Raw genomic sequence first — 57021 nt, forward strand, 5'->3', positions numbered from 1 at the left:
CCAGGAATCATGTATTGGTTAATTTTCATTATGGTGTTAATCCTTCACTGGAACGGCAGAGGTTTGATGGTGAATGGGCAAGAGTTCAGTTTCTTGAGGAGTTACCAGCCAACCTGATGTGATAGGTCTCCAGGAGACATGGCTAAAACCTCATCTAGATGTTGTATTACAAGGTTATGTTGCAGTCTGTGATACCTTTTATAATGTGGGGATCCCATATAGGTGTGTGGGAGAGGGTAGTGGAACAGGAGTATGTTGTGGTAGAGGTGTGGTTGGGAGGGAGGGGGGAATATGGTAATAATGAACTTTTACAAGCCGTGTAAGAGTTGCTGGCCCTTGGAAATGTAGAAGGTAAAGATAGGAGACAGGTAATGTGGTGGGGGATTTTAATGCTCAGTACGCTCTGGGGAGGGTTACAGACTGATAGAGACAGGTAATGTGGTGGGGGATTTTAATGCCCAGTACGCTCTGGGGAGGGTTACAGACTGATAGGAGACAGGTAATGTGGTGGGGGATTTTAATGCTCAGTACGCTCTGGGGAAGGTTACAGACTGATAGAGACAGGTAATGTGGTGGGGGATTTTAATGCTCAGTACGCTCTGGGGAGGGTTACAGACTGATAGAGACAGGTAATGTGGTGGGGGATTTTAATGCCCAGTACGCTCTGGGGAGGGTTACAGACTGATAGGAGACAGGTAATGTGGTGGGGGATTTTAATGCCCAGTACGCTCTGGGGAAGGTTACAGACTGATAGGAGACAGGTAATGTGGTGGTGGATTTTAATGCTCATAGTACGCTCTGGGGAGGGTTACAGACTGATAGAGACAGGTAATGTGGTGGGGGATTTTAATGCTCAGTACACTCTGGGGAAGGTTACAGACTGATAGGAGACAGGTAATGTGGTGGGGGATTTTAATGCTCAGTACGCTCTGGGGAAGGTTACAGACTGATAGGAGACAGGTAATGTGGTGGTGGATTTTAATGCTCATAGTACGCTCTGGGGAGGGTTACAGACTGATAGAGACAGGTAATGTGGTGGGGGATTTTAATGCTCAGTACACTCTGGGGAAGGTTACAGACTGATAGGAGACAGGTAATGTGGTGGGGGATTTTAATGCTCAGTACGCTCTGGGGAGGGTTACAGACTGATAGGAGACAGGTAATGTGGTGGGGGATTTTAATGCCCAGTACGCTCTGGGGAAGGTTACAGACTGATAGGAGACAGGTAATGTGGTGGGGGATTTTAATGCCCAGTACGCTCTGGGGAAGGTTACAGACTGATAGGAGACAGGTAATGTGGTGGGGGATTTTAATGCCCAGTACGCTCTGGGGAAGGTTACAGACTGATAGGAGACAGGTAATGTGGTGGGGGATTTTAATGCCCAGTACGCTCTGGGGAAGGTTACAGACTGATAGGAGACAGGTAATGTGGTGGTGGATTTTAATGCTCATAGTACGCTCTGGGGAGGGTTACAGACTGATAGAGACAGGTAATGTGGTGGGGGATTTTAATGCTCAGTACACTCTGGGGAAGGTTACAGACTGATAGGAGACAGGTAATGTGGTGGGGGATTTTAATGCCCAGTACGCTCTGGGGAAGGTTACAGACTGATAGGAGACAGGTAATGTGGTGGGGGATTTTAATGCCCAGTACGCTCTGGGGAAGGTTACAGACTGATAGGAGACAGGTAATGTGGTGGTGGATTTTAATGCTCATAGTACGCTCTGGGGAGGGTTACAGACTGATAGAGACAGGTAATGTGGTGGGGGATTTTAATTCTCAGTACACTCTGGGGAAGGTTACAGACTGATAGGAGACAGGTAATGTGGTGGGGGATTTTAATGCTCAGTACGCTCTGGGGAGGGTTACAGACTGATAGGAGACAGGTAATGTGGTGGGGGATTTTAATGCCCAGTACGCTCTGGGGAAGGTTACAGACTGATAGGAGACAGGTAATGTGGTGGGGGATTTTAATGCCCAGTACGCTCTGGGGAAGGTTACAGACTGATAGGAGACAGGTAATGTGGTGGGGGATTTTAATGCCCAGTACGCTCTGGGGAAGGTTACAGACTGATAGGAGACAGGTAATGTGGTGGGGGATTTTAATGCCCAGTACGCTCTGGGGAAGGTTACAGACTGATAGGAGACAGGTAATGTGGTGGTGGATTTTAATGCTCATAGTACGCTCTGGGGAGGGTTACAGACTGATAGAGACAGGTAATGTGGTGGGGGATTTTAATGCTCAGTACACTCTGGGGAAGGTTACAGACTGATAGGAGACAGGTAATGTGGTGGGGGATTTTAATGCCCAGTACGCTCTGGGGAAGGTTACAGACTGATAGGAGACAGGTAATGTGGTGGGGGATTTTAATGCCCAGTACGCTCTGGGGAAGGTTACAGACTGATAGGAGACAGGTAATGTGGTGGTGGATTTTAATGCTCATAGTACGCTCTGGGGAGGGTTACAGACTGATAGAGACAGGTAATGTGGTGGGGGATTTTAATGCTCAGTACACTCTGGGGAAGATTACAGACTGATAGGAGACAGGTAATGTGGTGGGGGATTTTAATGCCCAGTACGCTCTGGGGAGGGTTACAGACTGATAGGAGACAGGTAATGTGGTGGGGGATTTTAATGCTCAGTACGCTCTGGGGAGGGTTACAGACTGATAGGAGACAGGTAATGTGGTGGGGGATTTTAATGCTCAGTACGCTCTGGGGAGGGTTACAGACTGATAGGAGACAGGTAATGTGGTGGGGGATTTTAATGCTCAGTACGCTCTGGGGAGGGTTACAGACTGATAGGAGACAGGTAATGTGGTGGGGGGATTTTAATGCTCAGTACACTCTAGGGAGGGTTACAGACTGATAGGAGACAGGTAATGTTGTGGGGGGATTTTAATGCTCAGTATGCTCTGGGGAGGGTTACAGACTGATAGGAGACAGGTAATGTGGTGGGGGATTTTAATGCCCAGTACGCTCTGGGGAAGGTTACAGACTGATACGAGACAGGTAATGTGGTGGGGGATTTTAATGCTCAGTATGCTCTGGGGAGGGTTACAGACTGATAGGAGACAGGTAATGTGGTGGGGGATTTTAATGCTCATAGTACGCTCTGGGGAGGGTTACAGACTGATAGAGACAGGTAATGTGGTGGGGGATTTTAATGCTCAGTACACTCTGGGGAAGGTTACAGACTGATAGGAGACAGGTAATGTGGTGGGGGATTTTAATGCCCAGTACGCTCTGGGGAGGGTTACAGACTGATAGGAGACAGGTAATGTGGTGGGGGATTTTAATGCTCAGTATGCTCTGGGGAGGGTTACAGACTGATAGGAGACAGGTAATGTGGTGGGGGGATTTGAATGCTCAGTATGCTCTGGGGAGGGTTACAGACTGATAGGAGACAGGTAATGTGGTGGGGGGATTTTAATGCTCAGTACACTCTAGGGAGGGTTACAGACTGATAGGAGACAGGTAATGTTGTGGGGGGATTTTAATGCTCAGTACACTCTGGGGAGGGTTACAGACTGATAGAAGACAGGTAATGTGGTGGGGGATTTTAATGCTCAGTATGCTCTGGGGAGGGTTACAGACTGATAGGAGACAGGTAATGTGGTGGGGGATTTTAATGCTCATAGTACGCTCTGGGGAGGGTTACAGACTGATAGGAGACAGGTAATGTGGTGGGGGATTTTAATGCTCATAGAACGCTCTGGGGAGGGTTACAGACTGATAGGAGACAGGTAATGTGGTGGGGGGATTTTAATGCTCATAGTACACTCTGGGGAGGGTTACAGACTGATAGGAGACAGGTAATGTGGTGGGGGATTTTAATGCTCAGTACGCTCTGGGGAGGGTTACAGACTGATAGGAGACAGGTAATGTGGTGGGGGATTTTAATGCTCAGTATGCTCTGGGGAGGGTTACAGACTGATAGGAGACAGGTAATGTGGTGGGGGGATTTTAATGCTCATTGTACGCTCTGGGGAAGGTTACAGACTGATAGGAGACAGGTAATGTGGTGGGGGATTTTAATGCTCAGTATGCTCTGGGGAGGGTTACAGACTGATAGGAGACAGGTAATGTGGTGGGGGGATTTTAATGCTCATAGTACGCTCTGGAGAGGGTTACAGACTGATAGGAGACAGACAGGTGTTGGAGGAACTACTGGATGTGAAAGGCCTTGTGAGTCTTATTGACGGCCGGGGAACCAGGATTGACCCAGTAACTGGAATTGAATCTGCTCTGGATCTTACTTTATTCTCCAGTTGAATGGCAGGTAGATGTAGTTGGGAGGTTTAGGAGGAATCTACAGAGGGTAGTGATCACTGTCCTGTGGACTGTAGGATTGAGGGAGGAAGAATCAGCTATAAACAAGCACAAGCAGTAGTAAGGAGGATCATTAGGACAGCTAAGAGGCTTTACAACATAAGCAAAACATTAGATTATGTCAGCAGAGTACCCAGACAGAAATAATCAGACACCCATTTTTCAAGCTAGCATATAATGTCACAAAAACCCAAACCACAGCTAAATGCAGCACTAACCTTTGATGATCTTCATCAGATGACACACCTAGGACATTATGTTATACAATACATGCATGTCTGTTCAATCAAGTTCATATTTATATCAAAAAACAGCTTTTTACATTAGCATGTGACGTTCAGAAAAAGCATACCCCCCGCAAACTTCCGGGGAATTTACTAACAATTTACTAAATTACTCACGATAAACGTTCACAAAAAGCATAACAATTATTTTAAGAATTATAGATACAGAACTCCTCTATAAAATCGATATGTACGATTTTCAAATAGCTTTTCGGATGAAGCACATTTTGCAATATTCTAAGTACATAGCCCAGCCATCACGGGCTAGCTATTTAGACACCCGGCAAGTTTAGCCTTCATCAAAATCATATTTCCTATAAGAAAAATGGTCTTACCTTTCCTGTTCTTCGTCAGAATGCACTCCCAGGACTTCTACTTCAATAACAAATGTAGGTTTGGTCCCAAATAATCCATCGTTATGTTCCATCAGCGACGTTTTGTTCGTGCGTTCTAGACACTATCAGAATGGTAAATCACGGTTGTGCGCATGGCGCATAACGTGACAAAATAATACTAAATATTCCATTACCGTACTTCGAAGCATGTCAACCGCTGTTTTAAAATCAATTTTTAGGCAATTTATCTCGTAGAAAAGCGATAATATTCCGACCGGGAATCTGCCTGTCTGTAAACAGAGGGAAAAACAAAAAGACGGGGGCGGACAGTGCACGAGCATGAAGTCCTTTGTCCTCTGATAGACCACTTAGCAAAAGCGCTCCTGTGTTTCAGCCAGGGCTTTGAATTACGTCATCCAGATTTTTCCCGGGCTCTGAGACCCCATTGGAGACGTGGGAAGTGTCACGTAACAGCAGAGATCCTGAGTTTTTGGAAGAGATGTCAAAGAAAGCAAATAAATGGTCAAACAGGCCACTTCCTGTAAAGGAATCTCTCAGGTTTTTGCCTGCCAAATGAGTTCTGTTATACTCACAGACACCATTCAAACAGTTTTAGAAACTTTAGGGTGTTTTCTATCCATATATAATAAGTATATGCATTTTCTAGTTACTGGGTAGGATTAGTAACCAGATTATATCGGGTACGTTTTTTATCCGGCCGTGTAAATACTGCCCCCTAGCCCCAACAAGTTAAACTTAACATGGGTGAAGAAGAGAGAGCAGTTAGACAGCTGGTGGGAAAAGATTGGGCAGCAGTTCGGGGAAATTGGGTACCAGGACATGGTGATTTGGTAGTACTGCCCTGGGCGGTGGATGGACTGTATGTTGAGAAAATCACACAGCTGTGTAATAAGGGAACACTATCACCAACATGCAGATTTATCCAAGGTCCACGAATGTAAACAAGAAGACAGTGAGACTATAAGTAAATACTTAGAGAGATTAAAATACATGTTCAACGCAAATAGTGCATTAATAGAACCCCCGGTAGTGGATGGATTTGATGCCCCGTATTATCAGCAATTCAATTTGCTTTCCTCAGTGGACTGCGTCCCGAGATAAGCCGTGCCATCAAACAGAACCTCGTAGGGTGGGGGCTAGCAGAGCTGAGAGAAGGGAAGAGATATGCAGTCCACTATGAGCAGCACGGGAAAAGAGAGAGAGAAAAGAAGGAACGGAAGGGAGAGTATTTGATGGCCACTCTAGGAGAGATTGCAGGGAAGGGTAGAGGTGACAGGGGAGGAAGGAATAGCAAGGCAGGAGAGAAAGGGGGAAATAGATGTTACAATTGTGGCGAGACAGGACATTTTGCTAGAGAATGTGAGGAGCCGTGTAAACACTGCAATAAAGTAGACCATAATCACCGAGACTAAAAATAACTAAGACAGGAGAGGCAAGAGAGTGGGTGTTGGCAAATACAGAGAGAAAAAGGTCAGGCGTCCACAGCCAGACACAGAGGAGGAAGAGGAAAATGATGCGCCAGAACCAGACGTAGGAGGGAGCGGAGTAGGTGAACTCCTCTGGGGAGTCGGAGGCGAAGAGAGGAGACCACTCCTCTCCCATCAGTCCATCCTCTCCATCTTTTGGTCCATCGCTGACCCGATTCGATGGAGTACAGTGGTGTGGTGGAGGACCCGTTCCTCCATAGAGGGGAGAGGGGTGGCGGCTGCTCCTGCTGACTCCATACTTAAAAGGTGCGGGCTTCTGTAACGATTGATGTAGTGGGTGTGGAGTCAGGTGCAGGAAACAAGAGCGTTTGCCAGTTCTGTGGAAACAAAGACAGGACGACTCCTGTGGGAGAGGTATGGGGGATGATTAAGAGGATGAGTGGGGTCAGAAGAGATTGGGATCTCCCTGTGCTGAAAAGGGGGAGATGTTAGCCCAGGCATGTGTGAAGGTGCACAACTCAAATAATCTGACAGAAGAGGGGCAGGGTAGGAGATAGAGGGTTAGAGGAGAACATCCTGGATCAGAGAGAGATGGTGGGGGATACATTGAATGGCCCTTTTACGTTGGCTGAGATGAAGAGTGCATTAGCTAAAGCTGGGGTAACATTTCCTGGGAAGGATGAGATGTGTTACATCATGATGGCTCATCTCAGTGACACTGCAATGGGGAAAGTATTGGGCCTTTACAATAAGGTGGGGCAGGAAGAGAAACTGCCTGGAAGTTGGAAGCAGGTGGTAGTGGTGCCAATACAGAAACCAGGGAAAGACCCTAGTAGTCCTTCAAGCTATAGGCAGATAGCGTTGACATCTCACATATGTAAACTATAGAAAGGCTGACGTACTTTCTGTTGAGGACTAATGTCACCAGATCAAAGTGGGTTCAGGAAGGCAGGGGAACGATGGATCCTGCACTGTGCCTAGAGTCAGTCATATGGAAGGCACAGGGAAATAAGGTGGTGGTAGCTGTTTTCTTTGATGTACAGAAGGTTTATGATGTGGAAGGAAGGCCTACTTATCAAGCTGGATAACATGGGGGTTGGAGGAAGAGTTTTTAACTGGATAAAGGATTTTCTTTTTGGGGCAATAAATACAAGTGAAGGTGGGGAACTCTGTCAGAAAGCTATGAGTTAGATAATGGTACCCCCCCAGGGAAGTGTCATTAGTCCTTTGTTGTTCTCTGTTATGATTGATGATCTATTCTCCCAGGTGAGATCTGATAATGGGAGGTCATTGTTTGCTGCTGATGGGGCACTGTGGAAGACAGGGAGAAATATTACCCATACAGCCAGGAGAGTTCAAGAAGTGATTCGTAAAGTAGAGCAGTGGTCCCTCAGGTGGGGCTTCATGTTTTCAGTTGAGAAAACAGACTGTTTTTTTCTAGAAGGAAGGTTGGGGAGGAAATATACTTGAAGCTGTATGGAAGGAATCTGGAGAAGGTGGGAGGGGTTTAGGTTCCTGGGAGTCTGGTTTGACACTCAAATTATATGGGCGGAGCATATTAACTGAGTAGTTGTCAAAGGAAAGAAAATATTGAGTGTGATGCGTTGCTTGTCAGGAATGGAGTGACAGAATGGTGTTGAAAATGATATATATAGCGCTGTTAAGGTCATCAGTGGATTATGGAAGTGTAGCATATGCATCAGCAGCTCAGACATCTTTAGAAAAGCTAGATGTTATCCAGGCTCAAGCCCTAAGAATATGTCGTGGAGCCCTTAGGACCTCCCCGGGGGCAGCGATGCAGGTAGATTTGGGAGAGATGCTGTTAAAGTTATGAAAACAACAGTTAGCCATGACATATTGGGTAAATCTACAAGGACATACGGTTACACATCCTACAAAAAAGGTGCTCCTAGAGTGCTGGGAACATGAACAGAAATCTGAATACAACTTTGGTTGGATAGGCAATTGCATGGAGAGAGAGATGGGGTTGTTTAGGAGGGAGTTTACATTAAAGAAAATTTACATTTTAGTCATTTAGCAGACGCTCTTATCCAGAGCGACTTACAGTAGTGAATGCATACATTTCATCCATTTCATTTCATGCATTTTTTTTTGTACTGGCCCCCCGTGGGAATCGAACTATCCTGGCTTTGCAAACACCATGCTCTACCAACTGAGCCACAGGGAAGGCCCCTCTGTTTCTTCCTGCTATCCCACCTTGGTTTCTCCCTCAGTCAGTGATAGATCTAGGGTTGCTTGGGAGGGTAAGAGGTGTTGAGGAAGGAGTAGATTCAGTTTTAAGTGAACATTTAAGAACACAATGCTATGCTTTCTTGAATATATTCACAGATGGATCAAAGGACCCTAAAACAGTAAGGAGAGGAGCAGCTTTTAGTGTTCCTGAGTTTAAGGTGGCTGTGACGAAAAGAGCAACGGATGATTTATCTGTTTACACATGGAGTTGTTGGCCATATTATTGCTGCAGAGTGGGTGGAGGAGGTGTCATCTGCTCTGACTCCTGTGCAGCACGGGTGAGGTTTTGCAGTGCTTGTATAGGGTGAAACAGATGGGGTATTTGTGATCTTCCTCTGGGTAGCAGCTCACTTGGGATAGAGGGGAATGAGGTGGTGGATGTTATAACAAAGCAGGCTCTTAAACATCCTAATGTTGAGATAAAATTGTCAGTCGGTAAAGCATAAGCCAAGGGGTTAATCAATCAATCAAATGTATTTATAAAGCCCTTTTTTACATCAGCCGATGCCACAAAGTGCTGTACAGAAACCCAGCCTAAAACCCCAAACAGCAAGCAATGCAGATGTAGAAGCACAGTGGCTATGAAAAACTCCCTAGAAAGGCCTGAACCTAGGAATAAACCTAGAGAGAAACCAGGCACTGAGGGGTGGCCAGTCCTCTTCTGGCTGTGCTGGGTGGAGATTATAACAGAACATGGCCAAGATGTTCAAACGTTAATAGATGACCAGCAAGGTCAAATAATAATAATAATAATCACAGTGGTTGTAGAGGGTGCAACAGGTCAGCACCTCAGGAGTAAATGTCAGTTGGCTTTTCACAGCCGATCATTCAGAGTTAGAGACAGCAGGTGCGGTAGAGAGAGAGAGTCGAAAACAGCAGGTCCAGGACAAGGCAGAACAGACGAAACCGGAACAGCAGCAAGGAGTCATCAGGGACAGCAAGGAGTCATCAGGCCAGGTCGTCCTGAGGCATGGTCCTAGGGCTCAGGTCCTCCGAGAGAAGAGAGAAGGAGAAAGAAAAAGAGAGAATTATGGGGAGCATACTTAAATTCACTGAGAGAGAAGGGAGGAAAGTGTAGTCACAAGGCTGAGACTGGGACACACAAGGCTCAATAGTACATTGAAATTGGTGGGGAAGCATCTGACTGGGAGGTGTGATCATTGTCAGGAGGCGATGGAGACAGTGGAACATGTTCTATTTCAGTGAGAGAAAGGGAGCGATTGTTATTAGATTTGAGGAGTAATGGGGCTGAAGAGCCAGGATTAAGTGATCTGCTGGGGAAATCTTCAGGGGATGTAGTATTTAATTATGTATTTTGTTTCCTTAGGGAGATGAGATTATTGGGTAGGATTTAGACCTTCACTGTCTCTGGTCCACACTCCAGTCCAGTTGGTGGCAGTAATGCACCTTAAAGTTGGTTGCCAACCACCATATAAAATCCAGAAGATGAAGAAGAGTTGTATCCTGAATGCTTTATTTCTGTTCAAGGGATGCAAGGGGGAGCCTTGATACAGAAGGGGAATGAGCTCGTGAGTCTGATGTAGGACAGGAGGAGGAAATGGCGACTGTGCTTGAATCCAAAAGTACGGCAAGTAAAGTGTGTAATAATGAATGGAAAATAGTGACATCAAAGAATGGAACAAAACAAGCAAAAGTTGTAGTAGAAGACAAGGACCGTCCAATAAGGCATTTCTTATTAGACTGTGTTTTTTGGACAAGGAGATTCATTCTGGAAATACATTTGTAATATCGAGTACTGTGAAGAAAGCAGTGGGAAAGGTGGTTTCAATAAAGGTGACTAGAAGCGCCCTTGTTTTGGTTAATTGTGTTGATGAAGAACAGAAGAAGCGTGCACTGGATCTGGCTAGATGTATTGATCTTCGGAGCAGGGCGCCTGCCAAAGGAGTTATAGCTGGAGTCTCGTTGGATGTAGATAATGAGTACCATAATTTCCGGACTATTAAGCGCACCTGAATATAAGCCGAACCCACTGAATTGAAAAAAAATATTATTTTGAACATAAATAAGCCGCACATGTCTATAAGCCGCAGGTGCCTACCGGTACATTGAAACAAATGAACTTTACACAGGCTTTAACGAAACACGGCTTGTAACAAAAATAAATAGGCTTTAACGAAACACGGCTTGTAACAAAAAATAAAAAATTAGCAGTAAGCTTTAGTTGTCTTTTTGCACTGAGTCAATTCCTCACGCTGCTGTTTCCAACGTCTTATCATCGACTCATTAAGACCAAGCTCCCGTGCAGCAGCTCTATTTCCTTTTCCAACAGCCAGATCAATCGCCTTCAACTTGAAAGCTGCATCATATGCATTTCTCCATGTCTTTGCCATGATGAGGGTGACAAAATGACTACCGTAATCAGAATGATGGGAAGTTTGAGAGCGCTCGATTGAATCTAAACAGTAAACAAAAAAGTTGTTTGACCGTAACCCGTTCGGCAATTTCATTGGTCTAATGAAAGCTTCATGCCGCCAAAAAACTGAGCACGTCACAGAATGTTTTTTGGAGAAAAAAAAATTTAAAGCGGGAAAAATCCATATATTAGCCGCGTCATTGTTTAAGCTGCGAGGTTCAAAGCCTGGGAAAAAAGTTGTGGGTTATAGTCCGGAATTTACGGTACCTTAGTCAGAAAATCCAAGGAGTGGTCGGTCTGTGCACGTCGCCTGACCCGTATGGTAAATGGAAGGAAGGAGAAAAGCCTGTCGATATTATTGTTGTTTGAGGAGACTTTACCTGAATATGTTGGATATGTGAGGTATGCGGTGAGAACATTTGTGTTCAAACCATTACAGTGTGGAAATTGTAAAGGATATGAGCACGTGTCAAATTTTTGCAGACAGAAGAAGTATGATATTGAAGAATCTGTCAATGGAAAATGTTGCAACTGTGGTGGGGATCATACTCTGGACTTCCTTGAGTGCCCTGTTAGGGTGAAGGAGGTCGGGGTGTCAAGGATCAGGGCTGCCAGCGGATCTCCAAGAAGTTTTTGGGGCTCCAAGACTTCACAGCAGAAGCACTACAAGGACTTTTGTCACGAGGAAATGTCCCGCCCTCACCGGAGGCTTCTGAGGCTGTGTTGGGACCTGATTAGAATGAGTTTTTTTACAGAAAAGCATGTTGATTTTGTTTAGTTAATTTCTTTTTTGATAGTTTGTATGATATTTTATTTATTTTTACCCAAATGTTTTCCTTTTTGGGATCCTTATTATCCACCTTTACAGTAGGGGGCGGAATGCACAACTAATTGTTGCGAACGTCATTATAGCATAGAAGAAGAAGAAGCCTTTTGACTTGTTTCACAATATTGTTGTGTCACAGTATCCTGTATGAAGACTAGACTGTAGTCTATCTAGGCTAGACTACTCTACTATGGGGGGTGATAAGTGCCAGAATTAAGCCTTTTGAAGCTGCTGATACCTCTCATGAAGTCACTTAACGTCTTCCTAGCGCCATAAAATACCGCCATGATTTAACATGGACTGTCAATGGAGACAGTTTTTTTCTAAGATGTCAAATTGCCGACGTGTTCACTTCACGTTCATGTCACGTAGACGTGTCCACCCCTAACACATAAAGTCTTAGAGAGAAGATTACTTCATTCTTACCCGTATCTGTCGTTCAGTATGCAGATTTTCATATTTGTAAGGGTATGACACACAATCTATAATATTGAACTCTGCTTTGGTCAAATAAAGCAACCATTACAAAACAACTTATCAGGGCAAAATTTGTACTGTGACACTTACCGATCATGTGCCATGGTAAAACAACTGATGGGCTTCAACTCTTATGCCAGGCTTCACCCTCTCAAACTTCTGTCAGGCTAGACCTTTAAGCACAAGGTGACAAATTGAAACATTGTGTTCTCTCTGATATGACATTTATTGAAATCATAATAATTTCAGATATAATAGAATTTGATCGATAAACAAAAGGTTATTTTTTTTCTTGCCCAGCTGTCCACATCCTTGACAATCCCATGCCAAAAGAAGCGTATGTTGATTTTGGCAATCAGGCGCTTCACTCTGAAATGGCCAACATGCACCTCGGTCAGCATAGCCTCCTTCTCCTCAGTGAAAATCACCCTCCTGTGTGGCTGGCCATCCTTCCCCCATAGGTACATGTGATTGCCTAACAAGTTTAAAGACAAGAGTTGTTGAAATACTCAAGTCCAAGTAATTTTGCACGACTGTCTTTCTTTGTTTCTCTCTCTCCCCCATCTCTCTCTGTCTTTCACTCTCTTCCCACCTCTCACTTTCATCCTTTCTTTATCCCCCCCCCACACCTAGTTAAGGGCAGTTGGAATGACCATAATTGGTAAGACCTATCCATTTGATTGATCAGGGTTAACTTATATGTCTGTCATATTGAGGTATCTAGCTATAACTAAATGTATAACTAGCAACTTCTAGATGACCAACTACCTAGATGGAAAATGGTTGTTGAAAAATGGTTGTTCATAGCTAAATCCTTCCAGTTATGTAATAGAAGTTAACCGCTTTACGTTACCCTGAATAGTGAATTTCTGCCCCCTACGAATGTTGCGCCTCTTGTCGAGATCAGTGGTGCCTTCATAGTACTTCACCTGGTCGGAAATATCAAATAACATCTCCTTGAGGGATGCCATTGAAGTGCAAGCTACATGTAAACAGAAAGCTACAAAAACAGTTAGCTAGCTAGTTAACGTTAGCTAAACAAAACTGTCTGGCTAGCTAGCTAGCTGACTAGGGAGGCTGATGTAAGTAAATAAGTAACGTTACAGTAGCTAGCAATTTCAATCCAAAAGCAGCTTAATTTTTTTTCCCTATTTAACAATATTTTGTTATATAAAGACAAATATATGGTAAAGAAAACATTTATGTCAGACTACATACGGAGTCTTCTTCTTTGATACTATAGCGGTTTACAAACAAATGTCACAGGCGCATGCCGCCATCCACTGCCCTGGCTGTATATCAGCCCAAATACTTAACAAAATACAAGTAAACAAAACCAGAACCCAACATAATCCTTTATTCAGATTCAACTGCCAACACACATCCCTACAGGCTCTGGGGCCTGAGAAAGAAAAGCATCTTCAGACAGTATTCTTTGCAATGTTTCGGCAGTGAAGTCCTTGAAACCCAAATACTTTTTTTTGCAGGGGAACACTATTTGGCATGACAGGCCCTTTAATTTTTCATTTGTTTTCCATAAATGACTACTGTAGTGGAAGGATGATATGGTGATAATACTCCTGACTGGCTGGCGATCCCGTGGAAGTCCTGGGGTCACTGACGCCAGGAGAGGTGTGAAGACATGAAAAGGTGAATCAACAAAATGAATGTAACTGTGTGAATTAAATTGTCATGTTTGGATTGTTCAAGAGTTCAATAAGAGCTATGAATTTTTTTCTATTTTATTGTACTGCAAGTGCTATGGATTTATAGTTACAGGGAAACTGCGGATAGTTCACATTTACATTTTAGTCATTTAGCAGACGCTCTTATCCAGAGCGACTTACAGTAGTGAACGCATACATTTCATACAATTTCATACATATCATACATTTTTTTTCTGTGCTGGCCCCCCGTGGGAATCGAACCCACAACCCTGGTGTTGCAAACACCATGCTCTACCAACTGAGCTACAGGGAAGGCTAGTTCAGAGGGTGCGACACAAGGGTGCGCTCCTATCATTTAAATATAGTTGATTAGATGAGAATGTGGTTGTGTTTTCCTTTCTTTGACTTTTCCCCACGCCATATGTGTACCCAAGTAGGCTAAATGTAATCCTATTAATAAGCTTAATGTTTTCCTATTAATTTGCATAGGTTAACCATTGTGATTAATGATATTTACCATCTTCTACTTTTTATGAATAAACAGGCATCTGTAAAAACAACAAAAAGTTGACGCTCCGCATAGGCCCTTTGATTTTGAATTTGTTTCCCATGAATGACGACTGTAGTAGAAGAATGAGAGAAGATGATATACTCGCGACTGATTACGAGCTGGCATGCGAGGCCCAGCATAATGACTCAAATCACCATTTATTACATGGCAGATGGCAGACCATCTGTGGGCTATCACAAGTTTCAAACATACCTTATCTGTGGCGATCTCTAAGAAGAGACATTCTCATGGAAGTCCTGGGGTCACTGATGCCAGGAGAGGTGTGAAGACAGATGAAAACGTGAATCAATTAAATTAATGTTACTATTAAATTGTCATGTTTGAATTTTTCAAGAGATCACAAAGAGCTACACGTGTATATATTTTATTGTACTAAGTGCTATGGGATGTATTGTTACAGGGAGTGTTATTTTGTTCGTCGGGCAGCGGATAGTTCAAAGAGGGAGCGACACAAGGATGCACTCCTATCATTTACATTGAGTTGATTAGATTTGAATCTGGCTGTTTTCCTGTCTTTTGTTTTAAGCAGTCAAAAGTGCAAAGAAATGTGAATTCAGCTTTGGTATCCGTTTCTGCTTGAATTTGGTTAAAAGGACAGTGAATTTGTTCATACTTTGAGAACTTGCTACAAAACTCTTGTGTGTATCAGACACACATTGTGTTGTTTTCTCTTAGAGCCTATTCTGAACTGAAGACGTGCTACCACGTTGTTTTAGCCTATTGGTGGTAGTCATATACTTTGTGTTATTATGTATCATGTATTTTATGTACACTCATTTTTTGTGTCAATTATTTCATGCTATTAGTTAAATAGAGTAACTTCATTCCTCGTTTACAGAGTAATTATTTGATTGACTAAATGCTTCTAATTTAGAAGGTCTATTGGTAGTAAATAGTATCACTATACACATACTGTAGCATATTATTGGGTACCACCTTGACATCTGTGATCTGCCTGCCTCAATTCATTAATGCTAGAACATTGGTCGCCAGGATTAGCTATTTGTATCTAGTCTCTTAATAATTGCATAATGGTGCAAATTAGGCATGTTCATTATAGTCATACTGAGTAGGTGATGCATTCATTCACTATCTTGCTAGATCCTCCAGAGACGCACAGGGCCTGTTGCATTTATTTTTACAAAAAAACTGAAATGCATCTAAATCTTTTAAGGGGGGGGGTTAGAAGGATTACTTTATCCTATCCTAGGTATTCCTTAAAGAGGTGGGGTTTCAGGTGTCTCCGGAAGGTGGTGATTGACTCCGCTGTCGTGAGGGAGCTTGTTCCACCATTGGGGTGCCAGAGCAGCGAACAGTTTTGACTGGGCTGAGCGGGAACTGTGCTTCCTCAGAGGTAGGGAGGCGAGCAGGCCAGAGGTGGATGAACGCAGTGCCCTTGTTTGGGTGTAGGGCCTGATCAGAGCCTGAAGTTACGGAGGTGCCGTTCCCCTCACAGCTCCGTAGGCAAGCACCATGGTCTTGTAGCGGATGCGAGCTTCAACTGGAAGCCAGTGGAGAGAGCGGAGGAGCGGGGTGATGTGAGAGAACTTGGGAAGGTTGAACACCAGACGGGCTGCGGCGTTCTGGATGAGTTGTAGGGGTTTAATGGCACAGGCAGGGAGCCCAGCCAACAGCGAGTTGCAGTAATCCAGACGGGAGATGACAAGTGCCTGGATTAGGACCTGCGCCGCTTCCTGTGTGAGGCAGGGTCGTACTCTGCGAATGTTGTAAAGCATGAACCTACAGGATCGGGTCACCGCCTTGATGTTAGTGGAGAACGACAGGGTGTTGTCCAGGGTCACGCCAAGGTTCTTAGCACTCTGGGAGGAGGACACAATGGAGTTGTGAACCGTGATGGCGAGATCATGGAACGGGCAGTCCTTCCCCGGGAGGAAGAGCAGCTCCGTCTTGCCGAGGTTCAGCTTGAGGTGGTGATCCGTCATCCACACTGATATGTCTGCCAGACTATATCAGGATACCGTTATGATTTCATTGGTCTTGTCAGGCATGATTTTAGGTCTTTGATCGAAGTTGTATTTTGTACCTCGTTTTTCTTCTTCAGTGAAAAGTACTTATGCATCCCCCATTCAATTCAGTTCTAGTGTGAATGTGTAGGCCTAGTGTCAGTGGAAAAATAAACCCATAGCTCCAACACAGAATGGCATGTAGGAGTAGTTTATTACAATGTAAAATATGTATATATCCTATAATACAATGGCATGTAGGGGTAGTGTATTACAATGTGAAATACTATATATCCTGACGACATGTTAGTTACATGTAGGCGTCACGTAGACGTTAGTAAGGCGTTGGTATCATGTAATCTCAGTCAGACGTTCAATGGTAGGCAACAGCCACACGGTGGTACAGTTGCCTAAGCTTAATTCTGGCACTTATCACCCCCCATACTCTTCTGTTAACGACAGGGGTGTAGACAAGCCGTTCATTTGCGGAAGTGTGGGTCCAGGTTTTAAACAAGAACGCAACAACAAAGGGCATCGCATTGGAAAGTCGTGGAAATACGGTATCTATCGCCAAGCCATACCAATTCAGTTGGTTGCTCCAAACTTGACGCGTGAGTCCATCGTTTATACTTTTTTTGTTGCTTACGCTATAACCATTATTAGTTTTTCCTTTCAATTTGATTTAATCTTTATTAGCTGTATGTTCTCACATATGTGAGTGTTTGATGCAGTCTACCCTAGCCAAGATACCCGATGGAGTTGAGTGCGGAGGCGACGAATTTTCGACTACATAGAGTCAGTATCAGTCGATACTTGTAAAATGCCCAGTGACAGGCTACCCTAAATTTAACAAAGTTATTTCTTCCATCGTGTCTTTTGAAGTTATCAAAATGCGACGCTTTCGCTTTCGCTCTGTAGTTTGCTGCTGGTCTGATAGTGTTAATAAATGATAGGCCTACACTAACATGAAGTACATAGTTGCAGTCTTATTGAAGTTGTACTTTTTTCTTCAAATCTATTCATTTCAGTCACGCCATGGCTGCTGCGGAACCCGTCTACAGTCCAACAACAGTTTCAGAGACCAAATCCAAAAAGTGGTTAATTGTACCAACAGATAATTTGGATAAAGTCAGATGTTTGATAAAGGTGGTTGAAGTGGTAAGTAATATTCTTATCATAGTTCTTATGATACTGTTAATGTTCCACTGTGCTGGGCAAGTGTTAATCCAAGCATAACATGAAAGTACACTGAACAAAAATATAAATGCAACATGTAAAGTGTTGGTCCCATGTTTCATGAGCTGAAATAAAAGATCAGACATTTTCCTTATGCACAAAAAGCTTATTTCTCTAACATTTTTGGCACAAATTTGTTTATATCCCTGTTAGTGAGCATTTCTCCTTTGCCAAGATAATCGATCCACCTGACAGGTGTGGCATATCAAGAAGCTGGTTAACCTTTCTGGGAAGAAGGTTCCGCTAGGGGAACACCTGGCCTACAGCCAGTGAAATTGCAGGGTGCCAAATTCAAACAGAAATCTCATAATTAAAATTCCTCAAACATACAAGTATTATACACCATTTTAAAGATAAACGTCTTGTTAATCCAACCACAGTGTCCGATTTCAAAAAGGCTTTACAGTGAAAGCACACACAATGATTGTTAGGTCAGCGCCTAGCCACAAAAAACCATACAGCCATTTTCCAAAGAAGGAGATGTGTCACAAAAGTCAGAAATAGCATTAAAATTAATCACTTACCTTTGATTTTCATCTGATGGCACTCCCAGGTCTCCATGTTAGACAATAAATGTTCGTTTTGTTCGATAAAGTTCATCTTTATGTCCAAATACCTCCTTTTTGTTCACGCATTTAGTCCAGTAATCCAAATGCACAAAGTCTAGACGAAAAATCAAAAAAGTTCCATTTGAGTTTGTAGAAACATGTCAAACGATGTTTTTATCATAAATATTCAATAATGTTTCAACCGGACAATACTGTTTTCATTAGAAAGGAAAGGGAACGGAGCGCATGACTAAACTAAAGGCTTTCACCTGGGCCATCTGCTAAGAGTGCTCTTATTCGCTCCCCTTTCACAATAGAAGCCTGAAACAACTTCTAAAGACTGTTGACATCTAGTGGAAGCCTTAGGAAGTGCAATCTGACCCCACAGACACTGGATATTCGATAGGCATTCACTTAAACTACAAACCTCAGAATTCCCACTTCCTGGTTGGATTTTTCTCAGGTTTTCGCCTGCCATATGAGTTCTGTTATACTCACAGATTATTTTAACAGTTTTGAAAACTTTAGAGTGTTTTCTATCCAAATCTACTAATTATATGCGTATTCTAGCTTCTGGGCCTGAGTAACAGGCAGTTTACTCTGGGCACGCTTTTCATCCGAACTTTCCAATGCTGCCCCCTATCCCTAAAGAGTTAAACGACATGGTCATTACACAGGTGCACATTGTGCTGGGGACAATAAAAGGCCACTCTAAAATGTGCAGTTTTGTAACACAACACAATCGCACAGATGTCTCAAGTTCTGAGGGAGTGTGCAATTGGCATGCTGACTGACTCTGGTGGACATTCCTGACTGCAGGAATGTCCACCAGAGCTGTTGCTAGAGAATTGAATGTTCAACATCGTTTTAGAGAATTTGGCAGTACGTCCAACCGGCCTCACAATCACAGACCATGTATATGGCGTTGTCTGGGCGAGTGGTTTGTCAACGTTGTGAACAGAGTCACAACGTGGTGGGGGGGTTATGGTATGGGCAGGCATAAGCTGCGGACCATGAACACAATTGCACTTTATCTAAGGCAATTTGAATGCACAGAGACCGTGACGAGATCTGGAGGCCCATTGTCGTGCCATTCATCCGTCGCCATCACCTCATGTTTTAGTATGATAACGCACGGCCCCATGTCGCGAGGATCTGTACATAATTCCTGCAAGCTGAAAATGTCCCGGTTATTCCATCGCCAGACGTCACCCATTGAGCACGTTTGGGATGCTCTGGATCGACATGTACGACACCGTGTTCATGTTACTGCCAATATCCAGCAACTTCGCACAGCTATTGAAGAGCAGTGGGACAATATTCCGCCGGCCACAATCAACAGCCTGGCCAACTCTATGTGAAGGAGATGTCGCACTGCATGAGGCAAATGGTGGTCACACCAGATACAGACTGGTTTTCTGATCCACGCCCCTACCTTTAAAAAAAGTATCTGTGACCAACAGCTGCATATCTGTAGTCCCAGTCAAGTGAAATCTATAGATTAGGCCCTAATGCATTTATTTCAATTGACTGATTCCCTTGTATGAACTGTAACTCAGTAACATCTTTGAAATGTTTGCATGTTGCTTTTTATATTTTTGCTCAGTGTATTTCAGAGGGGAGACCAGAAAGTTGTCTTCCTATCTGTTCTGATGGCACCAAGTAGTAAAACAGGGTTAGATCAACTCTGGTGACAATATGACTTTTATCTAGTGGTGTCATCACATGTTTACTTTGTGCTCCAGATATAAGACCAGATGAACAAGTTTATGTAAAATGTCTAAGTATAAACACCTATCTCCCTTGCCAGTTATGATACCATGTTCCTTGTAAGTGGATAGTCTGCGTGTAATAAATAGAATATGCAGATTTTCAAATGCTACCATTTCATTGTTTTGTATGTAACTGGATCCGGCTCCCAGAAACTGTGGGCTGTTTATCCCACAATTAACAGGCAAGTTTATAAATCATAACCTTTGTAGCTTTCTTAGGGTGTGACCATTGTCAGCTGTTTTTCTTGACTATTCCTTGAAATGTGAAAGTCAGACCATTCTACAGAACAGTTGCAACAGTGATGATGCACTCATCAGACCACACTCATCAGACTACACCCATCAGACCACACCCATCAGACCACTCCCAGTCCTCCCACATCCCCTTCATGATGGCCTGGGGTATTTGTCAGCAGAGAGATGACCCTCAGGAACCTTTAACTGATCGTCAGGCCTAAGACGGCAAAGTTGTTTTTCAGATTTCAGAGTCCAAATCAGTCACTATGGAGCTGCTGTATCCAGTTGAGGGTAGCTGAAATCAGATCCTATATCTTTAGCTCTATATAGCCTGTCTAGAACAGCACTCCAATTGGACAGTTGGACGTATCACCTAGCTCACATATTAAAGAGGAGACTGGGTCGGAAACCATTTGAGACTATTTAAATGCCTCCACGTTTGCCTATATGAAAGAGCAGCCGTGCTTAAGTCAGCGTGTGTGTGGCGCGCATATGTTCTGGCTGGGGGTGTCTTTAAAAGCAATTCTGTTGAATTGGATGAGGATACTACAGCAGACTGCTGTTGACTCATGTTTGACCCCTTTCTGTGTCCCGCTGGTCATCACAAGTGGCAGAGCTGTGAAATGTCTACATTTGAACTGGATATCACCAATCAAATCAAATGTATTTATATAGCCCTTCGTACATCAGCTGATATCTCAAAGTGCTGTACAGAAACCCAGCCTAAAACCCCAAACAGCAAGCAATGCATGTGAAAGAAGCATGGTGGCTAGGAAAAACTCCCTAGGAAAAACTCCCTAGAAAGGCAAAAACCTAGGAAGAAACCTAGAGAGGAACCAGGCTATGAGGGGTGGCCAGTCCTCTTCTGGCTGTGCCGGGTGGATATTGTAACAGAACATGGTCAAGATGTTAAAATGTTCATAAATGACCAGCATGGTCAAATAATAATAATCATAGTAGTTGTCGAGGGTGCAACAAGCATGTCCGGTGAACAGGTCAGGGTTCCATAGCCGCAGGCAGAACAGTTGAAACTGGAGCAGCAGCACGGCCAGGTGGACTGGGGACAGCAAGGAGTCATCATGCCAGGTAGTCCTGAGGCATGGTCCTAGGGCTCAGGTTCTCCGAGAGAGAAAGAAAGAAAGAGAGAAAGCGAGAATTGGAGAGAGCATATTTAAATCCACACAGGACACCGGATAAGACAAGAGAAGTACTCCAGATGTAACAGACTGACCCTAGCCCCCCGACACATAAACTACTGCAGAATAAATACTGGAGGCTGAGACAGGAGGGATCAGAAGACACTGTGGCCCCATCCGATGATACCCCCGGACAGGGCCAAACAGGCAGGATATAACCCCACCCACTTTGCCAAAGCACAGCCCCCACACCACTAGAGGGATGTCTCCAACCACCAACTTACCGTCCTAAGACAAGGCCGAGTATTGCCCACAAAGATCTCCGCCATGGCACAACCCAAGGGGGGGGGGGGGCGCCAACCTCAATGGCTTACTCTTATTGCTAGACCCCAATGTCAAGGCTTCAACTATTTCACTGCCTTCCTAACTGCAGTGCAATGTCATCTTCAATTGAATTCAAATCACATGCTTTATGGCTGCTATCTTGTTAACAAGATCTTGAAACAAACTCTTTCCGGGCAGAGGGAGGGCTTATTTGGGTGAGGGCACCTCTTGTAGTTTTAGGTTGGCCTGTGAGTAAGCAGGTTAGAGGTGGAGGTTTTCTAGTTGCCATAGTTTGTGATTGAGCTCTTAGTCCAGGCAATTTTTTTGGTGTTTTGCATCTCCTTCTGAAGCAGTCAGAGTTGATTCAGAGTTTGTCTCTTGTGGAAGCGCGGTCTGGAGACAGACAGTGATGACATGGCTCTGTCTTCCTCAGATCACTGGGTCCTTAGTCAAGCTAATCAGAGTCAGGTGTTAGCAATACCATCTAGCGATGCACTGCAAATGAAATTAGCAGCCAGATGCAAAATGTCATTACCAGGGTTATTTTAAGCCTTGCTGTTTGACCTTCTTACTGTGTGTGTGTGAGAAACAATGGATTCCTCCAAATATGATCAAAATTGCAAGAATGCGTGGCAAGCTCATTGCACATAAATATCTGTGGATTTAAATGTAATTTAAAGCATTTCCTGCTTAAAGCCACAAAGAACCCTGGATTCTAATGCTTTTTAACTCTGCTCTTTCAACACAACACTTTGCTAGAGTTGTGTGTTCATAGAACATTGTGGAGAACACACACGCACACAGTCTTGCACAGCTAACCTTGTGGGAACACACAATTCAGTGCTATTCAAAATCCCATTTTCCCTAACCCGTACTCATACCCTAACCTTATCCCAAAAACCTAACCCCTACTCATACCCTAACCTTATCCCAAAAACCTAACCCCTAATCATACCCTAACCTTATCCCAAAAACCTAAACTGTACTCATACCCTAACCTTATCCCAAAAACCTAACCCGTACTCATACCCTAACCTTATCCCAAAAACCTAAACTGTACTCATACCCTAACCTTATCCCAAAAACCTAAACTGTACTCATACCCTAACCTTATCCCAAAAACCTAACCCGTACTCATACCCTAACCTTATCCCTAAAACCTAACCCACAAGAATAGTTAAACACACACAACAGACCGTAAAGAAAGTGTTAAAGGTGCTGCAGAAGATGTTGTCTTGAGTAGGAGGCCCAGTCTTTATTACAGTGTTGACGTCAGACTGTCTGTCTGGTCATGTAATGAAGCTGCAGATATAGAGCTGTGGCTTCATTAACACCAGGGCTGGGGGAGACAGACCATGGTGCATTTTACCTTGTAATATGGAACAAAGGCCTACATACTGTACAGTTTAAGCTACTGTTTTTATAGATACACACATGGCACATTATGCTCAGCACCTTATTACAGTGAGAACATGTTTGCTGTCTATCGTTTAGTTTTAGGTACCCATTTAGCACTGTCTAGCTGAATAATGTGAGGACAGATCCTCAGCGCAGTATGCTATCTGGCGGGCGGACAGATCCTCAGCGCAGTATGCTATCTGGCGGGGGGACAGATCCTCAGCGCAGTATGCTATCTGGCGGGGGGACAGATCCTCAGCGCAGTATGCTATCTGGCGGGGGGACAGATCCTCAGCGCAGTATGCTATCTGGCGGGGGGACAGATCCTCAGCGCAGTATGCTATCTGGCGGGCGGACAGATCCTCAGCGCAGTATGCTATCTGGCGGGGGGACAGATCCTCAGCGCAGTATGCTATCTGGCGGGGGGACAGATCCTCAGCGCAGTATGCTATCTGGCGGGGGGACAGATCCTCAGCGCAGTATGCTATCTGGCGGGGGGACAGATCCTCAGCGCAGTATGCTATCTGGCGGGGGGACAGATCCTCAGCGCAGTATGCTATCTGGCGGGGGGACAGATCCTCAGCGCAGTATGCTATCTGGCGGGGGGACAGATTCTCAGCGCAGTATGCTATCTGGCCTGTTCTTTCCAAACAATCGATAAGGAAACGAAAACAAAAGTCAGGAACCGCGTGAGTCAGTTAAAGTGTGGTTTTGCTGGCCTTGTGGCCTTTCTTAGGAATCTTTATGAATAGTGGCTATTGAGAAATCAAAATGGGGTCTGTGGCTGTTGTAAAGGGGTGGATCCTTTAGCTGGTCACTGTTCTAATGGCAACATGAAAAAGCTATTTTGTGTGGTGCGATTATGAATAGAGCCAGTATGTGGTGCTTCCATCACGCTGTGATGAGCTTTAAGAGTACTGTGATGGTCACACCAGAAGAATCCTCTCATTGTGAAGATTACATTAGAGTTGTCCCTTCCTCCAAGCCCAACTCTGAACTTCGCATGAACTATTTAGACATTTTCATATACCCTCATTTACATAGGGCTATGATAGTCACTCAATTCTTGAGTCAACTCTACTGATGTCACTATATTGGCACAACATATAAATATAGTGTCAGAAGACATAATACTGAGTTCATCAGTACTCAAGCCATACATAAGCATGTTTGACGACACTAAATTACCTCTAACCTCTTCTATATCTGAGACAAAAAACACAACTTCCCATTTAGTTCTGGTAGTACTACAGTGCCATCTGTTGTTGAGACTGGGGTAGTACATGATCAGTTAGTTTTGACTTGTGTGTCCTCAGCTCCTGTCGTTTGTGGCCTTCATTCTTGAAGAGGTAGTGACGAACTGTATGAGCTGCTCTCCGCTGTACTTCTTTGAGTTTGTCAGCTGCACAGCCTTCCTCTTCACAACTCTCCTCCTCATCCTCCTCGCTACCACCCTGCACAAGAGAGTGGGCATCAGCTGCTGGCCCTCCCTGGTGAGTACTCAGTGTGTATGAATATACACATTTTGTGCACATATGTTGATAAATGAGGCCCACTGACCTGCCTAACGTGTATGTTTATCATTCATAAGACTGTGTGTGTGTGAGGATACTTGTATTCCCATTTAAATGTATGGTGGTGTATAACCATGCTGACTTGTCTCTTGCAGGACTTTGTGTACACAGCTTTGATGGCTGCATTCTTCTTCATCGCCTCCATTGTGTTTGCCTCTGATAATGGTGGAACTGACCTGGAGAATGCTGCTGTGGTAAATGAACATCTTTACTCAGACTGTCCTCATACCTCAGGGTCCTGGTTACTGGTTTTTCAAATGAAGACAAAATGTCAGCCCAAACCAAGCTGGGTTTAGATTGACAAAATGGTTCTCGTTTCAAACTGTTTAGTGTCGTTTTTTTCTGTTTGTTACAAGATGTTTTACTAATGTTAATACTTGGTAATGACTTATTACTATTTATTTTCAGGCATTTGGCTTCCTGGCCACTGTGGCATTCCTGGTGGATGCTGGCTGGTTTGTGAAGACCAGGGGTTTTCCTTTTAAAAAGACCAACCAGCAAGCCGCAAGCAACGGCGGGGCCCCCGTGGCAGAGGCCGAGAAACTCAACAGGGAACAGAACGAAGCAGACTAGGCCCAAGGATACCTAAACGAGTAACACTGGTATCTCTTTGTCCCACATTTACACACGCAAACAAGCAACACAATAAGACTATCAGAGGGCCACCTTATATCTGTTTAAAGGAAGGAAAGAAATCTCCAGTAGTTTTAACATCTTATTCAGAGCTTTTATTCTCAGCAGTGGAACCATTTTTGTAGGAGACATGGCCTGTGCTGTATACATTGTTTCCTTGGACCATGGACCTGCTTGGAATGGGACCACTCATTGATAAAAATAGACCAAGGCTCTCCAACCCTGTTCCTGGAGATCTGTCCTCCTGTAGGTTTTCACTCCAACCCTGTTCCTGGAGATCTATCCTCCTGTAGGTTTTCACTCCAACCCTGTTCCTGGAGATCTATCCTCCTGTAGGTTTTCACTCCAACCCTGTTCCTGGAGATCTATCCTCCTGTAGGTTTTCACTCCAACCCCAGTTGTAACTAACCTGGTTCAGCTTATAACCATGTTATTATTAGAATCAGGTGTGTTAGATTCGGGTTGGAGTTATAACCTACAGGACTGTATCTCTCTAGGAACAGGGTTGGAGTTAACCTACAGGACTGTATCTCTCTAGGAACAGGGCTGGAGTTATAACCTACAGGAGGATAGATCTCCAGGAACAGGGCTGGAGTTATAACCTACAGGAGGGTATCTCTGCAGGAACAGGGTTGGAGAATCCTGGAATAGACTTATGAGATTTTAAGATCACTGTATTGCCTTACCACTGACTGTCATTACTGCATTTCTCAGTGTTACTGGGATGACCACCTATCTGTACTTGCAATTGAGTCTAATATTTTTCTTAATCTTATCAAGATGCCTCCAGCTATGGAAAATGCTGTATCTAATCTCTCTCTAAAAAATGGGTTAAGAGTTAAAAAACAATATTTATCCAGTTATTTACAGTCAAACCCAACACATTCATATCCATTTCGGAAAGTACAGTTACATTATTTAACTGGAAGAAATCGTGTTAAGTCGACATCATTTATTAGCCAGTTAAGGAATGACAATATGATTAAATTCAAACTCTTTAGTAAGGAAAGGGAACAGTAATGCCAGAAACACATTTTTTAATTAATGGGCCCCTATGTCATTTTATTTTAGACCTATTTCTCACAAGTATCCCCAAGTCATTGATTTCTATGGTTTTAAAATTTCAGTCCAACTCCACGTTCCTTATTGGTGTTCATACCATATAGATACATTTTAAATATAGCAATCAATGAAACTGACTATATTTGTAATGTTTTTAAATGCCTTTTCAACCAGTTTGTATTTTAATTGTATGTGTTTTTCTTTTTCAGAAGTAAACTTGGAGGGAGGGGTCAGGGTTTTGGATGATTGAACTATTTATTGTCCTGGATGGATTTTCTTCTTTCAGTTTTTCTTCTGTTCAGTCATGTGACCTTGTGTAATGAATTAAGTTACTTTCAGGTTAGAATGAGACCTCAATGTTCATATTTTAGTCAACAGCTAACTTAAAGGTAACGTTAGCGATATGACGTAGATGCACAAAGTGAACAGCATAGTGGGTTGGCGTGAGTCTAAACTTCTCAGCCGTTTTGTTCCCGTGGCTACCACATTGTAAGAGGTTTAAGTGAACCTGGGCAGATACTGTGTGTGACTATGTGAGAGTGAAGTCTTGCATCATTCTCGTTGCAATATCTGTAGTGTTGCTTGTGCAACGTCATTTCGCTGACTCTACCTTTTAACTCCCAGGTTGTAGATGAATAGTTTTGAAACGTTCGTTTCAGAGAATATCCTAGGATTGTACTGATGGACACCTCTTTTCCCCCAAAAAAGTTCATACACATTTGATTGGCCAATGAATTACTTACTTGATAAGTAGCATGTGATTTTAGATAGGGTCAGAAATCCAGATTTCTAAAAAAGAAATGCAATCAGTCAATCAACAGTGAAACAAATGATATGCTGGATTCATCCAGCAGCTGATCTGAAATGTCTTAGGTAATAGAAAGTAATAGGGTAGACATCTATAATACGCCTTTTTTCTAGTATTGGAATAAGACATTAGTATTGAAGCGACTGCTGTTATAATCAGTGACCCCTGACTGACAATTCCCTTACAGGCAAGACATTCCCATCCAAGTACAGTACAATAAGATTTCTCAGGACAAATACTGTAAAAGGTTCATGTTGTTCATGTGGTGTTGTCGATGAAAGAAATGTGATACTAGTGCCCTATTCCTAATCCTATCAGATACACAGTACATTAAATAACTAGGTGTAAGGGTTGAATGTTTGACTTGGAATTGGGCATATACATAGCCCTTATCTAAACCTGTGCCTTAACACTGACTAGTAATATTCATAGATAGCAATATATACTCAATGTTTTATGCCTTCATTTTTGTAATTTAAAAAACATCTATTGTGTCAATAATTCGTCATGCAATAAATGCCATCACTTTTCTGAAGTATTTAGTTTCATGGGATTACTGGTTAAGAGCTTATATCTGTACATATCCTCTGTGCAATATGTCTATAGATCTGTTATTTAGCCCTTGTAGTAATTCTACTGTATCAGAGATCGTAGTGTTGTACAGGTCCAACCCCTCAACCTGCATGTGAATTCAGTTAGTCCACAAGGGGGCACATGTTACTCACGAGACAACCATCAGTAGCTCAACAGGAATTGCGAACCATAATATAAACCGTTTTTAAGGAGTGGTCAACCACAAAGATATTCATAATATGATCATCCCTGAGGTCATTTTTGCTATTCTTAATCCAAAGCCTATCATTTTAATATAAAAAAAGTCAATATCTCCTTTTACTTAATTTTTTCATTTTAGTAATTTAGCAGACGCTCTTACCCAGAACGACTTACAGGAGAAATTAGGGTTAAGTGCCTTGCTCAAGGGCACATTGACAGATTTTTCACTAGAGATTCTGTATTATATGGGTGGGTTGAGACCAAAGTCATGCCATGGATTTTATCCCCAGCTCATGCTTATGTAAATTACCTCCACTAATGAAACTTTGAATAAGATGAATTTATTTCCTCAGCTTATATTGTGAGACAGATAGAGCTCATAGAAAAGCATGTCAGAATAAATGCAGTTGGTGAACATGAAGCTGCTACTTTGGGCTGCTGAAAGTAAACAAATGGGGCCCCAGGGAGAGCAGGGCTGCTGGAGCCAGCACAGTGTGAGTAATGTTCTCCCTACTAGCCTCCCCTCCCATCTCAAACCCAAACAACGTTTCCACAGACATCTCACTTCTTCCACTTCTCCCTCCCTCCCATCCGCCTTTCCTTCTCCCTTCTCAGACTGGACTAGGCTGCCTTCTCCTGACGTGTATGTAGCTGAAACCAAACAGAGCTTTCATGGAGGGTTTGATCAACAATGGACACCATATTGCATGGGGGTAGTGGTACTGATGTCTGATTCTCACACGTCTCTGCTGGCAGGTCTCTCTGTACCAGGCCTCTCTGTGCCAATAGAGTAGGTTGATATCAGACCAGAAAAGTTTGGGCAGCAGCAGTTTAAAATATCAAGAATATCTCCACCATTTACATTAACACATACATAAGCCTGAAACTCGGGAAGACATGATTTTGTCAACAACATAACTGTAATAATACCATCCATCCTCTTTAAAAAATAGTGTACAACCCTTTCCACAGAGGGTTCTACATGTAACCCAAAAGTGGTTCTCCTATGGGGACAGCTGCATAACCTTTTTTCTAAGAGTGTGTACTTTAAAGTGAATTCCCTTGCCTCCACCAGGAATAGTGAGGAGGTACTAATCAGTATTTCCCTGTGTTTAGGCCATGTCCCACCCGGCAACACAGGAATGTCTTGGACCTTTCCCAGGTCATTAATGGAAGTGTATGGACATTTTCATCTGGGAATTTTGTACACTTGAATAGGGGAAGGGGGCTGTTCAACAGTTTGGGGTCACTTAGAAATGTCCTTGTTTTTTTTAAAGAAAAAACAATTTTTTTGTCCATTAAAATCACATCACATTGATCAGAAATACAGTGCAGACATTGTTAATCTTGTAAATGACTATTGTAGCTGGAAACGGCAGATTTTTTATGGAATATAGGCGTACACAGGCCCATTATCAGCAACCATCACTGTGTTCCAATGGCACATTGTGTTAGCTAATCCAAGGTTATAATTTTAAAAGGCTAATTGATCATTAGAAAACCCTTTTGAAATTTTGTTAGTAGAGCTGAAAACTGTTGTTCTCATTAAAGAAGCAATAAAACTGGCCTTTAGATCAGTTGAGTATCTGGAGAATCAGCATTTGTGGGTTCGATTACAGGCTCAAAATGTCCAGAAACAAAGACCTTTCTTCTGAAACTCGTCAGTCTATTCTTGTTCTGAGAAATTAAGGCTATTCCATGGGAGAAATTGCCAAGAAACTAAAGATCTTGTACAACGTTGTCTACTACTCACAGAACAGCGCAAACTGGCTCTAACCAGAATAGAAGGAGTGGGAGGCCCCGATGCATAACTGAGCAAGAGGACAAGTACATTAGATTGTCTAGTTTGAGAAACAGACGCCTCACAAGTCCTCAACTGGCAGCTTCATTAAATAGTACCCGTCTCAACGTCAACAGTGAAGAGGCGACTCCGGGATGCTGGCCTTCTAGACAGAGTTGCAAAGAAAAAGCCATAACTCTGTCCAGTGTCCGTGTTCTTTTTCCCATCTTAATCTTTTATTGGCCAGTCTGAGATATGGCTTTTTCTTTGCAAACTTTTGAACGCTAGTGTATATACACACACAGTATACTATAAGAAACAGTAATGCGCATGTAGGTCAAGGATCCGGTTCTACTATTCATATCTACCACTCAGAGAAAACGCTTTATGTTCAACAACTTCTCAACCAGTGGCGGTCGGTGCCGTTTAAGATGAGGGAGGACGCAATTGTTTTTTATGAGCATGGCCTTTTTTCTATTACAGCATATTGGATGACTGTCATTCATTTTCCATTCACCCAGCTCAATGTAACATCGATAGGTTTAGGCTACTACGTGATACTCTAATGTTCCCTATACCAATCATGAGGCTGCTACATCCTAGCCTATGAATGGAAGTTTACAAAGTACTGTAGGTGCACAGGTCGAGAGAAATTTGAGTAATCAAGGTGACAGACATTGTGCAAGGTGGTATTGAATGTGACAATCTTGCCTGCATCTAGCTGATCTCAGGTGTAATCATTAGTCCAACAGTTGCAAACGAGTTTATATTGGACAACAAAAATTCACAGAATAAATACACCCCTGTTAACACACAAACACAGTTCACTTTCATAGCAGCCACATATAAACCCCATGATCCCTGTGATCGTTGGATAATTCCTTCTCGCATCTACGCTCTCACCTTTTTTCTTTGCTTTTTTAAAAAACTTCTGTGCACAACATAACAGCTGTCTATGACCAGGCGAAAAAACCTTTCCAAGCCAAACCTTCATATCATAACCACTACACACAGCCTACATCGTTGTCACCATATTAGCCAACGTCAAGTCAACATAGCTACTAGAACTCAGTGGTGGAGAAAGTACCCAATTCTCATACTTGAGTAAAAGTAAAGATACTAATTAAGTAAAAGTCAAAGTATTTGGTTTTAAATATACTTAGTTATCAAAAGTAAATGAAATTGCTAAAATATACTTAAGTATCAAAAGTAAAAGTATAAATAATTTCAAATTCCTTATAAAGCAAACCAGACGGCATAATTTTTCATGTTTTTTAAAATTTACTGATAACCAGGGGCATGCTCTAACACTCAGACATAATTTATAAACGAGGCATGTGTTGAGTCAAGTCTGCCAGATCAGAGGCAGTAGGGATGACCAGGGATGTTCTCTTGATAAGTGTGTGAATTGGACAGTTTTCCTGTCCTGCTAAGCATTCAAAATGTAACGAGTACTTTTGGGTGTCAGGGAAAATGTATGGAGTAAAAAGTACATAATTGTCTTTAGGTATGTAGTGAAGTAAAAGTTGTCAAAAAATAGAAATATTAAAGCACAGATACCCCCAAAAAACACTTATTAGTATTTTTACTTAAGTACTTTACACAACTGCTAGAACTAACACATTAGTAAACCTGCTACAATCATGCAGAACAGTGTACAGTTAGCAAGCAGTTTAGCAGTTACACCTGCGGGCCCCAGTGGCAATAAATTAACAAAACCAAAAGCTTACCTTGACTTGGAAGAGTTCCAGTGTTGGATAGCCAGCTAGGTAACGTAGCACCTCTCTGTTTGAGCCGGGTGTTTGAGTAGGCTAAACTAGCTAGCTGCATTCGCTAGCTAAGTAAGTAAAAAAAAAGAAATATAGCTAGCTCACTCTTGCGTCTCCTTTATTTAAGAATTTAATTTTTCAAAACTGCTCAACTATTGTCTTTCTCTTTGAGTCAACTACTCACAGCAGTGCTAGCTAGCTGTAGTTTATGCTTGCAGTACTAGATTCATACTCTTATCCTTTGATTGGGTGGACAACATGTCAGTTCATGCTGCAAGAGCTCTGATAGGTTGGAGGTCTTTCTCCAGAAGTTGAAATAATTACTAATGTAAGTCTATGGAAGGGGGTGAGAACCACAAGCCTCCTATGTTTTGTATTAAAGTCAATGTACCCAGAGGAGGATGGAAACTAGCTGTCCTCCAGCTATACCATGGTGCTACCCTACAGAGTGCTGTTGAGGCTACTGTAGACCTTCATTGCAAAACAGTGTGTTTTAATCAATTTTTGGGGTGACATGAATATATTTATAGTTTTTATCTAAAAAGGATAACTTAATGTTTCACTATTTTTATGAAATTCACTGAGGATGGTCCTCCCCTTCCTCCTCTAAGGAGCCTCCACTGGTCTCAATGTCTTATTTTCAACAAACAAGGATTCAGAGACATGGATGCTGTTGAGTTTCCCTTTTGCTTCAGTCAAACAAAAGCATGTTTGAAATCTAAACCCATATACAAACTCAAACACATCAGATAAAGAAGAGATGTTTAAATACACGTGATAGTGTGAGGCTGTATAAAGGTTGACATTTTTATTGTTATATTCTTCTCATAAGCAGCCTATAATACTGTGACAGACATACAATAGTAAGCGTGAACATAAAAGCACAACATTTTATCATCATAAAAATGTGCTCTCAAATAAATAATGTAAACAGGGGTGGCATTGACATATCTAACTCTAAAAAGCTTCTGGGCAACACTGAAAAACAGCTTATGTCCTCTTGATTTCAAAGCATTCAAATAGCGACCATTCAAGATGGAGGGGTGGTTTGGTCTAGCTCTCAGCCTAGCCCTTAGTTTAAACACTATGGAGGCACTTATATGAAACAAAAGCTGCCTGCTCTTCAAAGCACACACAGGTGACTTCTTATCCCTAACAACTGACCGGTCATCAGGATGGTGTATCTCAAAGAAGGAGAAATTACTTTAAGCTTTCTTTGTAAACTGTACAAAATAGAGTGTTTAACAAAGTTAACTGGCTAACTTGTAACTATCCTGAAGTGAAACCAGTCTCGGGCTAAACTGAAGTTCTGATTGTTTAACGGGCCCCGGGCCAGTTGTTGGGGTAAGAAGTTACTGTCGCACAGCACACTGACAATGAAGTCATCTTGGTACTTCAGGGGAAGAAATGATAGATCCGTTTTACACAGAAGCACCTACAGTTAGAGGAAGAGTGATGGGGAAAGAGGAAACACTAGTTAACCAAAGTTGAGTCAACTAACAACAAAAAGCCCTTCCTAGCCCTTGTAACAGCACTACGTAATAGCCGGCAGCACAGGAAATGGAACGGAAATAACTCCTGATCTGCGTTGCAAAAGAAAGCTCCACTGTAGCAAATATGCAAAGTGATATCATTCACCAGTGTAAAAAGAGGAACTATTTCATGATATGATTACAGGTTAAAATTGAATTCCTTTTCAGTTGAGCGTCTGTCTTTCAAAGGCTCGGTACATGTTGCTAGGCAACTGAGGGAAAACCCAATAAGGATTTCAAAGAATTTCAGACTTACTGGTTGGCTGGGAACCACATGTGACCTTATAGGATGTCCATATGCTGACAGCCAGTAGGAATGTGGCGATGAAGCCAAATGCCTGTAAAGGTCAACAAGAAAGATGCCTCATTATCCCCCTATAAAAACCCTACAGTTGGTCATCTGTCAAGCATTGAGGGGGCAGCTGTAAGTCCCCAAGCTGGTTACTGGGTACAAGTGTAAGAGGAAAAAAACATTTTAGGAGAATGATTAACTGACTTTTTAGATCTCAAAACTGTACTTGACAGGATGGGGTGAACTCCTTAAAGGTGAATGGAAACACTTTAGGAAGTAAAGTTAAGAGATGTATTCCATCCACTAATACTAAACACGTGCATTTAACATAGAAACAGCTAAATTGGGATTTTGATATTGAACAACGTTTATTCGAGTAGCGCCATCTTGAATTGCAATAGTAACGACTGACGCCAATGCTGACACCAGGAGACGCCCTTGTCTCCACTGGACCTGAAAAGTTTCTCACAACTTTGATAGCTTTGTCATTGATACCAGGACAAAAATATTAACCTGTTTGGGATAGGGGGCAGTATTTTCACGGCCGGATAAAAAACGTACCCAATTTAATCTGGTTACTACTCCTGCCCAGAAACTAGAATATGCATATAATTAGTAGATTTGGATAGAAAACACTCTAAAGTTTCTACAACTGTTTGAATGGTGTCTGTGAGTATAACAGAACTCATATGGCAGGCCAAAACCTGAGAAGATTCCATACAGGAAGTGCCCTGTCTGACAATTTGTTGTCCTTCTGTTGCATCTCTATCGACATTACAGCATCTGTGCTGTAACGTGACACTTTCTAAGGCTTCCATTGGCTCTCAGAAGGCGCCAGAAAGTGGAATGACGTCTCTGCAGTCTCTGGGCGAAAAACAGCAGGAGTTTTTGTGAGTGGTCAGGCAGGAAACAATGACACTGGAGTGCGCTTCCACGAGATGACTCCATGTTTTTCTTTCAGTCTTTGAATGAATATAACGTCGCCCGGTTGGAATATTATCGCTATTTTACGAGAAAAATAGCATAAAAATTGATTTTAAACAGCGTTTGACATGCTTCGAAGTACGGTAATGGAATATTTGGAACATTTTTGTCACGAAATGCGCCCGCGTGTCACCCTTCGGATAGTGACCTCAACGCACGAACAAAACGGAGCTATTTCAATATAACTATGGATTATTTCGAACCAAAACAACATTTGTTGTTGAAGTAGAAGTCCTGGGAGTGCATTCTGACGAAGAACAGCAAAGGTAATCCAATTTTTCTTATAGTAATTCTGAGTTTAGTGAGCACCAAACTTGGTGGGTGTCAAATTAGCTAGCCTGTGATGGCCGAGCTATCTACTCAGAATATTGCAAAATGTGCTTTCGACGAAAAGCTATTTTAAAATCTGACACCGCGATTGCATAAAGGAGTTCTGTATCAAAAATTCTTAAAATAATTGTTATGTTTTTTTGGAAACGTTTATCGTGAGTAATTTAGTAAATTCACCGGAAGTTTGCGGTGGGTATGCTAGTTCTGAACATCACATGCTAATGTAAAAAGCTGTTTTTTTTTATATAAATATGAACTTGATTGAACAAAACATGCATGTATTGTATAACATAATGTCCTAGGAGTGTCATCTGATGAAGATCATCAAAGGTTAGTGCTGCATTTAGCTGTGGTTTTTGTGACATATATGCTTGCTTTGAAAATGGCTGTGTGATTATTTTTGGCAGGGTACTCTGCTGACAATCTAATGTTTTGCTTTCGCTGTAAAGCCTTTTTGAAATCGGACAGTGTGGTTAGATTAATGAGAGTCTTGTCTTTAAAATGGTGTAAAATAGTCATATGTTTGAGAAATTGAAGTTATAGCATTTAAGGTATTTGTATTTCGCGCCACGCTCTACCATTGGATATTGGTGAGGCGTTCCGCTAGCGGAACATCTGTCCCTAACAGGTTTTTAAGGCAAGAAACTGTATAGAATGCATTTTTATGTTGGTAATTATAACATTTACATTTTAGAGTATTTTTTTGATTGATAAGATGAGTCTGTGAAATTAAATTAATTTGATAAGAAGCCGAGTAGACAGTCAACCAAGCTGAGGTAACTAGCTAGCTATTTTGTTGATTTAGCTAGCTCTTGTTCTTTTCCATGTTAATGTTGTGTTCACTAACTGTAGAAAATTAAATGCTCATACTGGCAATTTGAAGAGCATTTGTCATTGGCATTAGCTAAGAGCTAAAATCAACTGGCTAGTGTCTGATTCAATTTGCAGCTAGCTAGACAGAGTCAAGGAAGATAGGGGCTGTAGAGACTGGACAACATGCTGCTTAGGCTGCAGACAGGGCCAAGGAAGACAGGGGCTGTAGAGACTGGACAACATGCTGCTTAGGCTGCAGACAGGGCCAAGGAAGACAGGGGCTGTAGAGACTGGACAACATGCTGCTTAGGCTGCAGACAGGGCCAAGGAAGACAGGGGCTGTAGAGACTGGACAACATGCTGCTTAGGCTGCAGACAGGGCCAAGGAAGACAGGGGCTGTAGAGACTGGACAACATGCTGCTTAGGCTGCAGACAGGGCCAAGGAAGACAGGGGCTGTAGAGACTGGACAACATGCTGCTTAGGCTGCAGACAGGGCCAAGGAAGACAGGGGCTGTAGAGACTGGACAACATGCTGCTTAGGCTGCAGACAGGGCCAAGGAAGACAGGGGCTGTAGAGACTGGACAACATGCTGCTTAGGCTGCAGACAGGGCCAAGGAAGACAGGGGCTGTAGAGACTGGACAACATGCTGCTTAGGCTGCAGACAGAGCCAAGGAAGACAGGGGCTGTAGAGACTGGACAACATGCTGCTTAGGCTGCAGACAGGGCCAAGGAAGACAGGGGCTGTAGAGACTGGACAACATGCTGCTTAGGCTGCAGACAGGGCCAAGGAAGACAGGGGCTGTAGAGACTGGACAACATGCTGCTTAGGCTGCAGACAGAGCCAAGGAAGACAGGGGCTGTAGAGACTGGACAACATGCTGCTTAGGCTGCAGACAGGGCCAAGGAAGACAGGGGCTGTAGAGACTGGACAACATGCTGCTTAGGCTGCAGACAGGGCCAAGGAAGACAGGGGCTGTAGAGACTGGACAACATGCTGCTTAGGCTGCAGACAGGGCCAAGGAAGACAGGGGCTGTAGAGACTGGACAACATGCTGCTTAGGCTGCAGACAGGGCCAAGGAAGACAGGGGCTGTAGAGACTGGACAACATGCTGCTTAGGCTGCAGACAGGGCCAAGGAAGACAGGGGCTGTAGAGACTGGACAACATGCTGCTTAGGCTGCAGACAGGGCCAAGGAAGACAGGGGCTGTAGAGACTGGACAACATGCTGCTTAGGCTGCAGACAGGGCCAAGGAAGACAGGGGCTGTAGAGACTGGACAACATGCTGCTTAGGCTGCAGACAGGGCCAAGGAAGACAGGGGCTGTAGAGACTGGACAACATGCTGCTTAGGCTGCAGACAGGGCCAAGGAAGACAGGGGCTGTAGAGACTGGACAACATGCTGCTTAGGCTGCAGACAGGGCCAAGGAAGACAGGGGCTGTAGAGACTGGACAACATGCTACTTAGGCTGCAGACAGGGCCAAGGAAGACAGGGGCTGTAGAGACTGGACAACATGCTGCTTAGGCTGCAGACAGGGCCAAGGAAGACAGGGGCTGTAGAGACTGGACAACATGCTGCTTAGGCTGCAGACAGGGCCAAGGAAGACAGGGGCTGTAGAGACTGGACAACATGCTGCTTAGGCTGCAGACAGGGCCAAGGAAGACAGGGGCTGTAGAGACTGGACAACATGCTGCTTAGGCTGCAGACAGGGCCAAGGAAGACAGGGGCTGTAGAGACTGGACAACATGCTGCTTAGGCTGCAGACAGGGCCAAGGAAGACAGGGGCTGTAGAGACTGGACAACATGCTGCTTAGGCTGCAGACAGGGCCAAGGAAGACAGGGGCTGTAGAGACTGGACAACATGCTGCTTAGGCTGCAGACAGGGCCAAGGAAGACAGGGGCTGTAGAGACTGGACAACATGCTGCTTAGGCTGCAGACAGGGCCAAGGAAGACAGGGGCTGTAGAGACTGGACAACATGCTGCTTAGGCTGCAGACAGGGCCAAGGAAGACAGGGGCTGTAGAGACTGGACAACATGCTGCTTAGGCTGCAGACAGGGCCAAGGAAGACAGGGGCTGTAGAGACTGGACAACATGCTGCTTAGGCTGCAGACAGGGCCAAGGAAGACAGGGGCTGTAGAGACTGGACAACATGCTGCTTAGGCTGCAGACAGGGCCAAGGAAGACAGGGGCTGTAGAGACTGGACAACATGCTGCTTAGGCTGCAGACAGGGCCAAGGAAGACAGGGGCTGTAGAGACTGGACAACATGCTGCTTAGGCTGCAGACAGGGCCAAGGAAGACAGGGGCTGTAGAGACTGGACAACATGCTGCTTAGGCTGCAGACAGGGCCAAGGAAGACAGGGGCTGTAGAGACTGGACAACATGCTGCTTAGGCTGCAGACAGGGCCAAGGAAGACAGGGGCTGTAGAGACTGGACAACATGCTGCTTAGGCTGCAGACAGGGCCAAGGAAGACAGGGGCTGTAGAGACTGGACAACATGCTGCTTAGGCTGCAGACAGGGCCAAGGAAGACAGGGGCTGTAGAGACTGGACAACATGCTGCTTAGGCTGCAGACAGGGCCAAGGAAGACAGGGGCTGTAGAGACTGGACAACATGCTGCTTAGGCTGCAGACAGGGCCAAGGAAGACAGGGGCTGTAGAGACTGGACAACATGCTGCTTAGGCTGCAGACAGGGCCAAGGAAGACAGGGGCTGTAGAGACTGGACAACATGCTGCTTAGGCTGCAGACAGGGCCAAGGAAGACAGGGGCTGTAGAGACTGGACAACATGCTGCTTAGGCTGCAGACAGGGCCAAGGAAGACAGGGGCTGTAGAGACTGGACAACATGCTGCTTAGGCTGCAGACAGGGCCAAGGAAGACAGGGGCTGTAGAGACTGGACAACATGCTGCTTAGGCTGCAGACAGGGCCAAGGAAGACAGGGGCTGTAGAGACTGGACAACATGCTGCTTAGGCTGCAGACAGGGCCAAGGAAGACAGGGGCTGTAGAGACTGGACAACATGCTGCTTAGGCTGCAGACAGGGCCAAGGAAGACAGGGGCTGTAGAGACTGGACAACATGCTGCTTAGGCTGCAGACAGGGCCAAGGGACAACCACACCCTCCCAGCCTAGATGAACTTCATTGTACTGGAGGACAACTCTAGAAATTGTTGGATTTTTTACAGGAAAGACAGAAAGGAGATTATGACGTGGTTTGTTTGTGTTGCACCAGAATGCAAGTAGTTATGCATTGTAGGGGGATCAGTTATTTTAGGTTGTGGTACTCCAGTGAGTGTGACTCATTGCAGACATAGGCACTAACTAGTAAAGGGACTCCTAGTCTTCAGTGACAATCTGAACTACTGGCTGGTCAGTTCTCTTGCATGCTTTTAATTTGTTCCCATTCTGACTCTTCCTGTATAAGGCTATACGCCTAGTGGAATGTATGTGCAGAAGAAATTGAAGTGTGTCAAAGCCAATTATTGTTATAATGTTCCTTATTCTTATCATATTTTGTAATTCCAATTTTCGATGTGACTTGCACTTTGTTTTCAGGCTTGAGTGAGACGATGTATTCCCCTCAGTTTTTTCAATAAAGTTCTTGATTTATTCATATTATATTACTTGTGTATGTCTTTCCTTATCATATGTAAGACTAAATGCCATTTGTAATATGTTTTGGTTCACATTTATGTTTAATATACAATCCATATAAGAAAGTGTTTGATAACAGAACATTCCATAGAATTCTAGAAAAATACCACCGTTCACTAAAACGTCTGGAACTCATTCATAGTAGAACATATTACTATTCTGATTGGCAGTTGTTTGGGGGAAAAAACATAGATTTTCCTATCAGATTTTTCTTAACTGATTACCATTTGATTGATGTGGTACTATTGTATGTAATATAATTTATAAGGGCTGTTTCTCAGCTTTCAAAATATGTATAACATTTTCGGATATGGTTTGAAACCAGCAAATTTTGCTCATTAATGCACGCAGAGTTCATGGTCTTTCAGACAGTTTTCAGATTCAGTCTTTTTTGGGAAATCCTGCCAGTGATGCAGCAATGCCAATATGGTGATTTACAGTTCCAGTTTGCTGGTGTTCTAAAGCCTAGTGTGTCCACTCCCCTTTAATAACCATTTGTCCTGCTTTAAAGTGAATTCCCACACACTCACCACATAACAAACAGAAATAAACTATGGAGAGCTTAGATATAAGGTTCCATTTTTGCAAACAGGGCCTCTAAATTATCTTCAGCTAAATACTGAGATACTAGGATAGATAAAATGAATGAACATTCTTCAGCTCTGGAATGGAGCACCAGAAAACAGGAAAGCATCTGCTATGTTACTCACCGAACCAGCTTCTAGTTCAGACACACCTCCACTCTTAACAGCTGCAACAATAGAGGCAATGAAGACCAGGATGGTCCCAACGCCATAATGCAGTAACTCCTGAAACAATGAATGGTATAGATAAGTGTTGGAACGCGTGTCTGTGGAAAAAGTACAAAAAAAGTTTTAAAAGATTATGCACACTACTGTAAGTCTCTCTGGATAAGAGAGTCTGCTAAATAACTCAAATGTAAATGTGTGTGTATAGGCGTGTCATTTGCAGGGCCACTCACCGTCATTGTCCAGTTGATACAGGGGATCTTACTCTGCAGTCTGAACACGTACATGAGGTAGAAGATGAGGAAGGCTATGAGGAACCATAGCGTCACCACCTCAAAGTACCGAAAGGCTGAGAAATCAGTCCAACCTCGTGCACAGTGTACACACAGGAACGCAATCAGGAGGGCTACCTGCAAACACACAGACAAATAGCAATTTGTTTCCATGTCCCAGTATGTTTCCAACCGTGGAGCATCTTGGCACCACAACACTGCAACTCCTGTGTTAAAAATGTATCTTAGTCTGCAATAGCGGACTGCAATAGCATCGAATAGTCCCCGCGATATGCAACCGTTCAGGGAAGTTAGGAACCAATACACGCAGTCAGTCAGGAAAGCAAAGGCTAGCTTTTTCAAACAGAAATTTGCATCCTGTAGCTCTAACTCCAAAAACTTTTGGGACACTGTAAAGTCCATGGAGAACAAGAGCACCTCCTCCCAGCTGCCCACTGCACTGAGGCTAGGTAACACGGTCACACCGATAAATCCATGATAATCGAAAATTTCAATAAGCAGTTCTCTACGGCTGGCCATGCTTTCCTCCTGGATACCCCAACCCCGGCCAACAGCTCCGCCCCCCCCCGACTAGCATCACCACCCTGGACGGTTCTGACCTAGAATATGTGGACAACTACAAATACCTAGGTGTCTGGCTAGACTGTAAACTCTCCTTCCAGACTCATATTAAACATCTCCAATCCTAAATCAAATCTAGAATCAACTTTCTATTTCGTAACAAAGCCTCCTTCACTCACACCGCCAAACTTACCCTGGTAAAACTGACTATCCTACCGATCCTTGACTTCGGCGATGTCATCTACAAAATAGCTTCCAATACTCTACTCAGCAAACTGGATGCAGTCTATCACAGTGCCATCCGTTTTGTTACCAAAGCGCCTTATACCACCCACCACTGCAACCTGTATGCTCTCGTCGGCTGGCCCTCGCTACATATTCGTCGCCAGACCCACTGGCTCCAGGTCATCTATAAGTCTTTGCTAGGTAAAGCCCCGCCTTATCTCAGCTCACTGGTCACCATAACAACACCCACCCGTAGCACGCGCTCCAGCAGGTATATCTCACTGGTCATCCCCAAAGCCAACACCTCCTTTGGCCGCCGTTCCTTCCAGTTCTCTGCTGCCAGTGACTGGAACGAATTGCAAAAATCGCTGAAGCTGGAGATTTATATTTCCCTCCCTAACTTTAAGCATCAGCTACCTGAGCAGCTAACCGATCACTGCAGCTGTACATAGTCCATCTGTAAATAGCCCACCCAATCTACCTACCTCATCCCCATATTGTTTCTATTTACTTTTCTGCTCTTTTGCTCACCAGTATTTCTACTTGCACATCATCATCTGCTCATCTATCACTTCAGTGTTAATCTGCTAAATTGTAATTACTTCGCTACTATGGCCTATTTATTGCCTACCTCACGCCATTTGCACACACTGTATATAGACTTTCTTTTTTCTATTGTGTTATTGACTGTGCACTTGTTTATTCCATGTGTAACTCTGTGTTGTTGTATGTGTCACACTGCTTTGCTTTATCTTGGCCAGGTCGCAGTTGTAAATGAGAACTTGTTCTCAACTAGCTTACCTGGTTAAATAAAGGTAAAATAAAAAATAAAAAATTCTGGTAACGGTAGGTTGGTCCAGATCCAGAATCTAGTTTTCAACACAACCCAGCTGTCACGATCGTCGTAATAGATGGACCAAGGCGCAGCGGGTACGTGACCGTGTGGCTCAGTTGGTAGAGCATGGTGTTTGCAACGCCAGGGTTGTGGGTTCAATTCCCACGGGGACCAGTACGGAGAAAAAAAATTGATGAAATGGATGCATTCACTACTGTAAGTCGCTCTGGATAAGAGCGTCTGCTAAATGACTAAAATGTAATGCTCATTTTTATTAAACCAAAACAAACACGAAAAACAATAAACTGACGACAAACAGTCTTGTAGGCTCACACAGCAATACAAAGAACAATCTCCCACAAACCCAAAACAAACAGACTCCTAAATATAGGACCTTCAATCAGAGGCAACGATAGACAGCTGCCTCCAATTGAAGGCCCCAATCCCCATTACCTAAACATAGAAATACAATACCCTAGTACAGACATAGAACTAACAACATAGAACTAACCAAAAAACCCCGGACTAATAAATCAAATACCCCTCTACATGAACACATACTCAAACACACCCTGAACCACATAAAACAAATACCCCCTGCCACGTCCTGACCAAACTACAAGAAGAAATAACCCCTTTACTGGTCAGGGCGTGACACCAGCTCTCACATGGCTAATGTTCAAGGTTCACAATTTTCCCGTTCACATGCTGTTAAACATGCTTTATTGCTTCATATTGTAGGGCAGTTGCAGGGTATTTGGAACAACATTGACATTATTAAACCACATGGGATAGGCTGAAAGCCATTAGCAACTAAACACTTCTGTAAACAGGAAATAACACCCATAACCAGCTTCCTCCATTTTTCCTCTGAAACACCACCATCATTCCTGTGACGATGACTATAAATAAGCAAGCCTGTAACAGAAAAGTAGTGAAGATTAAGATGCAAACCACTGTATTCTACTGTGCCAAACACAGATATAAAGAGGGGAGAACAGACAGCGTTCGTTCTCCCCTGATTTCACAACCTTTGTTATGAAGGTGTGATTTCCCTGATTTCACAACCTTTGTTATGAAGGTGTAATAAAGTGTCATTAATTACGAAATTCTGACATTCTGAGAGATAATGATAAGCATTAATTTATTTGAAGGTAGACAGCAATATGACATCACCATACACAGTGGGACAAGTTCCTGCATTACAGAAATCAACAACAACAAAACTCTCATCGCCCAAGACTTTTAATATATCAAACAATTACGTTACATCTCAATCAAAACTGGATGTTGATCTGACTGTGGCCGGTATCACCTGCCCACTTGCCATTTTGCCTCATGGAGAGTTAATGCACAGCTCAATCTTTGGAGGGGGGGGAGGGGGTTTATATAGGCTATTGGTTTCCACTGGTATAGGCCTAATTCAGGTTATAAAGGCTATTGGTTTCCACTGGTATAGGCCTAATTCAGGTTATAAAGGCTATTGGTTTGCACTAGTATAGGCCTAATTCAGGTTATAAAGGCTATTGGTTTCCACTGGTATTGGCCTAATTCAGGTTATAAAGGCTATTGGTTTCCACTGGTATGGGCCTAATTCAGGTTATAAAAGGCTATTGGTTTCCACTGGTATAGGCCTAATTCAGGTTATAAAGGCTATTGGTTTCCACTGGTATAGGCCTAATTCAGGTTATAAAGGCTATTGGTTTCCACTGGTATAGGCCTAATTCAGGTTATAAAGGCTATTGGTTTCCACTGGTATAGGCCTAATTCAGGTTATAAAGGCTATTGGTTTCCACTGGTATAGGCCTAATTCAGGTTATAAAGGCTATTGGTTTCCACTGGTATAGGCCTAATTCAGGTTATAAAGGCTATTGGTTTCCACTAGTATAGGCCTAATTCAGGTTATAAAGGCTATTGGTTTCCACTAGTATAGGCCTAATTCAGGTTATAAAGGCTATTGGTTCCCACTAGTATAGGCCTAATTCAGGTTATAAAGGCTATTGGTTCCCACTAGTATTGGCCTAATTCATGTTTGCATGTTAATGTTTTGTGTAGTAGCCTAGTCGTAGCCTAACCATCAGAGAAAGCCACCTAGTAGACAGTGGTGTAAGGTACTTAAGTAAAAATACTTTTAGCCTTGACTCAAATAATATATTACTGGGCGAATTTCACTTTTACTTGAGTCATTTTCTATTAAGGTATCTTTACTTTTACAACAATTGGGTACTTTTTCCACTTCTGTTACGCACCTCGCTCCCCTTTATCCTCAGTTTTTGAGTGCATTCTCCACATTTTGGATTAAAGATCACGAAGACAGCAGACAGCAGACAGTAAGCAATATAAATACAATCCAACCATTAAAAATAATAACGTTAAAAAATGGTTTAATTCTGTGCAGAACATCAGTATAAATATCTGATCAAAAGCTCTTACCACTTGGGCGATTTTCAGTAATCCTTGTACAGAGCGAGTATAGCCCAAGTTCAAGAAACCTTCGCCCGAAGACGATGTCGTCGTGGTAGTGGTAGTAACAACAGTATGAGACATTTTGATATGTATAAATAAAATACAGTGTAAATAGTCTAGACTACAGTTTATCGTGGCCCAGGAAACACAGACAGCTGCTACTGCTGTGCTCCGTCTACTTCATGGTCGTTACTAGTTACCACAGCCACAAAGTCAGAAACCCCGCCTGTTTCTACAAATCTTCTTAAAATGTGATTTTAAATCTAATCCTAACCCCACTGCTAACCGTATGCCTAACCGTGACCTTAAATTAAGACCAAAAAGCACAATTGCAGGTTATTTTACGATACATTTTTACGATAGCCAATTCAGACTTCGCGGCTGTGGTAACTCGTGGAAACCCTATTTCATTGAGGGTGAGATTCAGTTGGGGTGGAGTTTCCAGTAAACAGTAGCATGTTTCAACTTCAACAGCTACAATGTTGCTTTTACTCAGTGGGCCAGTTCGTTTTGCATGGCCCCGGGTGAGTGGTGAATTTATTTAAGGACCAATGGAATGGACTAAAATGTGTAAAGTCCCCGCACCCGAGACACCGGGTAAAGAAAAACGAACTCGCCCATGGACATAAAATGACTGACTGGAAGAGAAAGTGCTATCAAAACACGTATTGTCCGCAAATCACTCACGCACGATTGGGTCTCATTTCTAGCCGCATGCTACTGGCAGCGTCACCGCGTGTGTTATGGATGTAAATAATGAAGCATTTACAGTCTCCACCTAAATAGTGTTCACATGATGGTTGAAGTTGATTAAGCACGTGGCTATCAATCTGAATATGTTTGAAGTTCATCAAACGTATTCCTACTATTGTTAATGACACTTTAGGCCCTATATTATTGTAGCTTGCACTATAGACCCATACCTATTCGACCTCCTACTCTATCGACAGCTGAATTGTATTTGTCCCAGGTTAATTGAAGCATTTTTCCACCCACAATGCACAAGCAAGCAAGATGCTCACATTACTTTAAGGTCAGACCTAATGTAGGTTTTGTGATTGAATTGGTAACCATGTGGGGTCAACAGGTGTTAAACTATAGGCCCTCCATCCTATCCCAAGGGGGCTGCACTAATGGGACTACCCCATGCCATGCTAAAATAGATTCAGTGTAGTGTATTATTTACATCTTCATGGTTTAAACATCATCATTATGTCGTTCTGCCCCTGAACAAGCCAGTTAACCCACTGTTCCTAGACACCCACAGACACTTACAAAAAATAACCAACTAAGCACAGATGTTAGGCCCATGTCAATCAAGCTACATAACAAAATGGATAGCGATGAAGTAAGACTGAACCCCATCAGGAAGGAGTTTTTCATATTTCAATGCTTTATAGCAGTAGGGTTTTGTTTCTGGCAGCCCCCATCCATAAACAGCTGTTACCATGGAGATGAGGGCAGGATGCTCTTCTCTGTCACCACGTCCTCCGACGGCTACAGAGCAGAATGGGAAAGAGTGCTTAGAAAACCTTACCACATAAAGGCGCACACACACACACACACACACACTCTGGCTGTGCATACCAGTAGGCCTAGTCTCCATACGAGCAAGTGAAGCCAGATATGGGAACCAAACCACACCCTAAAAGGACATTACCATGGAGAGCCAAACAGTCTTATGCATCAGCTGTACAATCTGAAGAACCTGAATGAGTTACTCTGCATGTGGTCCAGAGGAGCTAGATCCTCCATGACACTTTGAGAACATCACAAACACTGCAGCCAAAGGAAACCAATACATTTACATGTACAAATGCACCACACTCTTTCTGCTTCAAGGTTCTGCAGGGACGTTTAATTTTGTTTAGTGATGCACCACATGGTAAGAACATGGACATGGACCTAAGCGACTTTGCGTCCTTGAAAAATGCTATATAAATACTATGTATTATTCTGAATATTATGATGATTATTATTCTACACCAATATGAGAAAACCCTTCAGTAGTTTGAGGTCAGAGTTCCTTGCAGAGCCGGTGGTTGACCACTCAACCACAGCTACACTCAGGTTTTGCCCAGATAGCATCAGCTGGTTCTGTGGTGGTTGAGGCGAATGACTGCACTGGAGTTCCGCTTTGGGTTCATGTGATATGTGTTTAAAAGGAAACCCAGAAGTATAATGTTGTAATGGCTCTCCAGAACAATAACAATTGTAATTGAATAACATTTTTGACAATAACACTTGTAGGGCAATTATGTAGTTGCACCTCCATAAGAATAATAATATAAAAACGGAATCTACCAAGTTGTCCCAATGTTGTGAACAACGGCAATAAGATTGACTGCCAAACTCTTGTTGATTACTTTTGAAGGTGTCTTGGGAAATGTCTGTCAGAATGAGGGAGGTCAGTTTCATTATGACATACCTCTAGAGTTACATTCTCTCTGTTGTGCCTCGGCAGTTCACCCTAGCTTCACAATAGCATAGTGAACACCTGAAATGACAATGGACAGCATAATCAGAATAATGGAATGACAATGAAAGTGAAGGGTTGGCGTTATATCATGTTATGTCATGTTATGTCATGTCATGTTAAGGACAGTGCTGTCTCAACTGTATTATGCAATCTTAGACTTTCTTGTGTCACTTCAAGAAAAGCACTAAAAATAATTCACCTTCATCTGGTATGGGGACACGCGAGCTTCTTTGGGGTGCTTAAAAGAAAAGAGGGCAATTTCACAAACTTATCTGAGCTGGTTCTGGTACTTAGTGGTATACCTATGGAATTCATGACCCAAAATTGCAATAATTGAATACCTACATTGAGTGGTGGTGTTCAGTTGAACGTCTGAGTATACCAGATTTAGCTCCATGTCGCCATCTTCTGGTGAATCATGTTTATACAACGACTGTGGGCTTTCTGTTTGTGCAGAGAACGACAGTAAGAAACTATGTGACACATTACAGATCTGAACCATCAGCAAATCCTTTACGGTCTTGTCCACTCACCCATTTCCGAGACATTGGCGTAGATAGAGGTTTCACTGACCACAGCTTTAGAAACAGGGAAGTAAAATGTACAAATGTAAACTGCTGTGGCGCACAAAGTTTATGACAGAATGAGAGGACATGAAGAGCTATGCTCAGACTCGACACTGGACCCGATCTTTTTGCCCACTTCTACAGAGGTGTAGTTGGGACAGCAGGCAGGGATTGAAGGATACGGGAGAAGAGGGTGTAGAATACACAGACAATGAGTGGGCCGTAGACAAGTAAAGCTGATGGAGTGGTACATAGGGAAGCATATGTGTGGAGATAGTGAATAATGGGGCAGCAGGTAGTCTAGCGGGTTAAGAGTGTTGGGCCAGTTCGAATCCCTGAGCAAACTAGGTGAAACATCTGCCGATGTGCCCTTGAGCAAGGCACTTAACCCTAATTGCTCCTGTAAGTCGCTCTGGATAGAGCGTCTGCTAAATGACAAAAATGTTAAAATGTACTGAATAGCCTACCACTTAAACTGGCTTTCAACTCAAACTCTGCCCTTTCATCTGAGGAAAAATGATTACTGATCAGAAATACTATTCAAAGACTCAGATTGTCTAGAAAAGAGTAAGACCCCTTACCTATAGCAGGATCTGTGCACAACTCAGATTGCTGCTTAATCTTTTCTGAATTGCAGAATCTCAGGTATCCTTTTGGAAAAGACCAGAGATAGTATATGAATCTGTAAATACACCAAAAATATCATATCTAAACTAGTATTTTTTTTTTTTTTACAGAGATCACCCACCTCTTTTTCTCAGGTAAAATAAAGCCATGCCAAGGAGCAGCAGGAGAAGCAGGACCCCACACACAGAGAGGGCTACGGTCAGCGCAGTGGGTCCAGGGGGGAACCGTCTCTCTGCCCTCCCCAGGCTGTTCTCTGCCCTGCAGGTGTACACTTCCTGGGTGAAGAAGGGGATTGAACTGGTCCACTGAAATGGGTGGGTTCCTATGGTGCTGACACCTGGGTCTATGTTGCCCTTAGAGGAGAACCAGGTGATGGTGGATGGGGGTTCCCCTCAACTACACACCTGAGGCTCCCGTTGCCTGGTCCGAGGGACGCCTCTACCCAAGACAGGCTGACAATCTGGGCCTTAGCTAGGGACAAAGCACAAACCTTGCATGAGTATCATTGTGGTAAAAAGTTTCATATTCCTAGACCACCAGACCCTCAATAAAAAATATTTTATTGCTGACAATGTAGTGAGACCTTTACCAATGATATTGAGCTGTGTGCCGCTGGCAGTCTGCCACTTCCCATCACCCCAGTAATAGTCCAGCTCCACTCTGCAGAAGTATACTCCATTGTCTGTGACCGCCAGATCTCTGATGAGGAGAGAGAGATCCCTCTGCTTAGGGTCTCCTTTGACTGAGAAGCGTTGGTATGACTCTGGAACTGAGCATTCATTCATTCCACCTGTAGTAACATTTGTCACCTTGCATTGGAAGAAGGGCTTATCATGGAATTGTCTGGTGATCCACTGAACTGTGATGTCTTTGGGGTAGTCTTGTTGCTTACATTTGTTGCTTGGGGTGGGTGAAGGAGCAGGGTAGGACCACATCTCCTCCTATGGTGCTATTCACTACAGGGGGAACTGTCATGGACCATGGCTGTGAGAAGGTGCCTAGTGGGAGGAATATTAGTTCACAATTCGAGAAATTAGAGAAATCAACCATATTAAGGATATTTCATGTTTGTTTTTTCTGATGGTCTCAAGTGGTTTTTTTAAACTTGTATTCCAATTGGTTCAACTGGCAATATATTGCTCCTTGTTGTACTTTATTTAAACACGCACGTCACTACCCAAAGGATCAACAAATCATCTCTTATGATACTGTATAAACATAAACTCATCAATATTACAACACTAAAGAGGGATAATTCCCTTAATTCCTTTATTCCCAAATTATTCAAGAATGCTAAAGCTTAAATAGGAATGTTTCACCAAAATGAAAAACTGAATCTGAATAGAAATAGCTAAACCTGGAGTTTGGCCTACCTGTAATGACAGAGAAGAGAGAGAAGAGTTGAGCCTGCAACATCCTAAAGGTAATCAAATATATACGTATCCCATAAGCACTGGAGAGAAAGAAAGTCAAGTCACAGAGAGGAATTTCTACCAACACAATGCCTCAAATCAGGAAACAGAGTTGTGAAATGTACAACATGAGAATAGCCATTTCCTGTTTAGCTCCAAAAGTGCTTACTGTGAAACAAGTATGAGGGCTTGGCTGAGCCTAAGTGCATTAAAAATGGAAGTGTATCATTTCTTTAGGCCTATTATGTGAATTTAAGATATGTTTCCTGAGCCTCTTTACTTGGTATCTATTATAGAAAGCATTAAGACTGGAACAATAGAGGACCTCCGTTTACTGTAGTGAGAATTGAGCAGTATAATAGTCCTACAGCACCTTCAGAAAGTATTCACACCATTTTACTTGTTCCACATTTTGATGTGTTACAGCCTGAATTTAAAATGGATTAAATTGAATACACAATACTCCATGATGTCAAAGTGGAAGTATGTTTTTAGACATTTTTACAAATGACACTAAATAACAATATAAAACGCAATACATAAAGTGCTGGTCCCATGTTTCATGAGCAGCAATCAAAGATCCCAGAAATGTTCCATACGCACAAATTTGTTTACATCCCTGTTAGCGAACAGAGTGCCCGATGGTGGCGGTGGGGTTATGGTATGGGCAGACATAAGCTATGGACGGAGAATACAATTGCATTTTATTGATGACAATTTAAATGCACAGAGATACCGTGACAAGATCCTGAGGCCCATTGTGGTGCCATTCATCCTCCGCCATCAACTCATGTTTCAGCATGATAATGCACGGCCCCATGTTGCAAGGATCTGTACACAATTCCTGGAAGCTGAACATGTCCCAGTTCTTCCATGGCCTGCATACTCACCTGACATGTCATCCATTGACCATGTTTGGGATGCTCTGGATCAACGTGTACGATAGCATGTTCCAGTTCCCGCCAATATCCAGTAACTTCGCACAGCCGTGGAAGAGGAGTGGGACATCATTCCACAGGCCACAATCAACAGCCTGATCAACTCTATGTGAAGGAGATGTGTTGCACTGCATGAGGCAAATGGTGATCACACCAGATATTGACTGGTTTTCTGATCCACGCCCCTAGTTTTTATTTAAGGTATCTGTGACCAACAGATGCATACAGTATCTGTATTCCCAGTTATGTGAAATCTATAGGTTAGGGCTTAATGAATTTATTTCAATTGGCCAATTCCCTTACATGAACTGTAGTACTGTAAAATCTTTGAAATTGCGGCATGTTGCGTTTATATTTTTGTTCAGTATTTTTTTTAAATGACAAGCTGAAATATCTTGAGTCAATAAGTGTTCAATCCCTTTGTTATGACAAGCCTAAATAAATTCAGGAGTAAAAATGTGCTTAACAAGTCACATAATAAGTTGCATGGACGCACTCTGTGTGCAATAATAGTGTTGAACATGATTTTTGAATGACTACCTCATCTCTGTACCCCACACATACAATTATCTGTAAGGTCACTCAGTTGAGCAGTGAATTACAAACACAGATTCAACTACAATGACCAGGGAGTTTTTCCAATGCCTTGCAAAGAAGGGCACCTATTGGTACATTTACATTACATTTAAGTCATTTAGCAGACGCTCTTATGCAGAGCGACTTACAAATTGGTGCATTCACCTTAAGATATCCAGTGGAACAACCACTTTACAATAGTGCATCTAAATCTTTCGGGTGGGTAGAAGGATTACTTTATCCTATCCCAGGTATTCCTTAAAGAGGTGGGGTTTCAGGTGTCTACGGAAGGTGGTGATTGACTCCGCTGTCCTGGCGTCGAGGGAGCTTGTTCCACCATTGGGGTGCCAGAGCAGCGAACAGTTTTGACTGGGCTGAGCGGGAACTGTACTTCCTCAGAGGTAGGGAGGCGAGCAGGCCAGAGGTGGATGAACGCAGTGCCCTTGTTTGGGTGTAGGGCCTGATCAGAGCCTGAAGGTACGGAGGTGCCGTTCCCCTCACAGCTCCGTAGGCAAGCACCATGGACTTGTAGCGGATGCGAGCTTCAACTGGAAGCCAGTGGAGAGAGCGGAGGAGCGGGGTGATGTGAGAGAACTTGGGAAGGTTGAACACCAGACGGGCTGCGGCGTTCTGGATGAGTTGTAGGGGTTTAATGGCACAGGCAGGGAGCCCAGCCAACAGCGAGTTGCAGTAATCCAGACGGGAGATGACAAGTGCCTGGATTAGGACCTGCGCCGCTTCCTGTGTGAGGCAGGGTCGTACTCTGCGAATGTTGTAAAGCATGAACCTACAGGATCGGGTCACCGCCTTGATGTTAGTGGAGAACGACAGGGTGTTGGTAGATGGGTATAAATAAATAAAAAGCAGACATTGAATATCCCTTTGAGCATGGTGAAGTTAATAATTACACTTTGGACGGTGTATCAATACACCCAGTCACTACAAAGATACAGACGTCCTTCCTTACTCAGTCGCCAGAGAGGAAGGAAACCGCTCATGGATTTTCAAAGGTGATTTTAAAACAGTTAGAGTTTACATCAAATAAAATTGTATTGGTCACATACACATATTTAGCCGATGTTATTGTGGGTGTAGCTAAATGCTTGTGTTCCTAGCTCCAACAGTGCAGTAGTATCTAAGAATTCACAATACACACAAATTGTTTTATTTTTTTCTCACATTTATTTAACCAGGTAGGCCAGTTGAGAACAAGTTCTCATATACAACTACAAATCTAAAAGTAAAAGAATGGAATTAAGAAATATATAAATATTAAGATGAGCAATGTCAGAGTGGCATAGACTAAAATACAGTAGAATAGAATACAGTATATACATGTGAAATGAGTAAAGCAGTATGTATACATTATTAAAGTGACTAGTGTTCCATTATTAAAGTGGTCCGTAATTGGGAGTCCCATAGGGCGGCACACAATTGTCCCAGCGTCGTCCAGGTTTGGCCGGTGTAGGCCGTCATCGTAAATAAATAAAAAATCTTAACTGACTTGCCTAGTTAAATAAAGGTAAACAAATAGATAATAATAAAATAGGAGAAAACTATTTGATAGGAGAAAACTGAGGATGGATCAACAACATTGTAGTTACTCCTCAATACTAACCTAATTGACAGAGTGAAAAGGAAGCCTGTACAGATTAAAAATATTTCAAAACATGCATCCTGTTTGCAATCAGGGGCGGAAATCCCGGGGGGGACGGGGGGGACACGACCCCCCCATCCTGGGAAAAATATGATTTGTCCCCCCCAATATATCACTGAAACATAACTATGCAATTTAAATAATATTAATAATACGCAATGAAAGCAATTGTGCTGATTTTAGACACTTAATAGCGCGTTTTTAAGTTTCAAAAGATTGCAACCCCCCCACCCTTTGTCTCACAATGGTTTGATCCACTGCCAGTTCCTTAGCTTGCTACGTAACTGACGTGAGGTTAATCCAGTCAATCGCGCACACACACTAGCTGAATATGCAGAGCTAGCGCGCAAATATGAACTATTAAGCTAGCTAGTACCTATTCCATTTATGTGGCGTCGTCAAAGATGGAATCAGCATGCAGATGATGTAAGTTAGTGCTTCAAAGTCCCTGTGATAAGGTTAGCGATAAACTGAAATCCAAACTGAACAGAACTACACTCTCTTCTACCATTGTCTTAAATATATTTAATGGTCTCGTTGCAAAAGCTAAATTGTCGCAAGTGAACTTTTATTTATTTATTTTATTTCACCTTTATTTAACCCGGGTAGCAAAGATTATAGCAAACACCACTGAAACTGAATTGGTGCTCGCTAGCTTTGCAAATTCAGCTATTGTTGGAAGCCAGCCAATATGAAACAAACTATTAAAATTACAAAAGGTTGCAGCATATGTTGTGTAAATGGTGAACTCATACAGCTGTCTACTCTTGTCATTTTAATCCGTTTCACATTTGCTAGCTACCTTTTAGATCGAAGCCCATATATAATGATTGAAGATGATAGAAGCCCATCTCCTACTGTAAATAACCTACACACTGTGTGTGTGTAGCCAGCCAGCCAGCCAGACAGGTAGAAAAATGGCAGAAAAATAAAAGACGGACATCAGAGTATTTTTCAATACACCAAAACGCATAGTAAGAACCCTAGTAGCCTAACATCTCAAAGACTAGTTAATAAAATGTTCATAAGAAAGAAATGAAATTCTAATAGAAATGTTTCACAATGATGTCATTAGGCAGAGCAGGCAACAGATGGCACACAGACAGCAGAGTTGGGGACAGATATGCAGGGACAGACTGGCAGAGACAGGGAGTCTCAGGTAAGTTTGTTGAGTCTTTGTTTGGCAACATTATGAAAGGTTCTCAATTTTTTTGACTTGTAAAATAGGAACATAATTGGAAAATGCCATGGATACCCCCACTCTCAACTTAAACTGGTGACTGAACTAAGATTTGTTAAAGGCAATGGTATTGCTGTTGTGATTAGTTGTGTAGTTTTGGGTACCGGTAGTTAGGAGTACGGCAAACACCTTATTTCTTTGGTTCCTCAATATACATTTACCATATTACAATGTAGGCTATGTGTTACAGCACTACTTTTGGTGTCCCCCTCAGGAATTGCTCGAGAAAATTTCATGTAATTGTCCCCTCCAAAGTTGATATCAGATTTTCGCCCCTGTTTGCAATAAGGCTCTAAAGTAAAACAGCAAAAAAATGTGGCAAAGAAATTGACTTTGTCCTGAATACAAAGTATTATGTTTGGGGAAAATCCAACACAACACATTACTGAGTCCCCCTCCTCATATTTTCAATCATGGTGGTGGCGGCATCATGTTTTGAGGACAAGGAAGTTTTTATGATAAAAAAAACGAAGAGAGTTAAACATAGGCAAAATCCTTTCTAAACTCCTTTCCACAGGACACCGGGAGACAAATTCACCTTTCAGCAGGACAATAACCTAAAACACAAGACAAAATATACACTGGAGTTGCTTACCAAGACGACAATGAAAGTGGCCTAGTTAAAGTTTGACTGAAATCATCTTGAAAATGTATGGCGACTTGAAAATGGCTGTCTAGCAATGATCAACAACCAACTTGACAGAACTTAAAGATTAAAAAAAAAAAAAAAAAAATGTGCACATATTGTTCAATCCAGGGGTGCAAAGCTCTTAGAGAGAAAGACTCAAACCCAGAAAAACTCACACCTTTAATCGCTGCCAGAGGTGATTCTAACATGTATTAACTCACAGGCTTGAATACTTATCAAATCAGATATATTAGTGTTTATTTATTTTTATGAATACATTTTTTCATAATTATTCTTCCACTTTGACAGAGTATTTTGTGTAGATCGTTGACCAACAATTAAATCCATTTTAATCCCACTTTGTAACAACAAAATGTGGAAAAAGTCAAGGGGTGTGAATAATTTTTGTGTATAGGACAGTGTGTTAGATGAGGGAAATACGCTATAGAATCTCATATGATCTGTACTGGAATGACTGGCAGCCACGGGACAGTGTCTGAGAAACAGTGAGTCAGGTGAGGAGACAAACATAGAATCCTCGCTGCATACGCTACCCTTAACACAGCAGTCTCAAGCATGGACACCCGGTCACTCTGCAGAATGGTGAATCTCCTAATGTGTTTCATGGAAGGTAAGTAGGCTACAGATGGACTCGCGACTACAGCATATGTGGATCAAATATTTGTCAGACAAACTGTGGGGTCACACTATTCAGAGATGTCATTTTGCACTGTTTTTTCAGAAGGAAATGGAAAACAGAAAGCAAAGTTAGATCAAAGTGAACTTCCTCATTTTCAAAGCATGACCGATTTGGACACCACTATCAGATTGACATTTTGCTTACAGGAATACAGAACGATTCCAGTTTTCAAAATGTGTTTTTAAACCATAGTTGGAGTTTGATTAAACATACTTTAAATTGCACAGTAATACAAACTTTGTATCACTGTGCAATTTAAAGTATCATATATCAGCTCCAGCTCTCCATCTGTCCTGAGCATTAATAACATGTATTATGACACATCCAGCCCTGGGCGCTGCTTCGAACGATGACGGCTGGTCCATGAAGGTTCAGGCGGAGGTGCGTGCCACGGAGGGCTACCCGGTGGTGCTGCCTTGCTCCTTCACCCACCCCCACCACACGCTGCACTCCTCCCTGCAGGTGGTGTGGCGGCTGGGCCACGGCCAGGGCTCTACGGTGCTCTACCACTGCTCCTCTCCCACCAGGGCCAGGACCTGCCAGCCAGACCCCCAGCAGGACCAACGTTATCGCCTGGAGGGGAACCCCCGAGAGCACGACCTCTCCCTGCGCATCAACAGCGCCGCCCTGCAGGACAACGGACGCTACTACTGCCGTGTGGAGGTCCCCGGACACGCACACGCCAGCTACGAGGATAAGATGGGCACACGGCTTAGAGTGGAGGGTAGGGGGATTCTGTATATGATGAGTACACTGTAGAATGTAGTACTACACAGTTTGTTTTAGACCTTGAAAGTGATCTAATATGTCAACTCTGTATGGGTTTGTTTGTTTGTCTAATTGTAGATGGATTTATGCGTATTTCATGGATATGATTGTATTGATTTGGGGTGTCTGTGTTTGCCATGGCTTTCATGGTTAGCTGCCCCACGAATCCTGGGACTGTCAGTGGAGGGCAGTGAGGAAGCTGGCTACAGGGCTCAGTGTCGTGTCCAGGGCTCTCCCCTACCTGATGTCCAGTGGCTGGGGCCTGACGAGCTCATGGAAGGCTCTGACATCTCTCCCCTCTCCCAGGAGTCCCTCGAGCAACATCACACCACCAGCCAGCTCCGGGACGTCCTCCCTGGGCAGCAGTACACATGTAGTGCCTCCAACCCCCTGGGGAAGGACCAGGCCACCCTGTACATGCTGCCCCCCAGGCAGGTGCAGGTCTCTGGGGAGGCCCCTCCGCTGCTGCTCCTGCTCTCCCTCTCCCTGGGGTTCAAGGTGCTCCTGCTGCTGGGGATGGTAGTCTGGCTGCCGCAGGGAGGAGGCCCAGCCTGGCTCAGATGCTGGTTCAAATGATGTTTCTATACGCATACACACATACAAATGTTTTAACTTCTCATACATTTTTCCATTTGCCTTCAATAAACAATACATTATGGACCTATTTGCATGTAATTAGATCCCACCTCATTCCCTACCAAGGGTTTATATGTAATGAATAGAGTGTAAATTATTAGTTTATTGTTTATGAATCCAACTCATTGGTTGAAATGTTGTGATCATCTAACTGTTTGTCAAGCCTCAAAATGGAGGCAACACACAAAACCGCTGTACATTTAAAGGTGAGGATGGTGTTTTTATGGTGGTTTAAAGAATACAGCACAAGCATAGCTTCTTATACAAATATGCCACATTTAATGTAATATAACAAGCTGCCATGTGGGGAATAGTACTTTAGGTGTCTCATTTGAGCAAGTTTTTATCTTGTTCTTGATACCATGTCTTGTTGAGGCGTTTTGACTGATTTCACATCTATGCTAATATGGCTAAAATTAGCTATCTAGCTAACCAATAACTGTAACAATGTATTTGAGAGACAAGTGCTCAT

The 57021-nt window shown here is 43.1% G+C and overlaps 4 protein-coding genes across 6 annotated transcripts; 2 read left to right on the forward strand and 2 right to left on the reverse strand.

Moving 5' to 3' along the window:
* The first annotated feature begins 17015 nt into the window (after positions 1-17015).
* Positions 17016-25443, forward strand: LOC115184406 (CKLF-like MARVEL transmembrane domain-containing protein 4). The gene is made up of 5 exons (XM_029745368.1): positions 17016-17143; positions 17561-17690; positions 24500-24676; positions 24853-24951; positions 25166-25443. Exons 2-5 carry the CDS (start codon positions 17568-17570, stop codon positions 25328-25330), a joined length of 564 nt encoding a protein of 187 aa, XP_029601228.1. The 5' UTR covers positions 17016-17143; positions 17561-17567; the 3' UTR covers positions 25331-25443.
* Positions 25444-32361: 6918 nt separating this feature from the next.
* On the reverse strand, positions 32362-45159 carry LOC115184452 (CKLF-like MARVEL transmembrane domain-containing protein 7). The gene is made up of 5 exons (XM_029745371.1): positions 44290-45159; positions 40176-40352; positions 39904-40002; positions 33372-33453; positions 32362-33018 (listed from the first exon to the last, which is right to left on the reverse strand). The coding sequence occupies exons 1-5, from the start codon at positions 44401-44403 to the stop codon at positions 33005-33007; spliced, it is 486 nt and encodes a 161-aa protein (XP_029601231.1). The 5' UTR covers positions 44404-45159; the 3' UTR covers positions 32362-33004.
* A 320-nt stretch (positions 45160-45479) lies between these two features.
* Positions 45480-49524, reverse strand: LOC115184421 (sialic acid-binding Ig-like lectin 15). 3 transcript variants are annotated; one of them, XR_003874381.1, is made up of 8 exons: positions 49368-49524; positions 48584-48992; positions 48116-48465; positions 47335-48017; positions 47147-47245; positions 47001-47039; positions 46751-46819; positions 45480-45819 (listed from the first exon to the last, which is right to left on the reverse strand). XR_003874381.1 is itself a non-coding variant. In XM_029745370.1 (8 exons), the coding sequence occupies exons 3-8, from the start codon at positions 48141-48143 to the stop codon at positions 46788-46790; spliced, it is 312 nt and encodes a 103-aa protein (XP_029601230.1). In that variant the 5' UTR covers positions 48144-48465; positions 48584-48992; positions 49368-49517; the 3' UTR covers positions 46156-46787. The 3 variants fall into 3 exon arrangements, 2 of the variants coding, with proteins under 2 accessions (XP_029601230.1, XP_029601229.1); XM_029745370.1 differs by lacking the exon at positions 45480-45819 and having other exon boundaries at positions 46156-46819; positions 47335-47379; positions 47949-48017; positions 49368-49517; XM_029745369.1 differs by lacking the exons at positions 45480-45819; positions 46751-46819; positions 47001-47039; positions 47147-47245; positions 47335-48017 and having other exon boundaries at positions 48087-48269; positions 48399-48465; positions 49368-49516.
* Positions 49525-54960: 5436 nt separating this feature from the next.
* On the forward strand, positions 54961-56577 carry LOC115165053 (sialic acid-binding Ig-like lectin 15). Its single transcript, XM_029718087.1, has 3 exons — positions 54961-55076; positions 55474-55869; positions 56068-56577. The coding sequence occupies exons 1-3, from the start codon at positions 55022-55024 to the stop codon at positions 56487-56489; spliced, it is 873 nt and encodes a 290-aa protein (XP_029573947.1). The 5' UTR covers positions 54961-55021; the 3' UTR covers positions 56490-56577.
* Positions 56578-57021: the final 444 nt, after the last annotated feature.

Source organism: Salmo trutta, chromosome 3 (assembly GCF_901001165.1).
Source record: "Salmo trutta chromosome 3, fSalTru1.1, whole genome shotgun sequence".
Lineage (NCBI taxonomy): Eukaryota > Metazoa > Chordata > Actinopteri > Salmoniformes > Salmonidae > Salmo > Salmo trutta.

Bases quoted from the DNA above. Each gene is read 5' to 3' on its own strand.
- LOC115184452 (XM_029745371.1), bottom strand. From the start codon at position 44,403: ATGTCTCATACTGTTGTTACTACCACTACCACGACGACATCGTCTTCG. The intron at 40,003-40,175 runs GTGAGTGGCCCT...TCATTGTTTCAG, and splicing joins GTATCAACTGGACAATGACG to GAGTTACTGCATTATGGCGT. The intron at 33,454-39,903 runs GTGAGTAACATA...TGACCTTTACAG, and splicing joins CTGAACTAGAAGCTGGTTCG to GCATTTGGCTTCATCGCCAC.
- LOC115184406 (XM_029745368.1), top strand. From the start codon at position 17,568: ATGGCTGCTGCGGAACCCGTCTACAGTCCAACAACAGTTTCAGAGACC. The intron at 17,691-24,499 runs GTAAGTAATATT...GTGTGTCCTCAG, and splicing joins TGATAAAGGTGGTTGAAGTG to CTCCTGTCGTTTGTGGCCTT. The intron at 24,952-25,165 runs GTAAATGAACAT...ATTTATTTTCAG, and splicing joins ACCTGGAGAATGCTGCTGTG to GCATTTGGCTTCCTGGCCAC.
- LOC115184421 (XM_029745369.1), bottom strand. From the start codon at position 48,929: ATGTGGTCCTACCCTGCTCCTTCACCCACCCCAAGCAACAAATGTAAG. The intron at 48,466-48,583 runs GTAAAGGTCTCA...CTTTGTCCCTAG, and splicing joins CACACAGCTCAATATCATTG to CTAAGGCCCAGATTGTCAGC. The intron at 48,270-48,398 runs GTGTGTAGTTGA...TTCTTCACCCAG, and splicing joins CCAGGCAACGGGAGCCTCAG to GAAGTGTACACCTGCAGGGC.
- LOC115165053 (XM_029718087.1), top strand. From the start codon at position 55,022: ATGGACACCCGGTCACTCTGCAGAATGGTGAATCTCCTAATGTGTTTC. The intron at 55,077-55,473 runs GTAAGTAGGCTA...TGACACATCCAG, and splicing joins CCTAATGTGTTTCATGGAAG to CCCTGGGCGCTGCTTCGAAC. The intron at 55,870-56,067 runs GTAGGGGGATTC...TTTCATGGTTAG, and splicing joins CACACGGCTTAGAGTGGAGG to CTGCCCCACGAATCCTGGGA.